Raw genomic sequence first — 60948 nt, 5'->3', positions numbered from 1 at the left:
AGACCTTTTAGCAACTGAATACCTTTTTGAAAACCAACATGGCCGCCTCCTGCTTTAGTTTGACGTAAAGGACTCAATTTAAAGTGAAAACACAATAGTTCTTAATATTTAAGTGAAAATAATTTAACAAATCATACTTTTACATACGGGGCCACACAGTGGTGTAGTGGTTAGCACTCTCGCCTTGCAGTGAGAAGACCCGGGTTCGAGCCCCGGTTGGAACAAGGGCCTTTCTGCATGGAGTTTGCATGTTCTCCCCGTGTGTGCGTGGGTTCTCTCCGGGTACTCCGGCTTCCTCCCACAGTCCAAAAACATGCAATGCACTCTAAATTGACCATAGGAGTGAGAGTGAATGGTTGTTTGTCTCTAGTTGTGTGTGGCCCTGCGAAGGACTGGCGAACTGTCCAGGGTGTACCCCGCCTATCGCCCGATGTAGCTGAGATTGGCACAGCACCCGCCGCGACCCTCTGGTGGAGGATAAAGCGGTTAGATGATGACTGACTGACTGACTTTTACATACTTCACACTGGACCTTGAAATGTTAGCATGAATGAACGACGACAATGAACTTCGACAACGAATGACGTCAATGAACGACGACAAATAACAGCGACAACGAATGACGTCAACGAACAACGACAACAAACAATGACAAATAACAGCAACAACAAACGACGTCAACGAACGAGGACAACGAACAATGTCAACGAGCGGCGTCAACTAACACCAAGAACTAACAGCGACAACGAATGACGTTAATAAGCGGCGTCAACTAACAGCGACAACTAACAGGGACAACGAACGACGACAACTAACAGCGACAGCGAACGACGTCCACGAACGACAACAACAAACTATGACAACGAACGGCGACACAACAGACAACAATGGAGGACGTGCAGCAGCTGGGTTAAAGTCAAACGTTTGTGAGTAGACTGCAGACCAGTTTACTTCCTAATGGAAATACAAAAACAAACATAGTGAAAAACTGAATCAACACACGGCTTTCTATCATCAGGGAGTGTATTTTGAGAGACATACAAAGTCAATGTGGAGCTGTTGTGAAAGATTGTGTGAAAACTGTCAGTTTATTTAAATCAGCCACATCCAAAACATATTAGACATTATAATACTGAACACTTGTAATACTACATTGTAAAAGTTTGGCTGCAGCGTGAGAGCTGCTGTACAAATGTAATGTGCCAATAAATTCTCACGTATATTATTCAAACAATTTCCTTCTCCCGAGTAATACTGTGTTCTGACTGTCGGCAGTTAAAAAAAAAGCGATGTTACATTTATCAGGCATTGAATAATCACAACACACACAATGAATCCTGTATGATTTCAACACAACTCACCATTTTCTTCTTCTTCTTTTGCTTTTGAAACATTTTCCATTCAGCTCGTAAAGCTACATTCAGGATCCTCAATCCTATCGCAGTGACAACATGGACACGAGACCATCTCTGACTTCCTGCTGATATTGACACATGTTGTAATGTGTTTATTGTAAAAATAGAATCCAGCTCAATGACTTTTGCTGCTAACGTGAAAGTGTTTTTTTAGTGGTTGCCACATCTGTCCACATACTTGACTGTAGTGTTGTAGTACTCGAGACCGGTCTCGAGACCACTTTTTGAAGGTCTTGTCTCGGAATCGACTGCATTTGTACTCGGTCTTGTCTCAGTCTCGGACAAAGCGGACTCTGGAATTTATTTCAAGACCGGTCAAGACCACAACTGTTGAGACATCAATAAATTGCCTGTGCATTTTTGTATGAACTTGTTAATATAATTACTGTGATTTTGCGTAAATCGTATTGCTTCGAGTACAACCAATAACTTGACTCATTTATTGTTTGAAATTTTTGCGCTGTCACCCCTCCCGCCCCCTTTCACACGCCCCCCACAAAAGTGCATGTGAGTGACAGGAGAAGAGGCCGTGAGAATATGTCAGCTAACTCATCTATAATAAAATTTGGTTACCTGAACCACAAAGACTTTTTGTGCATAAATACCTCCAAAAGAAAACACAGCGCAACGTGTAAATTCTGCAAAGCGACGCTAACGGAGACGGCTGGGACCACGTTCCAACTTTTACTGCCTCGGTCTTGGTCTCAGTCTCGAGCCCTCAAAGTCTTGGTCTTGTCTTGGTCTCGATACACTGTGGTCTTGGTCTCGACTTGGTCTCTGTTTAGGTGGTCTTGACTACAACACTGCTTGACTGGGCAACCCTCAGGACAAGCAGTAGAAATACACTGGGTGTGGCTGAGTCCACAGCAGAGGACAGGCGGTGGAATCGATGACACGTTGCCATTGGTTGAAAAAGTTTGTGTTGTTGTTGAAGTAGATTGTCCTGTGGGATTGTACATGGCCTAAAAGGAAAAAGGCTTTTGAATTTCTGTCTTTATTTAAGTATGGTGAGGGGACAACAGCAGTGCACTGCGCACAACCTCGCTTAATACTCTGAGGAACGAAGGAATGGTACACTCCATTTGTGGAGCAACCTCACCAACCCACGACTTGAGATAGCTGCCTCTGTACAAACAGTAATATCACTTCTGTTGTATTTGTTTCACAGTAAATCAGTCGTACTCGCAGCGTCTGACTGCTGTTAGTAAACATGTCTCACTGGAACAGGGCAAACTTGGGGTTGTTGTCACTTCTAGTTCTGACTTCCAAATGACCCCTTAGTAACAACTGATCACAAGTAAACTGGCTGGCTTATATTTTAACTGAAGTTAATTAAGTCATTAAAAGCAATAAAACTTGTGTCAATATGGACGGAGCCTCTCAGGGGGGCAGAGATTGTGGATTAAAGTATACACACACACACACAGATGTCAGTGAATCATGGAGCTTCATGTCGGTCGCTGTATAATCTTTCTAGGACAGAGAAAGCATCACAGTCTAAGGAGTCGTCAGTAAATCACTGTGACACAATGAAATAATGACTATGGACCAGGCTGACAAACAAATGTCCATCAAGTTTTACACAAACAACAGTTTTGCTGACATAGTACACAATAAATAACCCCACATACCAGCACACTGCACACCAAACTCTGTCGCTCAGCACCCGCCTACTGTCTAAAAGTGCTTCATGACACATGTCTCTATTGAATAAGGCTGTTGGCTAAAAAATATCTCTCACACGATGCGCTTGCAAACACAGATGAAGAACAACTTTGGTTTGCTCCAGTACGACTGCTAAGAAGACACCGAACAGTAAAGACTGACTGCAGGACATTCACATGGAAATATCTTGGCTGTTGATTTTTTTCTGTTCCTTTTTTGTACAACAAAATAGATCCTCTGAAGGATGAAGCTCTTAATCGTCATACTCTGGCTCCATGGTTTCACCCTGAACGTGCGTTCCTTGTGTGGAGTAGGACATCGTCTTCAGTGAGCAGTTGCTGTCTGACAGAATGGCCTGAAAACACACATGTTGGAAAGTGTTGGTGGTGTTTCTCCCTGACAACAAGACCTTTAATAAAAGTAGTAGAGTGGTTTTAGTGAACCACTCTTTTTTTTGTTTTTAATTGAAGGTAATCTTGCAGATTAGATGAGGTTATATATTTGTGGGGAGCCTATTGTCAGACAATCAGTTAAGAACCAACATAAGACTGGCAGAGAAAATGGCTGGTGCTGGGGACACGAGGAAAACCAGATTTTAGCAAACATTCTAAAGGTTTATCTAATAAACTGTGTGTACACTGTTATAACAACATGTTTGTCACTTTACCATTTCATAAACTGCCTCCTTTGGGATAGGCTTAGGGTTAGGCTACTGACTGATGGACTCAGTAACAACTCCTGTGTGCCATGATGAAAATGTTCCATTTTCTCTCTGGACTTTGGTGTGCAGAGTGAGCAGAAGTGAAAACCAGCCACAGCAGGGCTGTCAAACATAGTGTTGATTTTTCTAAGGGCGTAAGCTCAGCTCAGCAAGACAAATATGTTCTGTGTTCTATTTACATTTCAATACCAAACTTAGAGTAGAACGTGACTTGAACGTGAGTAGTACATGTGTAGAACGTGATTAGAATGTGACTAGAACGTGACAAAAATGTGAGTAGAACGTGATTAGAATGTGACTAGAACGTGACTAAAATGTGAGTAGAACGTGAATAGAACATGATTAGAAGATAACTACAACGTGACTAGAACGTGAGTAGAACATGATTAGAGCGTGATTAGAAGATAACTACGTGACTAGAACGTGAGTAGAACGTGATTAGAGCGTGATTAGAACGTGAGTAGAACATGATTAGAATGTGACTAAAATGTGAGTAGAACGTGATTAGAATGTGACTAGAACATGACTAAAATGTGAGTAGAACTTGATTAGAACGTGAGTAGATAGAACGTGACTAAAATGTGAGTAGAACGTGATTAGAATGTGACTACAACTTGATTAGAACGTGATTGTGACGCGACTAAAATGTGAGTAGAACGTGGTTAGAAGATAACTACAAGCGACTAGAACGTGATTAGAATGTGACTAAAATGTGAGTAGAACGTGATTAGAATGTGAGTAGAACGTGACAAGAGCGTGATTAGAACGTGAGTAGAACATGATTAGAATGTGACTAAAATGTATGTGACTAGAACATGACTAAAATGTGAGTAGAACTTGATTAGAACGTGATTAGAATGTGACTAGAACATGACTAAAATGTGAGTAGAACGTGATTAGAATCGACAAGCGTGATTAGAGCTAGAATGTGACTAGAACGTGACTAAAATGTGAGTAGATCGTGATTAGAAGATAACTACAACGTGACTAGAACGTGATTAGAATGTGACTAAAATGTGAGTACAACGTGATCAGAATGTGACTAAAATTTGAGTAGAACGTGATTAGAACGTGACTAGAACGTGATTAGAAGATAACTACAACGTGACTAGAACGTGAGTAGAACATGATTAGAACGTAAGTAGAACATGATTAGTATGTGACTAAAAAATGAGTAGAACTTGATTAGAATGTGACTAGAACGTGATTAGAACGTGATTACAATGTGACTAGAACGTGACTAAAATGTGAGTAGAATGTGACTAAAATGTGAGTAGAACGTGATTAGAACGTGATTAGAAGATAACTACAAGGCGACTAGAAAGTGAACAGAACATGATTAGAACGTGATTAGAAGATAACTACAACGTGACTAGAATGTGAGTAGAACGTGACTAGAGCGTGATTAGAACGTGAGTAGAAGGTGATTAGAATGTGACTAGAACGTGACTAAAATGTGAGTAGAAGGTGATTAGAATGTGACTAGAACATGACTAAAATGTGACTAAAATGTGAGTGGAACGTCATTAGAATGTGACTAGAATGTGACTAAAATGTGAGTAGAACGTGATTAGAACGTGATTAGAATGTGACTAAAATGTGAGTAGAACGTGATTAGAAATTGATTAGACTGTGAGTAGAACATGATTAGAAGATAACTACAACGTGACTAGAACGTGAGTAGAACATGATTAGAATGTGACTAAAATGTGAGTAGAACGTGATTAGAAATTGATTAGAAGATAACTACAACGTGACGAGAATGTGACTAGAACGTGATTAGAACATGATTAGAACATGATTAGAACGTGACTAGAATGTGATTAGAACATGGTTACAACGTGACTAGACTGTGATTAGAACATGATTACAATGTGACTAGAACGTGATTTGAATGTGACTAGAACATGATTATAACGTGAGTAGAACGTTATTAGAATGTGACTAGAACGTGATTAGAACATGATTACAACGTGATTAGCACGTTATTAGAACGTGACTAGAACGTGATTAGAACGTGACTAGAACATGATTACAACGTGACTAGAGCGTGAGTAGAACGTGACTCGAGGGTGATTAGAACGTGTCACTGGTTTGTTCACAATCAGCTGTTTATCACGGATGATCGTCTTACGTGATTTTCGTATTCTCGTAGAAGCCTCAACATTAAAACCACTTGAAGCTCAGCTTCAACTGTTCTCTATGTGACGACACAGAATTGGTTCTTTTCACTGCACTGAGCTCGATGGTGATTGGACAAATGCAGTACAAATGTCCACAGAAGCTCAGCTTCTTTGGGAGTCAATGAGGGCGGGAGCGGACGCTGGGCTTCTACATGGTGATTGGAGGAAGTGTCTGAGTTTTTGATTGACAGCCTTTTCTGCCTCAATCTTTTGTGTTACTGCTCGTTGTGCGTTATTTACTCTGTGATATAGACCAGTTTCATTTGTACATAAAAACTAATAAGAATAAAAATATTACAAAATATTCCTAGTCATTTCTTTGCAGAATTTACGTATAAATAACTGGACCTGTTTTGGTTGCTGATCTTAAGATACTGTCGATTTTAGTTTTTCCTTGTGTTTTCACTGGCAGCCAAGGGTTCTAGGAGGATGTCTCCCACATAAATGTTTACTAAATGGTAAATGGTCCCAACCTTTAAGTTAACATTTATGTATGTTATTTAAAACATACATGACAAACATGAAGTTTGATTTCATTTACCAAACTCATGGCTGTAAAGCTTCAACAGAAGAATTCATTTCTATAAAGTCTAATGCTCTGTGTATTTTGAGGGTCTAAAGTACAGCACAATGATGGCATAGATGTGTTCAGTCACAGTGCACTGTCATAGATGACTGTGTCCTGTGAAGGGGAAATGAAAATATCTGTCAAAAACATACTAAATGTGTGCATTTGTGTGTTTTGAGTCTTACGATCTTTTCTTCTTGTCCTGGTGGACTCCTGAGAAAGAAGCAAAGTGGAGCAAAGAAAATATCCACAACTCCAATAATGGTCATCAGCCAGGGGAAGCCGATGTTCTCAGCTATGGATCCTCCAATAGATGGACCTACATTAGAATTAGAAGACAGGTCTAAACATAGTAACCTAGCTTATCATCATTAATACAGCAATACTTTTCAATATATATATATAACACTATTTGAGGAGTCTTTTGTTTTGTGACCTCATACAACCAAACTTGAAAAGACCTGAACTACATGTCTTGATGGAAATTGGCTGCCCGATTCAGTGTCCTGTAAGCCTTACTGTATGTCTCTCTCTGTAGAACATAACTCACTGTAATCCTGTTACCTGACATTATGTTGGTGTTGTAAATATACACTGAGATACACACTTCACCCTCACTGTGCAGTAACTGTGACCACCATCATTTCATTTTTGTTCAAACAAGATGCACTTAGAACTCATCTATATCTATATCAGTGTCTCTTCTTGTTGTGACAGTAAGGAGTTTTGTGTTGAGTGCAGGTCATTGGTGTATGTGCAGTAGTTCCTACTTACCCAAAGCAAATCCCATGCAGAAAGCCACATCAGCGATGGCGTATACACTTCCATAAACAGACACGTGCCGCAGGTCCACCAGGTAACCCATAATAGGCATCATGGAGGAGTCCACCATTCCTGGAACACACCACAAACAAACACAGGTCTTACAGATGTTGTGGGAAATCAAGTGTACTACACAATGTATCCTGCAGACGTACCAATAGCAAAGCCAACACCAAAGTTTGGAAGAATCAGACCGTAGATGTCACGAGCTAATGGAACCTAGAACAGACAGCTGTAAGAACTCAGCAGTGACTCAACACTAAAATCTGCACGTGTGTGACAACTTCCTGTCACAGCTAATGTATGATGACAGTTATAGAATTGAAACATTTATTGCATTTTATGGAATGAACTAACACAATGAAAGAAACAATAAAAAACAGAGTTTATTTCATAAGAATCACAAATGTAAGCTTTATTTATTGCCACAATTTGTTTTGCACCTGCACCTGTGTGACGACTTCCTGTCACCACTAATGACCGATGTGGAGTGACTACTAACACGACTAGTTTAACTAAATGTTAAATACAAATGTGTATTTTATGTTCTAAAGAATAACACAAATGACAGTCCCTCATACTCACACATATAACACTGATTCCAACCATCATCATTCCGATCAGAGCACAAAGCCACCTGTGAGGGAAAGAAGACGTCATCAGGCTTTTCTAATCATATCCATATATGAACATGTGTATAAAATATAATCAAACAATATATGAAATGGTTTCACATAATGTTAAGACTTCCTAATCACTTTATTCATATAGATTCAATTGTAAGAGTTTTTTTTTCCCAGTTTAGGTTTTTTTTGCCAGTAAAGATGGAGAAGTCAAATATTGTTGGCATTCTTAATCACTGTTATCCAGGATAACAGAGAGAACTAAAATGTTGCAGGATTGGAAACTTTAACCAATCACAGTGCAAATTACATAAAGGATGCTCTCATTGGCCCTATGAGTTATCAACAGCTGCATATGCTGCAAAAAACAGGGAAAGAGTTGAACAATTCATGCAATAAAACTTGTATCAGCATCAGAAGAGAGTTTCAGATATGGAGAGATAACATTGTGTCATTGGTCATGAACAAAACAAAATGGCTGTCCGTGTTCTCCTTGAGGAAGGGGTCTCAGAAAAGAGCTGAGATAAAAATTTTTAAAATGGCAGCTGTAAAAACAAAAGCATTAAATAACCTCAATCGCATGAGGATTGTAGTCCAAAGTCTGGGTGGTTCTTGCGCGGCTGTTCATGCATTCATCTTTTTTTATTCCAATGAATCAACAGATCATCATAGTGATAGTGAAAAAAACGAGACCTTCCATAATATTTTCATTACCACTGAATGAGTCCTTTACATCTTCTTTACGAAGCCGCCATGTTTTCAATCTCATGATACCACTTTCTTGTGTCCAACATCGATACTGATATCACAAACTCAAGTATGGAACAGTACCAATATTGGTCTGATACAGTTTTAAACGATGAACCCATCTGTGCCATTTCAAGCTCTTTCAAAGACCGAATTCTCCGACAGTGTAACAAATATTCACTCGGCTTAAATGATACTGCTGATTTTGAAGCGTATAATAAACAGGATCTTTGGATCTGTCTGATAACCAATCCAGTGATTCTGACCACTATCAGACCAGCTCCAATATTCAGTATGGCATCGGCTCATCCCTAGTTTGAGTGCTAACAGAAGGAAAAGATGGAAATGATGACAGTTTTGGTTTTGGTTCAGTTTGCAAACCAAATACCAAATAAATAAATAATCACCAACATAAATAAGTTACCACAGAGAAATTCTGGATTCTCCGTATAATCAAGGCTTCAATAAAGGGAGCCTCACAAATCCTGAAAACTCATTTAGAGGAACGGAAACAGATGTCATGTCCAGAGAGAGACAGACAGAGAGAAAGACAGAGAGCGTAGATAAGGATAATTTCCCTCCCTACCTTCCCATCTTGTGCGCCAATGTGCCGAAGATGTAGGTTCCAATAAGATAGGAGATGGACGCAGGTAAGAAAGCGATGCCTGGGACACACACACACACACATTAGGAGAGAGAGCGAGAGAGAGATGAGAGTGAAGGTGTGGGAAGGTTTTCAAGATAAGCAGATCTCTATCAGTGCCTCATTGCGGTGCCGCTGTACATCTTCCATTGTCTGTAATGAAGACTTGTGCTCCCCACCTGCCAGTATATGACACGCTAATATCCTGTTCCCCACTCACCCTTTACTATCTGACCAAGACTTCATATACAGCGGAGCAGAGCAGCAAACTAATAACAGCAAAGGCTGGAGAGAAGGAATATCACAAACAGAGTGACACTCCACGGCTGAGTAAGAAATGTAAGTGTGAATGAGAGAGGAGGAAATGTGGAGCGATGACAGATGATGCTCATGTGTAAATTAAATTAATTTGTGTCGTAATCTGTATCACATGTTTACAATCGTAGTTGGGAGCCCATGGAAAAGTGGAAAGGGAATTTGGCTTGGAACTGGAAGGTTCAAATCAATTATTTTATTCTGAAAATAACGCTTTTAATGTTGCGTGTGCAGTCCTGTCACGCTCATCATCTGGCAAACAGTGTTGCCAACTTAGAGACGGTTGCTATTTTTTTATCAAGTATTCAGACCCCTGCAGTGACTCTTCGTCTGGTGTTATTAGAGACTTTTGTAGACTCTGACATGAAAGCACGTATCATCACTCTCTCTCTGTGTCCTCATCTTGCAGGTTGTAGGATCCAGATCCAGTTTCAAGGCTATTATTATTATTATCATACATATCATCACCATTATTATTATGCTATAATCTATCTATGAATTTGAGGAATGTCGGTCTGTCTGTGTGTGTGTGTGTGTGTGTGTGTGTGTGTGTGTGTGTGTGTGCGTGTGTGCAGGTATTACTAATGTTGTGGGGACCTAAAACTGTTTACACAGTCACATTATGGGGACTTGTCTTCCTTGTGTGACAAAAATCATGTCCCCACAACTTAAGTGACTACATTTTAAGGTGAAGATATGTTTTATGGTAAGGTTGAGGTTAGGTCAGTAGTAATTGTGGTTAAGGTTAGCGTAAGTCTCCAGGAAATTAATGTAAGTCAATGCAATGTCCCCTCAAGTCATGAATGTCCAACGTGTGTGTGTCTGTTATTCGCATATCTCTGATTAAGTCCAGTGCCAAGTTTTGTTGTTTGGATCAGTAATGCAGAAGATATCGTTAAATATATCGGTAAAAGAAGCACACATTGGCTTTCACCGCTCTGTAGCCACTCCCCCTCTCACTCACACAGCACTGTGGGCTACCTAAGACGATAAGCATCCACGTGTAAAAAGTTAAGCGAGTGCAAGATGTGTGGGTGATTATTATGTCTGACCTCAACAATGAAGACTCCCTGAATGTGGTGTGCCTGCATTAAAATGCACAGACACAAACACACGTATGCAGTGGCTATTCAAAACTATGTGAAACATGATGTGCAATAAACCTACTTTGGACAGTCTTTAGACTTTAAATAAACAAACGACAATTCCAACTGCAAGGTCCCAGATTTAAACGAGCAGTTGTCCAGCTCTGTTCTGAGGCCAACATGGACGTGAGAACATTGGATCCAGCTTGAATGTAAGTCTATTGGAAAATAAGCTTTTTCTTCTAACTTGATTTAACATTATTCATATTAAACATTTTCCTCAGGAGTTAGTGGTCTGGATTTCTGTGAATTATGTTCCACTGAAGAGGAATATAAACTATACACATGTATGAGTTATGAACTTCTGATTGTCAACATGGTGCCGTCCAAATGTGACCAGTCACGAGAAAACCAGCAACAAGTCGAGTAAACAAAGAAAAATGTTTGTTTTATTATCAAAAATCCAAGATGTTTTTTTTTTACAGAATATACCAGTTGAAGTAGTAGAAGCCACAGTATTGTGGGTTTTAAAACCATAAACTATGTATTTGAATTGATGGAGGGTGTGGTGATACCACATTCCAGTAGTTTTGAGTTTTTCATGAGTTTCTTGAGTGCTCAGTGGTCATTGTTCAACTGGAAGGTTGTGGGTTGAGTTGTGTCCTGGTTGTGTTAGACTACATGTTGGCTGTTCTTGCAGTGTGCTGCACAAAGATTATGCCGTATGAAGATGAGTGTGAATGTGTGAATGGCAAACTGTAGTGTCAAGCAGCTTTGAGTGGTCAATACTATATAGATACAAAGCATTATATTTAGAAGATGCAGGATTTAGAATTCTTCTTCATTTGGACTGAAGGCTGGATTGCACACTGAGGTCTAGAATATCTGTCATCTATTTAAAAATCCACATCGTTGAGGAGAGCTCCTACCTAGCTGCCATTTCCTGGCACACATGGTCTCCATCATCCAGAGTGGCAGTGTTGGCTCCATCATGGCTATGGCCATGTTTCCAAAACATATGGCACCTGGGGATGAAGAGTAACAAGTTGATGGAGCTTCACCTATGAGCTGCCACATTGAACACACAGACACGTAAGCCTGGCTCACACTTCACTGTCTACTGCTTTATCCTCCACATGAGGGTCACAGTGGGCTGGAGCCAATCCCAGCTGACATAGGGTGAAAGGCGGGGTCGCACACTGGACAGGTCGCCAGGCAACATAAAATAAAAAAAATATGCACTGGAACTCATCATATGTTCCACTCCAGGAGTTCACCTGCATTTGTGTATACTTGTGTTATTTGAGTGATTGATTGTTTCCATGGTTACAGTCTCTTTTACCTAAAAGTAGAAAACTACACTTGGTCTGGAAAGTGGATGACAACATTAACATCACACAAACCATAGTGGACCTCTGCAGACACACAAGCTATAAGAAAGTATAGATCTACACATATATATCTATATATCTATATATAGATATATATATACGTATATAATTTCCCTGTGACACAAATTTGACCACATTCATTTCCAGACAAGTCTTCCTAAAAAAAGTTGCTATTTTAAAAAGTCCAAATGCCAAAGACTTGATAAAGACTTTATCACCACACTTCATCTGCACAGTCCGTCATATTTATGTAATATAACATGTAATATATAAATCACTACTTTTCATTTGTTTCTTACCAGCGGCGATTATAATGTATGGATCCTTCATCAGTGTCAACAGTGGAGTCCCCTTCTGACTCTGTGAAGCAAAAAGCTACAATCACAGTCGACCTTTTGACCTCATCACTTATCTAGGCATTTTGAACCCTTTAGTTCATTCAAAATGCTGCAGCACAAAGAAAAACCATATCACTCCAGAGCAAAACTTTCCGATCACATTGTCACTTTAGATCACATCACCCTGGCTTCCAGTTCCACTGTGAGGAACCTTGGAGTTACTTTTGACCAGGAAATGTCTTTTGATTCACACATAAAACTCATTTCCAGAACAGCCTTCTTCCACCTGCGGAACATTATGAAAATTAGAAACATTCTGTCTTTACAGGATGCTGAAAAACTAGTTCATGCTTTTGTTAATCTAGATTAGATTACTGTAACTCATTATTATCATGATGTTCTAACAAGTCTGTTAGAATCCTTCAGTTCATTCAAAATGCTGCAGCACGAGTTCTGACAGGAACTAGAAAGAGAGACCATATAACTCCAGTGTTAGCTTCTCTACACTGGCTCCACCCACAGTTTAGAATTCAATCAGGCTCCTCCTCTCCTGTGGAACCAGCTCTCTCTGTGTTTAAAGTTAGACTTCACACTTTCCTTTTTGATAAAGCTTATAGTGAGAGCTGGTTCAGGGAAACCTGGACCAGCTCTTAGTTATGCTGCTATAGACCTAGACTGCTGGACACTTCCTGCCATCAGAAGTGGGCTGACAGCTGAGTGAGGTAGAGGAGGAGGAAGGGAGAGTGGGGAGCAGTGCAGGGGGTGTGGTCTGGTAGTGAAATCTTAAACTACATGGTGGCGATGAACAAGCAGACAAAGCGGAGATAAAAATGGGAGGAGTCTGGGACAATGAGCCTTGCTCTGGTTAGACGATAGGGTGATGAAAGAAATGTAACAGTGAATCAAAGTGGACTAAAAAAGCCAACATTTGAATGCAGTCCCTGGTGTTTGACCAGAGAGGCAGTAGACTGTATATAACATGAACTAGATACACATACACACTGGTTTACATGTGAGAAATGTGGTTTAGGGCTTTATTTACATGAAGGAAACACACACACTCACCTCTGGTTCAACCTTGGTGGGCTGAAGAACAAAGAGCTGCAGAGCTGAGGAGACACAGTAACATGAGTGGGTATTATTCCTTGATAAAGTCATGTGGAACAATGTGTCTCTATTACACACACACTTACAATCATTCTACAAAGACTTGTCTTAAGGCCTTTGCACACCAGACTCAGCCGTTCATCCTGAAGCAGTGAAACATTGACTGAACCAGATGAGAGTCACCTCTCCAGAGTTGGATATAATTAACAAAGTAAATAAGTGTTCTTTTATTCAGTTAAATGACTGAACACCAGATGCTGACTTGTATTTCTCTGGTTTGCAAAGGCCTTTAGTTATGTTATGGTGTATGGGCCACTGTGACTGTACCTCCATCAAACACAGCCAGGAACGCCAGAATAAGGAAAGGAGCCGTCTTCCCAACAAAATCGTACATCACGCTGCCGAACGGAGGCCCAACTGTGGAGATGTCAACATGATGTAATTATGTAACAAATGTAAAAATCAATGATTTTCTACAACAAAGTGTGACATGTTGATCCTAGGATGACTCTGTGTACACAGTTGCTGTGAGTTCACAGTATATGAAGCACTTTTACACATGGCTGCCAACGAGGAAGGCTCTGAGGAACAAGAGGAAATCTGTGTAGTGTACAGTAGGTGTTTTGCGCCCTAAAGGTTGTCTGTGCAGCTGGTGAGAACCACCTTGGGTCTCACGGTTCGACAGGTCCATGAGTTAGATTCTGTGTCAGTACAACTAAAGCTTTGTGTGAGTATAACTCAGCTTGCTAGGTGTTTAGACTAAGGGTGTAAATATGCTTGGGAGAGAATTGCTACAAGTGTGTAGTTCATTAATCTTAATCTTGTAAAGAAGGTGAAGAAAGGTAAAACAGATGAGCTTCACGGAAGTCCAAGTAGCATAGTATGTGAGCTTTTCAAAAAAAAGCCAAGAGAATAAAGTGAACCCGAGGCACCTGGTAGCTCAAGCTCGTCAACACTGTTGGGATTAGGAGCGTGATTTGGTTATGAATTTAGAATATTAATAATTAATTAATTATGGAATAACTAATTTCTTATAAAAAAGGTGAGTCAAACTCAAATCGGGGGAAACCACTCCTCTCAAAACAAGAAAACAATCATTAATCATCATCATTGTATATTTTAGAAAACATTTATTAAAAAGACATCAAAGATTGAAACAATATCTGTTCAATGTATCTATATACAGTGTGTGTGTGTGTGTGTGTGTGTGTGTGTGAAAAAGAGAGAGAGTCTGTGTGTGTACAGGTCAAATGGTCAAGTCAAGTAGAGGTAGACTACAAATCAAGATGGCGGTTGACAAAGACACTACAACAAGATGGCTTCTTGTCTGCATGGCTGCTGTGTTTTTTTGTTAACTGCTTTTGTAAACTGATGCCAGGTTAGATGAGAGGTTAGAAGCATGCACATCTAGAGCTGAAAGCTAAGAAGCATGGACATCACTAACATCATATTAACCTAAATCTAGACATTACAACAACTCTTTTTGTGAGCAAGTAAGCTCCATACAACATTTCATCTATGCTTAGCCAAGTAGTGTAATGCTATGCTAGGCCCAGTTACATTACCAAGTCCTTAAAAGATGCAAAAGTGTTCTTTTGAGGTGCTGTCTGTTGGTCCAGGAACGGTAGATGGTTGACTGTGTTTCTGGTGTCTGTTGCTTTACATTATATTACATGTCATTTAGCAGACGCTTTTATCAAAAGCCACTTACAATAAGTGTATTTAAACATTTGGGTACAAATAAGAGCTAGAAGCAAGTAAGAGCTTCAAGTAAGCCAAACTATAAAGTGCTAGTCATAAGTGCGATGTATAAGCAAGTTTTTTTTTTTTTGTCGTCGTCTTAGTCGAGGTAGAGTCAGAAGAAATGTGTTTTAGTCGGCGGCGGAAGACATGGAGGCTTTCCGCTGACCGGATGTCGATGGGGAGTTCGTTCCACCATTTGGGAGCGAGGACAGTGAACAGTCTTGAGTTCTGTGAATGCCTCTGCAATCCTCTCAGTGAGGGGGCAGCAAGCCGGTTTGCTGATGCATAGTGGAGTGGGCAGGCTGGGGTGTAGATTTTGATCATGTCCTGGATGTAGACTGGTTCTGCTACATGTGTGTTGGAGCAGGGAAAAGAGAGAATGAGTTGGGTGTCATCGGTGTAGCTGTGATAGGAAAAACCATGAGAGAGAATAACAGAACCAATAGAGTTGGTGTATAGAGAGAAGAGGAGAGGGCCCAAGACAGAACCCTAAGGGACCCCAATATCTAGAGGACAGGGTTCCAACACAGATCCTCTCCAGGTTACTCTGTATGTTCGGTTTTGAAGATAGGACGAGAGTAGGGTAAGTGCAGAGCCTGAGACACCTAGTTCTTGAAGGGAGGAAGTAAGGATCTGGTGGTTAACTGTGTCAAACGCTGCAGAAAGGTCCAAGAGGATGAGCACAGAGGAGAGAGAGGCAGCCCTGGCAGTGTGGAGTTGCTCAGTGACAGCAAGAAGTGCAGTTTCGCTCGAGTGACCTGCTTTAAAACCAGACTGAAGAGGATCAAGAAGGTTGTTCCGGTGAAGGTAGGAGGAGAGTTGATTAACGATAGCATGCTCCAGAGTTTTGGAGAGAAAAGGAAGAAGAGAGACAGGTCTGTAGTTATTTACTTCAGACGGGTCAAGGGTGGGTTTTTTAAGGAGGGGGGTCACTCTGGCCTCTTTAAGAGAGTCCGGAAAGCAACCAGATGATAGAGATGTGTTAATGAGGTGGGTGAGGAAAGGAAGAAGATCAGAAGCAATTGACTGAAGAAGGTGAGAGGGGATAGGGTCAAGGGGGCAGGAGGTGGGGCAGGCAGAGGTTATTAGGGAAAGAACTTGATCCTGAGATAGAGGGGAGAAAGAGGATAGAGAAGGAGCTGAATGTGTGGTTGGTAGAGTGGTGAGATCAGGAGGTGGGGTTGAGAAAGAAGAGCGAATGTCATCTACCTTTTTTGTGAAGTAGTTGCCAAAGTGAATTGGTAGAAGGGAGGAAGGAGGAGGGGGGTGGGGGGATCAAGGAGGTTAGAGAAGATCGAGAAAAGTTTTTTGGGGTTAGAGAAAGAGGATTGAATTTTAGTCTGATAGGATGATTGTTTGGCTGCAGAGATAGAGGCAGTGAAGGTGGAGAGAAGAGAGTGATAGGAAAGCAGGTCATCAGGGTGTTTTGATTTCCTCCATTTTCTTTCTGCTGCCCGTATCGTGGCTCTCTCAGCACGCACTGAGTCAGACAACCACGGGGCTGGGGAGGACTTACGAACCAGCCGTGAAGTAAGAGGACAGAGAGAGTCAAGAGAGAGTGAGTTACAGCATGAAATTCAAACGACTGTGAAGAGAAGTGTGGCAGTGGGTAAAGAGTGAAAGTCCAGTTGGGGTTGATGAGCAGACCTGTCCCGCCACCTCTTCCAGTGGATCTGGGTGTGTGGGTGGAGGAGAGAGCCACAGGGGTGGCTGTGTTGGAGGGTGTTATCCAAGTCTCAGTGAGAGCAAGGACGTCCAGACATTGCTCAGTAGCAAAGCCAGAGATGAACTCAGTCTTGCGGGTAGCTGACTGGCAGTTCCACAGGCCCCCTGCAACAAGGTGGTGGATGTGTGTGGAGCAGGTGGGATAAATAAGTGAGGACAGGTTATGGTGATGCTGTGAGTGAATGTGAAGTTTGTAATATCTACGAGAAGAAACATGAACAGGAATGGAAAAAGTGCACATATGTGAAAGGTAGAAAAACAATTGCAGACAGGTACTTAGCCTCATTAGCCTCCTTTTTAGACTCCGGACATCCTTTGTCTTCCTGAGTCTTCGTCTTCAAAGTGAGTGCTGCTTTTTAAAAGACACCTGATTACACCTTATGAACAACAAACTTTCACCTTAACTAAACAGACAAGTCAAAAGGCAAGCAACCCAGCTAGATACAACAGTAATTAATGAAATAGCAACCAAATAAGAAAAACCTACAGAAGTGATACTTAGCTTAATTCCAGTAGTCCTATGAGATACCCAGAAAGTCCAAATGCACACTGACAAATGCTGGTTTGGGTCTGGTTTAAATCTTACTCAGCTGTGTTGGCCACTCCCCTGTAGCCAATGAAACTTCACACCTGGTGATGGCTCAATCACCAGGTGATTGAGAGGTTTGATGTCATCGCAGAGACACCGTACACGTGTGTTTAGTATAGTGTGCTGGCATAAAATGCCCCCCATACACACACACACACTGAGGTACAAATCCACACTCTGACACTATGTCGCTGGTACACTTTCCTTCAGTGCCCACATCAGTAACATCACTCAGTCTGTGTACGTCCGCCTCTGTAATATCAGTCATCAGTTGCCCTCACTCACACACACAGCACCGCCATCCTCGTCCATGCACTGGTAACACACAAAAAAAAATCGCGTCTGGGTCTCCTGCACAAATCTCTCTGAAAGCATCAGTAGAACCTCCTCCATAGGGCACATCACCCCGTCACTGAATTTAATATAAGACCCTTCTCACCTTCTCCACAATCTTTCCCCCTTTACCCATCATTTTGACCCCGCCTCTGGAACTCTCTCCCACACAACATCTGCAACATTGACTACCTTCACACCTTTACATCCAGACTCCATACAACCCCCACACACACCCACACACACACACACACACACGACACACACACACACACACACACACACACACACACACACACACACACACACTCCAGATAAGGAACATAATAACTGACCAACATTGTCCTTGTTGAACTGTTTCTCATGTTTCAAGTTTTTCCATCTGTGATCCACCATTAGCACTAAAACGTCTTTCTTTTATGAATAAAGTTATCTAATGTGTGCATATAGATAATGATCACAGTGGATCTACAAAGGTATAAAACATGTAGTCACAGGAATCTGGAAGTAAACATTCTAGTATTTCACAGATGATGAGAACATGATGATTTTACTACACATCCATGTAGCATTCTCAAACTACAGTGGAGCTGATACACATGAGGAATGACTATGTAACTTCAGTGTAGTGTGAACTCTGCTGCTCTGGACAGACACTCAGGTGATCTTTATTTCTCACTGATTGTACACTGGCTTCTCTCTCTTCACACACACATACACAGCACTGCTCTCTCTGTCACTCTCTCACTCTGTCTTTCTCTCTCTCTCTGTCTCTCTCTCTCTCGGTGTGTCATCATCAACCCAGTGTTGGGCACGGTACCCAAAAAGTAACTGAGTTAATGCATTGTAAAAGTAAGTAGTTGCTATGGATGAAACTTGTATGTTGTACTGTATGTAAATTCAAGAAAACACACACAATAGAATATAAATGTTGTGTCAGGTTTCCTAGAACCGGACGAGCTGCCAAATATGTTACAACCTGGTCTAAGTCTAAGGTTTAGGGCTTACCTAATAGCTGCTACCTGGCTGTGTGTGTGTGTGAGTGTAATAATAATACATTTAATTTAAGGTCACCTTACAGTACTGGATTAAAAACAGAAAAAACAATAAAACAAATAAAATATAGCCGATAAAAATACAAATACCGAAGCTAAAATGTCAACAACTTGAAACAAAGAGAAAGCTGAAAAGGTAACATAGAGAGGGTGATGGTGTGTGTGTGTGTGTGTGTGTGTGTGGCGTGTGTGGTGTGTGTGTGTGTGTTGGTGTGTGTGTGTGTGTGTGTGTGTGTGTGTGTGTGTGTGTGTGTGTGTGTGTGTGTGTGTGTGTGTGTGTGTGTGTGTGTGTGTGTGTGTGTGTGTGTGTGTGTGTGTGTGTGTGTGTGTGTGTGTGTGTGAGTGTGTGTGTGTGTGTGTGTGTGTGAGTGTGTGTGTGTGTGTGTGTGTGTGTGTGTGTGTGTGAGTGTGTGTGTGTGTGTGTGTGTGTGTGAGTGTGTGTGTGGGTATACACACCCAACACTCCCAGTGCCAGGCCTCCCAGAGCGATCCCAATGGCGTGACCTCGCTCCTCATCGTTTGTGTACACACTAGCAAGCATTCCCATTCCTGAAGTCACACAGATGTACACGCCACTTACACTTAGCACAACAACATTAGCATTGATTCTAAGGATGGGCCACACGGTGGTATAGTGGTTAGTGGTTGGAACAAGGGTCTTTCTGCATGGAGGTCACAAGTTTTCTCTGGCTTGATCCAGAAACACTAATGACCTGATGTCAAACTCGCCCTCTCCTTAAGCTTCCTCAGAGAATCTATTAAGAAAATGAACCCTGACGACTTTCCTTCTACTGTAACTCATTATCATCAGGATGCTCTAAAAAGGAAAATAGATCACTCCAGTGCTGAGCTCTTTGTAAAGTGTAGAATAGCATTTTAAATCCTCCTCCTCACTCAGTGATCAGGTTCCTTCCGCCACTCTGAAGATGGAGTCTCTAAGAGCAGAATGATTGACTTAAGTTATCTTTGCATTATAAATCATGTCCAGTACTCTGGTCCATAGCCTTGTCACCTCCCGCGTTGGTTACTGTAATTCTCTTCTTTTTGGTCTTCCTCATAAATCGCTTCATAAGGTCTAACTGGTTCAGAACTCGGCAGCTCGTATAATCATCGAATCCTCCACCATCCAACACATCAGCATCTCTTTAAGATCGTCCATCACCTCACTCTCTGTATTTGTCCAGTTTGGTCCACATTGCCAACTTCTCCCGTTCCCTCAGACCCTCCTCTTCTCTACATCTCATTGTCCCTTTCACCCTCCTCACCACCAGGGGGAGCAAGGCTTTATAAACTGTATTCATTTTCTTATCATTTTATATCTTTTATTATCCAATTTTTGAATGTCTTATTATTTTAAAGGTGTTTTTTTAAATAAAATATGTTATTATTGTGATGTTATTATTATTATCAATATTATTGTTATTCAATATATCAATTGTTATTAAATCACTTGGCTCTATTACATTTTACTCATTAATAAATGACAGATCTCTGGCGATCAAATCATGAAAATTGTGATCCAAATAAATAAAAAAGTCACCACTAGATGCCACTAAATCCTGCACACTGGTTACCAATCCATGTTACAGTGAAATGAAGCGTTTAACCAAAAAGTCATTAGGCTAATAAACATGAAAACCATGTAGAAATGGCCACGAGTGACCACAGCAAGACTAATTCATAGCTATTTGAGTGTCTCGTTAACGAGAGAATATTCCATAAGGCAGCACTTATTATAACGAGCAGGTTAAACTGGCAAATAGTAAAATAAAAGAGGTCTTACCAGCCACAGAGGAGCAGGATGAGCCCACGCCTTGAAGCGATCTGGCCAGAAACAGCAGAGCGTAGCTCGATGAGAAGGCAAACACTTCACAAGAGTGAGAACAGAGACACATCAGGCATGGTGACAGCATTGTGATGTTCTGACAATACAAAAAAATGTGGCTGGAACTTACTGATGGTGGAGAGGAACATGATACAGAAACCAGCAAATATTGGAATTTGGTATCCTATTCTGAAGAGACACAGAGCGGAGAACAGCATTTGTATGACTGGCAGGTTATTGCTTTGATATCTGCAGAAATAATGACATTTTTATTTAAACACATTTTATGACAGAACAGATGGAAACAGCAACATCACACACAGGTTAGAGTATGACTGAAAAAAAAGAAAAAAAAGTGTCGTTTGATGTCATAAATGCTAGACACGCCCACCCCTGCTGCATACACACACAAACAGCATACTGATGAGGTCATTATACTCGGCCCTAAACACCTCAGAGAAAAACTTTCTGATCACATTGTCACTTTAGATGACATCACCCTGGCTTCCAGTTCCACTGTGAGGAACCTTGGAGTTACTTTTGACCAGGAAATGTCTTTTGATTCACACATAAAACTCATTTCCAGAACAGCCTTCTTCCACCTGCAGAACATTATGAAAATTAGAAACATTCTGTCTTTACAGGATGCTGAAAAACTAGTTCATGCTTTTGTTAATCTAGATTAGATTACTGTAACTCCTTATTAGCAGGATGTTCCAACAAGTCTGTTAGAATCCTTCAGTTCATTCAAAATGCTGCAGCACGAGTTCTGACAGGAACTAGAAAGAGAGACCATATAACTCCAGTGTTAGCTTCTCTACACTGGCTCCACCCACAGTTTAGAATTCAATTTAAAATCCTCCTCCTCACGTACAAAGCACTTAATGGTCACGCCCCTTCATACCTGAAAGACCTAGTCTTACCCTATCATCCTAATAGACCACTTAGGTCACAAAATACAGGTTTACTTGTGGTTCCCAGAGTCTGTAAGAGCAGAATGGGAGGCAGAGCCTTCAGTTACCAGGGTCCAGGGAAACCTGGACCAGCTCTTAGTTATGCTGCTATAGACCTAGACTGCTGGGGGATTTTCCTGTGGTGCACGCACATCCATATGGAGGACCAAAAGGGCCAAAATTAAATAAATGAATACACCATTAAATCATTCAATAAATGTGTCATTAAATAACTAAATGTGTCATTAAATAATTGAATGTATTTAATTAATTAATTAATTAATTAATTAATTAATTAATTACACTATTAATTAATGTCCCAGAGCGCAGATTTAAGATCATTTGAGGCGAGAAATTATTGTCTAATTTAGAATTCAAAAATGTGGTTTGTGTATTAAGATATGATCTATTATATATAGTTTGGCAGCGATAATATCGGAGGCATAGGCTCAGATTTATATTTTTGCCCGTGGGTGACCAAATTATATAAATACCATCATATAAATATCATATAATTCTGACTATATAGGGGTGGCGTGTTCACTGCTTCTGAACATCTGTTTTTACAAAGAATTTCTTTGTTTTCTAATTCATGCTATATAGCCTATTTTGATGCACTCGGGACACCGAGAGGGTGCTGTTCTATTCCGGCGGGGCAGAGGGAGAGAGAAGGTCCTGGGTTGGGAAGGAGCCGCCGCCCGTCTCTCTCTCTCCTCACTTCACGTCGTTTACGTCAATAGAAAATTGAATTTGGGCAGAAAGTTTTATTTACATAATAAAGTAAATAAAGTTTTATTTACAAGATTAAACTGAGTAACACGAAATAATTAAATGTGTCATTAATTAATTAAATGTATTTAATTAATATAATAATTTTTTTTTATTTAATGGTGTAATTATGTATTTATGTATTTAATTTTGGCCCTTTTGGTCCTCCATACATTCACTCTCTCACACTCAGATATGATTATGACTTTTTATATGTCATTAACCTTGTCTCTTTCTCTCCCTAATTGGTGTCTTTCCTTCCTTCCCTCTCTCTCTCTCTGTATCCTCATCTTGCAGGTTGCAGGATCCATATCCAGTTTTTGAGGCTATTATTATCATACATATCATCACCATTATTAATAGTTGATATCAGTTATCAAAAGTTGATATCAACATTTTTCCTTTCACCCCAACCGGTCGAGGCAGATGACCACACATCTCTGAGCCTGGTTCTGTCAGAGATTTCTTCTCCTGTTAAGAGGGAGTTTTTTCTCTCCACTGATGCCTAGTGTTTGCTCATTGTGTGAACTGTTGTGTTTCTCTGCTCTCCTTGATGTTGTCTATGTACAGTGCCTTGAGATAATGTATGTTATGATTTGGCGCTATACAAATAAAATTGAATTGAACTTCACCCACAGAGATTTAGAATGATGCATCTGCTCCACTTCTGAAGCGTAAAGTACGATCCATTTTTGAAATGACACTCCTCTATGATGTACTCTGAACACCAATATCTAACGAGACATATCAATAACCTGTACCAAACATCTGGAGGACAATATTCCATAAGATGCCGTGGAGCCACATTATGGAAGAGATACTTGAACTTACTTACTGATTCTTTACCAAGATGTATGTGTGTTTTGTATTTGCAAACCCATAATGAGTTTCTATCTCACTCACACACGTGTTCTATTGTAATGTGTTATTCATAAACGTGCAAACAAACCAAACTAAATGTCATCAAAGCATATCTTGTTTATATTGTGTAGATAATAAATGGCTCTAATAACAACACAAACACAAAGCATGTGGCTGACGTTGTTTCCCAAGGTTTTCACAATAACAGCCTCTGAGCTGCATGACTTCACTTGTATTGTTCTCTGTCAGGAGAGAAGGTGACTAAAACCCGCTAATAGGACTGAGTTCTTTGCCTCAGTGACATCGTATCTATGTGAGTGAGACACTTTAGTATTGAGGTGAATGGCACTGATGTTGATGTATATCTCAAACTCTGATAAATGTGTATATACAGTGTGGTGAAGTGTGTGAACACATTTCATATCATGTGTCTTTATCGATCAAAGCAAACTAACAACAGAAGGATGGTTCAGGCTATTTCAAGTGTGGTTGAAATAACATTGATTTAAATTGATTTTCTCCTGACAGTGTTTCTGTGGATCAGGTGCTCTCACTGACATCATCGACTTCGTCTACTTTATCTTACTGATGTGTTTTTCTCACCTTTTTTCAACCTTTTCAAGCTGAAAACCTACATTTGTAAAACTGCTCCAAAGGTTTTTAGCTGCTGCAGAACAGAATATTTGCAAAATGTCAAATTCAACAAAAGACAGACTATACCAATGCAAACCTACTATAAATGTTACAAATATTTATAATTATATTACAACACCTGACATAACCTATGTCTGTTTCATGCTGGTTCTTAAATGGACATCATTTGTTCTCCAACACAGAACACAAAGCTGAACATGCACACTCATGCAAACACATGATCAGGAATTCTGCTCTGTTTGAGTCCAGGATGTGTTCTGAGATTAACATATATAATTATCTTTAGTCTTGTGGTGCACAAGAATACAGTAACAAGTCAGATTTCAACTTAAAAGACCTGGCACAATAATTCACAGTAATACTTTTGACAGCACATCTCTGAGCCTGGTTCTGTCAGAGATTTCTTCTTCTGTTAAGAGGGAGTTTTTTCTCTCCACTGATGCCTAGTGTTTGCTCATTGTGTGAACTGTTGTGTTTCTCTGCTCTCCTTGATGTTGTCTATGTACAGACCTGAGATCATGTATGTTATGATTTGGCGCTATACTAATGAAATTGAATTGTATTGAAATACTTTTTTTTCACATCATCGTTGTCATGTGCTGTGGAAGCTGCACTCCTGCCTCGTAACTGCACCACGGTTCATCATCAGCAAAGATAATTGTTTAACTTTGCTAGAACTATGAATCATCCTGGAAGACCCGAGCAGACAGTTAGTTAGTAAGCTAAAATAACGTTGTGTAGAGATGAATGATGATGCACAACTGTGAAACAACCCCTTTCATGTTCTGTTGTTTGTGTTTGTATGTTTTCACCCTCTTAACACAACGGATGATCCAAATCCATTTGATTTGGCAGATATTTTTAACCCTCCCATTATTCTGGGTCTGGGACCAGAATTAGGAGTACACTGGATGTGATCATTCTTTCATTCATTCATCTTCTACCACTTTATCCTCCACAGGAGGTTCACAGCGGGCACTGGTACCAGCTAGCGTAGGACAAAAGACGGGGTACACCCTGGACCTACAGTCAATCTACACGAGGAAACTGGAGAACACACACACACACACACACACACACATACTCACACACATACTCACACATGTTGGACATTGCATTGACTTACATTCATTTCCTGGAGACTTACTCTAACCTTAACCACAATCACTACTGGCCTAATCCTAACCCTGACCCTAATCCTAACCTCAACCTAACAGAGCATCATCACACACACACTCAGAGAAAATGAAACAACTGATGGATGGAAAAAAGAATGAATGAATGAATGAATGAATGAATGAATGAATGAATGAATGAATGAATGACAGAAGATGCATGAATTTCTAACAGAAGACACACACTCACACATATGTGATATAAATATAAATGGAATCCTTCAGCTCAGTGTTTTGTGTGACTTAATGTCATGTTTGTCATGTGAAACTGAAGCAGTGTGCAGTAAATATGATGCAGGCCTCACTGAAACATTTTTATCATAGACCATGCAAACAGCAAGCAGCCAGAGCTGGCACGACACCGGCCCTCACACATCACTTATTATCTATTCATCTTACAATCTTATCATTTTATCATTTTATAATCTTAGAATCTTATCATTTTATAATTTTATAATCTTATCATTTGATCATTTCATAAGCTTATCATTTTATAATCTTATCATTTTATCATTTTATAATCTTATCATTTTATCATTTCATAATCTTATCATTTTAAAATCTTATTATTTTATAATCTTATAATCTTATCATTTTATAATCTTATAATTTTATCATTTTATAATCTTATCATTATATCATTTTATAATCTTATAATTTTATAATCTTGTCATTTTATCATTTCATAATCTTATCATTTTAAAATCTTATAATTGTATAATTTTATAATCTTATAATCTTATCATTTTAAAATCGTATAATTTTATAATCCTATAATTTTATAATCTTATCATTTTATAATCTTATAATCTTATCATTTTATAATTTTATCATTTTATAATTTTATAATCCTGTAATTTTATAATCTTATCATTTTATAATCTTATAATCTTATCATTTTATCCTTTTATCCTTTTATCATCAGTTCAAATGAATCACAGATATATTTATATATTTGATATTTATAGGATATGATTAGAGCTTTTTGGTTTAAGGATCTTCTTGAAGAGAACCACAGTCTGTTGGTGGTCAGTTTATTCACAATATCTAATGTGGTCCTTCTATTTTTAAGGCCTTTCAGAAATCTTCATTACAACACAATCCCATGTTAGTTAATACTCTGCATCGCTGTTATCACTGAGATCCTATTAAATGACATAGTGATAACACAGATGTGTGAAATGTGACAAATCAACACTAGTAAACATATTTACATATAATACATATTCAAACTGTACTGTATACACACAGAGAGCATGGATATTGATATTGTGTTTTTTTTTTTAATATCAATGAAATAAATGAACTCTAATAATAGTTACATATAGTTTTTTGGCTAATAAAGGTTGTTACAGATACCATTTATTTTAGTGATGTCTGTGAAATGTTTTTAAGAAGTGTTAGTTGTGAGTTCAGAAAGTCCACCAATAACTACATTATTTCACCTTCTGCTAAAGATATTCACCTGACTGTGCGATGATAATATTAGAATGATTTAGATGTTTGTTGACATGGTATACTCATGTATGTAACTCATGTATTGTTATTGTTGAGGTTTCTTTAGTTTAGTGATGAATATAGATAGGGATGCACGATATATCGGCATTAATATTGTTATCGGCCGATGTTCGTCATTTTTTAACATATCGGCATCGGTTCAATGAGTAAAACTGCGCCGATTTTAACAACCGATGTTTATACCTGTCTAATTGCTGTTTGTGTATGTGTGTCAGGAAGGGGAGGCCATGCGGCATTTGTTTGGGCATATGACAGTGTCAGTGGCGCAAGCGCAGCACAAGGTGTGTGTGTGTGTGTGTGTGTGTGTTGAGGAGAGAGAATGTCAGCAGTGTGGGCGATTTTTCAGGGTGTCAATAGAAGATACGTGAAAAGCATTATGCAACACTTGCAAAGTCGAGGTAATGTGAGGAGGGTTCCGCGTCAAGTCATTCAATACCACAAATTTGATCATGTCATTTGAAAAACCGCCACCCTGAAGTACACAAACAACGGCAGGAAGCTAACGCTAGTAACATTAGGCAGCAGACAAAAAGAAAGCAGTGCAGCTGGGACTCGACCAAAGGAAGACATTGGCCAGGGCAATAACGATCAAGGTAATGGAAATGATTGCTCTTGACGACCAGCCGAGGGTTCCGACAGTTGATAGCGCATATTGAACCCCGCAACAACCTGCCAAGTCGGCGCTACTTTTCCGATGTTTTGCAATTGAATAAATATCTGGTTGCCATGAATACTGGCAAGTTTGATAAAGTTTTTTAACATGTTTTTTTTTATTATGGCAGCTCTTAGTAGAGCTTGTCAGGTATTGTTTCTCATATTTGTTGTGTAGTTTTATTGTGAAGGGAAGTGACGCGGTTGTTGTTGCCGGGAGGAAGGGTTATTTACGTACCCAGTATAGACGCCCTTATCTCGGTTACAGTAACTTTGGCAGGGTATTATTTTTATTTATGTTCATGTTTGTAATTTATGATCCAAACTTTCTCACAGGAGTTTAGTGAGTTGAGGGAGTTAAACTGTACTTTAATTTAGCTACACACTTGCTACAAGTGGTAAAGGTTTCTAAAAACCTTTACTTGTAGTTGGTTACTTGTGTCTTATGTGACCTTGTTATTTGGAGGTAAAACATGTTTTGAAAATAAAGGAAGACATTAAAAAATTCAGCTTGCATGATTTTCATTCTGTACAAACTTTTATCATCTCAGAAACTTTTTTTTAAAACATATATCGATATCGGTAGATATCAGTTATCGGCCATAGCAGCAATATTAATATCGGATATCGGTATTGGCGGAAATAGTCATATCGGTGCATCCCTAAATATAGAATCTATTTCTTTCAAACACTGACTGTCTAAACATTCACACCAAACTGATTTACTAATCTTTCTGTTTCCATATTTCTCCTTTCACAGGCGACAATATAAAAGCATGTATCTCTCTGTGCAGACGAACAGCTGCTTCAAGCTTTTCTGTTCTCATCAGACATCTTAGGACAAATTTTTCCACAACTACATCGTAGCGTTTGTTTAGTTGTGTGCTGGAGTTCGAGATGTGTGCAGCGAGATAAAGCGTGGCACCAAAACCATTTACAAAGAAGGTGAACTTCTGAAATCAATGCCAGTTTTCACAGAGACAACACACACACCTACCTGTTGGTCAGTGGTCCTATAAAGGGGTTGGTGATGAGCTGGACTGTGGCCTTGGATGCAAACAACAATCCCACTTTGACGTTCTCATTGAGCAGCCGTTTGTTAGACTGGGGACAGTCAGACGAGTTGTGTGGCAGGTCCTGGTGTGTGGGGACCACCATGGTGGGTCTGTCTGTGCTGTTGGAAACAGGAAGTCTCACAGAGTTGTCATATAAAGACACAATGCTGTGGAAGGATCCACCAGGAGTCTGCTGCTGCTGCTGCTGGGTCACTGTGACGTTCACCTCTGCTGTCTCATCCAGAGTGTACAGGTAACTGGGAATGATGGGAACTGTGAGAGGGAGGGAGAGATATTTTATTTATTTACATATTTTTCAATTATACAACACTGGGATAAAATAAAGCTACAATAATAACAATAACAATATCAATATTATTATTATTATTATTATTATTATTATTATTATTCATAATAATAATAATAACAATAACAATAACAATAACAATATCAATATCAATAACAATAATATAAATAATATCATCATATCAAGAACAATAATAATAACAATAACAATAACAACAATAATAACAATATCAATATCAATATCAATAATATAATTATTATTAATCATAATAATATCAATAATAATAATAGGGATAATAATAATAATAACAATATCAATAATATCAATATAAATACCAATAATATAAATATAAATATAAATATCAACATCAACATCAACATCAATAACAATAATAATAATAACAACAATATCAATAATATCAATATAAATAACAATAATATCAATAATATAAATATAAATACCAACATCAACAACGATAACAATAATAATAATAAGAAGAATAAGAATAACAATATAATATCAATAACAATAATAATATCAATATCAATAATAATAATAGATGCAAAAAAAACACAACACAGGGAATAAAAGGATGTAACTGAAGGCTAGAGTAAAACCACCTCAGTTCATTAATAAAGGTCATTATTTACAGCATTTTATTAAAAAAAACCTGTTAACCTCACAGAACCCAACTCCTTATATGGTTATGGCGAGATATGATCAATTATTTTAGAGAGAGAGTTGGATAAACACAAAAATAAACACACAAACACGCAAATGAAACACGAGTGAACACATGTAGCTTAGCCTGTAGCTAATGCTAAACGACAGAACAAGCACACAAAGACAGTTTTACGGTTTGTTAATATTGTAATAAACTGATTGTTGGTACTGCTCCTTCCTTTAGGTGAAGTTTGTGGAACAATCCTCCGTGAAGTGGTTGCTGCATACATGGAGGTGTTTGGGAAATGTAGCAGGAATGTTCCCATCAAATATGAAAGATATCCACTGAGCTTGTGGAGCGTCAGCTATTGTTTATCACAAACACTCGCTGAACCTTTTTCACACATGTTCTCAACCGATACACTCAGAGTTCTTCTTCTTCTACGGTTGAAAGTGCGTCACCGGATGTGCCCGCGCTCTAGCACCTGCACTCTAGCACCGAGACTCCAGCGCCTGGACTCCAGCGCCCGGACTCCAGCACCCAGACACTGGACTCGGAGGCCCTGCTGTTTACAGGAATGGTGAGATTCGACTTGCTGCTTTGTGGAACTCAGGAAAACAATGAAACCCTTCGCTCTCAGCAGTGGCTGAACTGATTGTTATGGACTTTTAGGGCTTCATAGACGAGGTGATGACGCAGATACACACACAAACTCACTTCCGGGCTATGGCCTCTTTAATGTGGACAGCTGCTCGGCTCGACCTTGTGACGGCAGAATAAAAACTGCCTCATAATTTCACCTTTTCAACCAAGAGTTGGACATTTACACATTTTCTCAAATTTTTAATGATTAAAAAACACTCAAACCGATGAATCAGTTATCAGAATAGTTGACGATTAATTTAGTTATTGATTAATAATAAATGAATTGAACAATAACTGCTCATAAACCTCCATATATAGCACCAGGTGTCACACACGATAAAGCAAAGCATATGTGTGCACATACTACTGATGTAAGAATATAACTGTAATTAGAATAGAAGCTCATTGCTCTGCATTGTTCCAGCTCTGTGTTTGTAAAGTCTAATTATGTCATTCATTTATTTCTTTTCCAAGCAAAGTAACTTGATGTGTGGTACTAATAATGTGTGTCCATGGAGGAGCGGGAAACACGAGGTGTCAATCACATGTTAAATCCATTGTCTGTAAAAGTAGTGTTTCAATGTAACATATGGATGGTTATGGTTATTCTGAGGCTGAATACAGTTCTTTCATACAGCTTCCTCTGCAGTTATAATAAATAAAACCATCATCATCATCATCATCATCGTCTGCCCACACAGTGGCTACAAGGTTGCTGGTCTCCCTGTGTTTCTCCTCCCAAAAACATGCTGCGTTCAACTGTGTGAGTGTGTGAGTGAATGGTTGTTGGGTCAGGTGATCTGTGACCCCGCCTTTCTCCCTGTCAACTGAGCTCAGCACCAGATTAGAAGGAATACTCTGACATAGAGGCAAACAAGAATTGACTCTCACACCTGATGTGAACTGTAAATGATGTTAAAGCTCATCGTTACCATCAGTGAACTGTAAACATTAATATTAAAATCCTGTCAAACTCACCAACATGCAGTCTTTGTGATTTATTCTGTGTGTGTGTGCGTGTATGTGCAATTATTGTGTATGCGCAAATGCGTTGGCTTTGAGATGTAATTGCAACCATTTACTGAGTTAAAACTCATCCGTGCTGGGTCATCTATGACATACACTATGACTTATTCTACTTTTATTCGATACTCGATTGGAATTCGGGCGCTGAGCTGCTGTGCGCTGCGCTGCACTGCGCTGCGCTGAGCTGAGCATGTTTTACAACCTGTTGCGCGGGGTTTGGAAAGAAAAGAAAAACCCAACAAAACCAAACAAAGACAAAGAGAGAGGTGAGAGTTTGCACTTACCGACCACAGTGAGCAGCATGTTGTCCAGGAGCAGCGCCACGAAAACAATGAAAAGAATCAGTTTCCTCGACTGTCTCTCCTCCCTGAGCCATTTCAGCAAGTTAAACTGCCGCAGCTCGTCTAACCTCCCCATGATGCTCGTCCTCCAAAAACACCGCAAACACCGCAAACACCGCAGACAGTCCTCGTGCACACAGCAGTCAGTCTCACTCAGGTGATGAGTTGGAATATGGAGCAGTGCGCGCTGCGCTGACCAAGACGCAGCAGCAGCAGAGGGAGGAGGACGCTGACTTTCTACTGACTGAACCCACTGCTGACGTCATTTAGCCTTAATGCGTGGGTCTCTGTCACTCGCCTGACATCAAACACACACACACAGCCCAGCAGAGATAATCAACATTTAGTTTTTTGAGTCATTAAAATCTATGTTCATGTATATTTGGGGTGGAGTGGCCAAATGACATGTAATGTAATGTAACTATTATTATTATTATTATTATTTTTAAATGGTATAGTTGTGTCAATTGTAAAAATAAATCATGGTCACTGACACAGCAGTCACTCATCAAGACATAGACAAGAACATCTTTAGACTTTCATAAAAGGTCTAATATGTTACATGTTACAGAACACTGCATCACCTTTCGTCTTCTTCTACTTCTTTACAAACCATTCCATTTATCATGTTTGCTTTGTAGGCCGCATATGAATGACAGCCAGTCAGACACTACTTTACTGTAGCACACTAGTGGATTTGAATTCTGGTTAAGTTTAGGGTTAAAGGTTAATGACCCTTTAACACCTAAGCCTCAAAATTTAACCACCAGAAAATACTTTTCATGTAAGTGACATAAAGATATTCATTCATTCATATACACATACACACATGTACATGTATATAATGTGATGCCCCTCACCCTTTGACAGCAGTATTGTTGGATCTTATCTTAACTGGATCATCTTCTGAATCTCTTCTCCTTTCCTGTCTACTCTATGTCAGAAATTCCCCAAGTGTGGGGCATCGGCCCCTAGTGTGTGGTGTTGGTACTGCAGGTGGGCTTTGAAAGGTCATGAAATAAAAATGACCTTTCTGATTAATTTCTGATTTTGAGATGAAGTTGACTTGCTGTGAAGTGTGTTGTTGTTGCTTTAAATCTGACTTATGGTGTTTTGGTTTTATAATCATCTTCTAATATTATAACATTTAAGATGCTCTATTGACATAACATGGTATTTTCATGGCTGAAGCTGATGCTGCTCATTGCTCATCGTTAATATTTGACTTTATCTTCACATTTGTCATGTTGATGTTGTGTCTTTAGATCCAAAGAGGACTTGTTTTGATGCTTGTGTTAAAACAAAGTGACATAATCGCATGGTAAATCATTATTGATGAAGCAACTTCCTTTTTTAATCCAATAATCCATGTTTAGGTTCTCAGTTTTCTTTAATATTTTTCTTTCTTTCTTTCTTTCTTTCACCGCAGCACCACGTCTGACTTCTGTTCCACAAACCAGGCACATTAGCAAAGAGAAGTTTTAAATATGTGGCCTTGGCCTTCACTTCAGGGGCTTGTGAGCAGCATCTTTCCAGAAAAATAAATGCAAAGCAAATATTTGCTCCTCCGCGGTCATGTTAATTATTCATGTGTGGGGACTATTCACGGCTCCTCTCATCACATCTCGTTCTCCCTGCTCAACTGTGCAGGTCGGTGGAAAATAGGGCTAAAGATTCACATAGTGCGGACACACTCACTGTTTCTCAAGATATAAATGAAACCTCCCATGATTCCACATTTCCTCCTTTGCCCTAAAGACACACTGTAAACGCAAGGTGAACAGTGAACTCTAAAGTTTGGGCTGGTAATCTGAAACTTGTATGCACATTCTTGTGGACTGATAATATGCTTTAAGAATGTTAAAGACACGGTGTGTTAAATAAAAGAGCAAAGCTTAAGGAGAGATATTTCTCCTGACCTTCTTTTCTCATTCCAGCCTTGATACACTTCTGTAATCTGCAGTAGCGACACTGGTTCCTCTTGTCTTTGTCCACAGTACACAGCCTGTTAAACCTGAGGAGAACATGATTGAATATTTGTCACATGTGAATGTTGTCAGGTTTAGAACTGGTTCTATATTTGTTCTTCAGCAGCAGCACAACTCGAGCTATGTTAATACAAACTGAGAAACGTTGGTAAATCATGGCTCAGTCAACAGCACGACTTTGTTATTGTATATTTTTATTCAGAGTTTATTTAACATGATGGTGGAAAAATAAGTTAAGAAATAAAGTCTTGATTAATGAATGAGGATGAAACTCAAAAAAAAACCTCTTTCCTTCCTTCTTTCTTTCTTTCTTTCCTTCCTTCTTTCTTTCTTTCTTTCTTTCTTTCTTTGGTCATTCCTCTGTAATAACAAACATACTCTCCCTCTGATAATGAGGCTGGAGGAAAGAAAGTCTGTCTCTGTCTGAACAGCCTGAAAACAGGTCACTCTCCACTTGTCATGGTCTTTACAGCAGCACCATCTTGTGCTCTGTCGATGCTATTGCAACTGCAGCACCTCAGTGTCTCACAGTCATGACTGTTATCATTTACAGTACTTTAATATGAGTGTGAACTGACCATGATGATGATGAAGATGAAGATTAAGATGAGTGTGAACTGATGAAGATTAAGATCAGTGTGAACTGACCATGATGATGATGAAGATGAAGATTAAGATGAGTGTGAACTGATGAAGATGAAGATTAAGATCAGTGTGAACTGACCATGATGATGATGAAGATGACGACGATGATGATGAAGATGACGACGATGATGATGATGAAGATTAAGATGAGTATGAATTGACCATGATGAAGATTACGATGATGATGAAGATTAAGATGAGTGTGAATTGACCATGATGAAGATAAAGATTAAGATGAGTGTGAACTGACCTGACCATGATTAAGATGATGAAGCTAAAGATGAGTGAACTGATGATGATGATGAACACTGACCATGATGATGAAGATGAAGATTAAGACGAGTGTGAACTGACCCTGATGATGATGAAGATGAAGATTAAGATGAGTGTGAACTGACCATAATGATGATGAAGATTAAGATGAGTGTGAATTGACCATGATGAAGATGAAGATTAAGATGAGTGTGAACTGACCATGATGATGATGAAGATGAAAATTACGATGATGATGAAGATAAAGATGAGTGTGAACTGACCATGATGATGATGAAGATGAAAATTACGATGATGATGAAGATAAAGATGAGTGTGAACTGACCATGATGATGAAGATGAAGATTAAGGCGAGTGTGAACTGACCCTGATGATGATGACGATGAAGATTAAGATGATTGTGAACTGACCATGATGATGATGAAGATTAAGATGAGTGTGAACTGACCATGATGATGATGAAGATGAAAATTACGATGAAGATGAAGATTAAGCAGTGAACTGACCCTGATGATGATGAAGATGAAGATTAAGGCGAGTGTGAACTGACCCTGATGATGATGAAGATGAAGATTAAGATGAGTGTGAACTGACCATGATGATGATGAAGATGACGATGAAGATTAAGATGAGTGCGAATTGACCATGATGAAGACTATGATGATGATGAAGATTAAGATGAGTGTGAATTGACCATGATGATGATGAAGATGAAAATTACGATGATGATGAAGATTAAGATGAGTGTGAACTGACCATGATGAAGATGAAGATGAGTGTGAACTGACCATGATGATGATGAAGATGAAAATTACGATGATGATGAAGATGAAGATGAGTGTGAACTGACCATGATGATGATGAAGATGAAAATTACGATGATGATGAAGATTAAGATGAGTGTGAACTGACCATGATGATGATGAAGATACACTTTCATTGTTATGCAGATGACACAAAGCTATATTTATCGATGAGGCCGGATGAAATAAATCAGGTTGTTCAACTCCAGGAATGTCTCAGAGACATTAAGTCCTGGATGACCTGTAACTTTCTACTTTTAAACTTTTATACTCGGCCCTAAACACCTCAGAGAAAAACTTTCTGATCACATTGTCACTTTAGATGACATCACCCTGGCTTCCAGTTCCACTGTGAGGAACCTTGGAGTTACTTTTGACCAGGAAATGTCTTTTGATTCATTACATTACATTACATGTCATTTAGCAGACGCTTTTATCCAAAGCGACTTACAAAAGTGCATTTAAACATTTGGGTACAAATAAGAGCTAGAAGTAAGTAAGAGTTTCAAGTAGAACAAACTATGAAGTGCTAGTCATAAGTGCAATACAAGTTTTTTTTTTTTTGTCGTCTTAGTCGAGGTAGAGTCGGAAGAAATGTGTTTTTAGTCTGCGGCGGACGATGTGGAGGCTTTCAGTTGTCCGGATGTCGATGGGGAGATCGTTCCACCATTTGGGAGCGAGGACAGTGAACAGTCTCGAGTTCTGCGAGTGCCTCTGCGATCCTCTCAGTGAGGGGGCAGCGAGCCGGTTTGTCGATGCAGAGCGGAGTGGGCGGGCTGGGGTGTAGGTTTTGATCATGTCCTGGATGTAGGCTGGACCGGATCCGTTTGTAGCATGGAACGCAAGCACTAGAGTCTTGAAGCGGATGCGAGCAGCTACAGGAAGCCAGTGAAGGGAGCGGAGGAGCGGTGTAGTGTGGGAGAACTTTGGTAAGTTGAAGACCAGTCGAGCTGCCGCATTCTGGATGAGTTGCAGAGGTCGTATGGCGCATGCAGGAAGACCAGCCAGGAGGGAGTTGCAGTAATCCAAGCGTGAGATGACAAGAGCCTGGACCAGAACCTGTGCCGCCTTCTGGGTTAGAAGAGGCCGAATCCTTCGGATGTTGTGCAACATGTATCTGCAAGATCTAGCTGTTGCAGCAATGTTGGCAGTGAGGGAGAGATGGTCGTCAAGTGTCACACCCAGGTTCCTTGCGGTGTGAGAAGGAGTTACCACAGAGTTGTCGAGGGTGATGGTTAGATCTGTGGTGGGAGAGCCCTTTCCTGGGAGAAAAAGAGTTTCAGTCTTGTCGAGATTGAGTTTCAGGTGATGGTCAGACATCCACTGAGAGATGTCAGTCAGACAAGCGGTGATCCGTTCTGCTACCTGTGTGTCGGAGCTGGGAAAAGAGAGAATGAGTTGGGTGTCATCGGCGTAGCTGTGATAGGAAAAACCATGAGAGCGAATAACCGAACCAAGAGAGTTGGTGTATAGAGAGAAGAGGAGAGGGCCCAAGACAGAACCCTGAGGGACCCCAGTAGCTAGAGGACAGGGTTCCGACAGGGATCCTCTCCAGGTTACTCTGTATGTTCGGTTTTGAAGATAGGACGAGAGTAGGGTAAGTGCAGAGCCTGAGACACCTAGTTCTTGAAGGGAGGAAGTAAGGATCTGGTGGTAAACTGTGTCAAACGCTGCAGAAAGGTCCAAGAGGATGAGCACAGAGGAGAGAGAGGCAGCCCTGGCAGTGTGGAGTTGCTCAGTGACAGCAAGAAGTGCAGTTTCGGTCGAGTGACCTGCTTTAAAACCAGACTGAAGAGGATCAAGAAGGTTGTTCCGGTGAAGGTAGGAGGAGAGTTGATTAAAGATAGCGCGCTCCAGAGTTTTGGAGAGAAAAGGAAGAAGAGAGACAGGTCTGTAGTTATTTACTTCAGACGGGTCAAGGGTGGGTTTTTTAAGGAGGGGGGTCACTCTGGCCTCTTTAAGAGAGTCCGGAAAGCAACCAGATGATAGAGATGTGTTAATGAGGTGGGTGAGGAAAGGAAGAAGATCAGAAGCAATTGACTGAAGAAGGTGAGAGGGGATAGGGTCAAGGGGGCAGGAGGTGGGGCGGGCAGAGGTTATTAGGGAAAGAACTTGATCCTGAGATAGAGGGGAGAAAGAGGATAGAGAAGGAGCTGAATGTGTGGTTGGTAGAGTGGTGAGATCAGGAGGTGGGGTTGAGAAAGAAGAGCGAATGTCATCTACCTTTTTTGTGAAGTAGTTGACAAAGTGAATTGGTAGAAGGGAGGAAGGAGGAGGGGGGTGGGGGGATCAAGGAGGTTAGAGAAGATAGAGAAAAGTTTTTTAGGGTTAGAGAAAGAGGATTGAATTTTAGTCTGATAGAAAGATTGTTTGGCTGCAGAGATAGAGGCAGTGAAGGTGGAGAGAAGAGAGTGATAGGAAAGCAGGTCATCAGGGTGTTTTGATTTCCTACATTTTCTTTCTGCTGCCCGTATCGTGGCTCTCTCAGCACGCACTGAGTCCGACAACCACGGGGCTGGGGAGGACTTACGAACCCGCCGGGAAGTAAGAGGACAGAGAGAGTCAAGAGAGGAGGACAGAGTAGAGAGGAAGGTGTCTGTGGCAGAGTTGGGATGCATGACGGAGAAGGAGTCAGCTGAAGGAAGTGCTGATAGAACAGTTGAGGAGAGAGAGGAGGGAGAGAGAGAGCGAATGTTGCGATGGACAAGTGCAATATCTGATGAGATGAGATCATCAGATCAGGAGAGTGGGAGAGAGTAGGAAATGAAGAAATGATCAGAGACATGAAGTGGGGTTACCTTGAGGTCGGAGGTGGAGCAGTTTCTGGTGAAGATGAGGTCAAGGTGGTTGCCAGCTCTGTGAGTCGGTGGAGAAGGAGCAAGTGAGAGAGAAAGAGATGAAAGAAGAAGAAGTAGATCAGATGACTTCTCTGACTGGATGTTGAAGTCACCAAGAAGAACAAGTGGTGGACCATTTTCAGGGATGTTTGAGAGGAGGACATCTAGTTCCTCCAAGAAGTGTCCCAATGGGCCTGGTGGACGGTAGATGACAACAATGATGAGTTTTACTGGGTGAGTTATAGTTACAGCATGAAATTCAAACGACTGTGAAGAGAAGTGAGGCAGTGGGAAAAGAGTGAAAGTCCAGTTGGGGTTGATAAGCAGACCTGTCCCGCCACCTCTTCCAGTGGATCTGGGTGTGTGGGAGAAGGAGTGGGCAGAGGAGAGAGCCGCAGGGGTGGCTGTGTTGGAGGGTGTTATCCAAGTCTCTGTGAGAGCAAGGAAGTCCAGACATTGCTCAGTAGCAAAGCCAGAGATGAACTCAGTCTTGCGGGTAGCTGACTGGCAGTTCCACAGGCCCCCTGCAACAAGGTGTTGGATGTGTGTGGAGCGGGTGGGATATATAAGTGAGGAAAGGTTACGGTGATGCTGTGAGTGATTGTGAGGTTTGTAATATCTATGAGAAGAGACATGAACAGGAATAGAAAAAATACACATATGTGAAAAGTAGAAAAACACTTGTAGGTATAGGTACTTAGCCTCATTAGCCTCCTTGTTAGACTCCGGTTTAGACTCCTTTGTCTTTGTCTTCCTGAGTCTTGACTCCGGTTTAGACTCCTTTGTCTTTGTCTTCCTGAGTCTTGACTCCGGTTTAGACTCCTTTGTCTTTGTCTTCCTGAGTCTTCGTCTGAGGAGTCTGCCGCTGAAGCTGCCGCTTTAAAGTAAGTGCTGCTTTTTAAAAGACACCTGATTAGGTGCTGATTGATTGCAGCTGAGTGGTCACTCCCTCTAGCCAATGACACTTCTCACCTGGTGATGGTGATGGCTCAATAGAAACTAGGTCAAAACAGCAACAATAACAACTTTGTCTTTGACCTAGCAGACAAAATATCTTAAACAACTTTCACCTTAACTAAACAGACAAGTCAAAAGTCACTAAAGTCAAGCAACACAGTTAGATAAAATAGCAATTAATGAAATAGCAACCAAATAAGAAAGACCTACAGAAGTGATACTTAGCTTAATTCCAGTAGTCCTATGAGATACCCAGATAGTCCAAATGCACACATAAAACTAATTTCCAGAACAGCCTTCTTCCACCTGCGGAACATTATGAAAATTAGAAACATTCTGTCTTTACAGGATGCTGAAAAACTAGTTCATGCTTTTGTTAATCTAGATTAGATTACTATAACTCCTTATTTTTTTTTATTTATTTTTTTTATTCTTTTCATAAACAAACAAACATACAGAGGACATGACCTAACAAAACAACAACAACAACAAGCTGGGAATAACAACACAAAAACCAAAAACCCAAACAGGGTGATCAGTTCCAGGCAGATGTGACAGGTACATTATTCAATACAGAGTGAAATACAGTGGGAGCTAAATAAAGAAAGAAAACAGAAATAAATAATACCGTTTTTTATACAAATGCTCTTGTCAGTATAGCAGAAATATTTACATTAACATAGTCAAGAAATGGTTTCCAAATTCTCTCAAAGGTATCAGTTTTAGAGTGCAGAAGACAGGTGAGAAAGTCCAGAGGAATGAACTCCATTATTGTCCTATGCCATCCCACCACTGAGGGAGCCTTATCTAAAATCCAGTGCTGAAGAATATTTTTTCGAGCACAAAATGTCATAACATTATACAGTTTTTTCTGATATCTATCAGTTACACGATCACTGGGAAGACCCAGAAGGAGGGAGACCGGGTTGAATTCAAGCTCCTTCTTCAGAACCTTTTGCATTTCAAACAAGACATCGCTCCAATATTTTTGTATTTTCACACAAGACCAGAAACAGTGAGTTAGATCACCAATTTCCGTCTTACATTTGAGACAAAATGGAGAAACATCCCTTCTGTATTTAGAGAGACGGTTTGGGGCAACATGCGCCCTATGCAGTATTTTAAGTTGCATCGCTCTTGTCCGGTTACAAACATTTATTTTCCTTGCATTATCCCAGATGTCCTCCCACATCTCCTCAGTTATCCCAACACCCAGCTCCTTCTCCCAGATCACTCCCAGCGTCCGAGCACAGAAATTTGAGCAATCCCTCAGACTAGCATAAAAGGCTCTAATGGAAGCATTGCCCTGAGAAAGAAGTACTTGTTTCTCTATCCGTGTAACATTCGTATCAGCAAGCAAAGATGTATCTTTTATAATAAAATCTCTGACCTGAAAATAACGAAAAAGATAATTTCTTGATATGCTATACTTCTCCATAACTTGATTAAAAGTCATGAGGGTAGGACCCACAAAAAGATCACCCAGGGAAGAGATTCCCTTAGCTGTCCAGCATTTGAAAGCCCTGTCCAAGGTCCCTGGGAGAAAGTCAGGGTTATCAGTGATCGGAGTGAAAACCGACGTAAGCCCTGCTCTGCCTTCCAAATGCTGGGTAGACCTCCATGCTCTAACAGTATTAATTGTAACTGGGTTGTTGCAAAGAGTCTTAATAAATTTCAGTTTATCAATAAAAAGTAGATGTTTTAGAGGACAATTGGAAAGGGACTTCTCGATATCAAGCCAGATAGATGAAGCACTATCTTTTATCCAATCAGCTATGTATCTTAGATGGGCACTCAATTGATACTTCTTAATATCTGGAAGATCCAGCCCACCCATAGCACTTGGTAACTGCAACACTGACATCCTGATCCGTGGTCTACGTTTACACCAGATAAAAGAACTAAACCAACCATTCAGTTTTTTCACAATTTTATGATTGAATAAGATGGGAATCATTTGAATCGGATAAAGCAGACGTGGAAGAACATTCATTTTCAGAAGTGAAATTCGGCCCAACCATGATATAGGAAGATTATTCCATCTCTCCAAGTCTTGTTTAATTTTATCAAATAGTGGGTTAAAGTTGGCTTGAAACACCTGATTGAATTGAGGTGTAATATATATGCCTAAGTATATGAAACCTTTAGCGGACCATTTGAATGGGAAAGGATCGGGATTATCTGGTGGTTGTCGTAAATTACCCAGGGGCATTGCCTCTGACTTGGAAAAATTTACTTTATATCCAGAAAAGGCAGCAAACCGGTCAATAATCTGAATAAGACGAGGGACTGAAACGGAGGGGTTTAACAGGAACAACAACACGTCATCTGCATATAATGTAATTTTATGTGTTTTTTCACCCACATCCAATCCAGCCACTAAAGGGTCTCGCCTGATAGCTTCCGCTAGAGGTTCAATAGCTACTGCAAACAAAAGAGGCGACAAAGGACAACCCTGCCTGCTACCCCTCTGGACCACAAAATTTGTGGACCTAAGTCCATTAGTTACGACTGCAGCCATTGGTTGGGTATACAGGACCTTCACCCATCTAATAAAACTATCACCTAAGCCAAACCGATCAAGTGTAAAAAACAAATAAGACCATTCGACACGATCGAAAGCTTTCTCCGCATCTAGGGAAATCACAAGACCATCTATTTCCTGCTGTTCAGTTAGCTGGATAATATTTAGCAATCTTCTAATGTTGTTATAGGAATTACGGCCCTTAATGAAGCCAGTTTGATCCTCCTTCACTATGACTGGCAAAAGACCTTCTAAACGTCTTGCCAATACCTTGGAAAGAATCTTCAAATCCACATTCAACAGCGAGATCGGCCTATACGAGGCACAATCCTCAGGGCATTTCCCCTTTTTCAGAATCAGTGAAATATTGGCTTCCCTTAATGATGGTGGAAGGGTGCCACATTCAAAAGAGTGGTTAAACATTTTCAACATAGGCTCTAATAAAAGACTCTGAAATTCCTTATAAAACTCGCTACCGAGACCATCACTGCCTGGAGCTTTGCCTGTTTGAAGGAGTTGAATGGCCTCACGCAGCTCTACCGCTGAGATCGGGGCATTTAATTTAGATTTCTGATCCTGCGATATAGTGGGAAGATCAAGTTCAGAAAAAAAAGCTTCCATTAATGTTTCAGCATTATCAGCTTGTTCTGACTGATATAATTTTGTAAAGAAATTTCTAAAGGTGTCCCCAATTACCCCAGAATCAGATGAGCAAGTCCCAGACACATCCAAAATTGACTCAATAATTTGAGAGGCCCTTCGCCTTTTTGTTAAATTGGCTAGATATCTTCCCGGTTTGTCCCCATGTTCAAATAGTCTTTGTTTTGCATAACCTAATTTTACCCCAGCCTTTTTTGTTAGCAAAGAGTCTAATGTGGAGCGAATAGCAGTAATTTCCTTCAATTTAGCTGCTGTAGGTTTCTTGACATATTCCTTCTCCGATATACTTAACCTTTTTTCTAATAAAGCTTGTTGTTCCATATTTTTACGTCTTTTGGTGGCAGTATAAGATATAATCAACCCCCTAGCATAGGCCTTGGAGGTCTCCCAGAGCAGAGATGAATTATTAACAGAGGGGGAGTTAATGGCGAGGAAATGCCTAAATTCTGTAGTGAAATATGATATAAATTTATGATCTTTTAGAATTGAGGTGTCCATTCTCCAACTCATGGGTTTCTTGGAAAGCTTTTTAAATTTAATATTCATATATACTGCAGCATGATCTGATATTATAATGTTTCCAATTGAGCAGGAGACAACCGATTCTATAAGCTGTTTTGGGGCAAAAAAGTAATCAATTCTTGTGTAACAACTGTGAGGATTAGAAAAAAAGGTGAATTCCTTATCTGCAGGATGAAGTGTCCTCCAAACGTCCACATATCCAAAGTCCTCACAGAGACCAATGATATGTTTGGACTGTTTTGATAGAGATGAGGCACCTAAAGGAAACCTGTCCATCAAAGGATTCACAAGGCAGTTGAAGTCACCTCCTACAATAGTACTGTCCACCACAAGATAAGATAATTTGGCAAATGCCTCCACCAAAAAATTAAAGGGATGACATGGAGGACAGTAGACATTTAAGAGAGCAAACTCCTCCCCAAACAAGGAGGCTGAAATAAGTACAAACCGTCCATGTTTATCCTTAATGCATTTTGATACTTTAACAGGTAAATTTTTCCTAATGAGTATAGCCACCCCTCTGCTTTTGGTGGTGAAAGATGAGAAATAGACCTGATCAAAGCTGTTGCAGCTTTAAATGCTCCTCATCATTCAAGTGTGTTTCTTGCAACATGGCAATATCAATTTTCTCCTTTTTTAAAGATAGCAATATCATTTTTCGTTTGATGGGTGAGTGACTTCCCTTAATATTCCAAGTGCACAGCCTCAATGTGTCACATGTCATAACATTTTTTCATTGAAAAGATTTAAGCTCCCAGATGTATTATGATCTCCATGCAATTTGTGTACCTTTTTGTGACCCAGCTGACAAACAACACAAAAAAAACAAACAAAAAAAAAAACAAAAAAAACAAACAGACAACATAGAATCCAAAAAACAGACGTGCTAACAGCACTGTGGGAGGAACCTTCCCCACCAGTAACCAGGGGATTACCAAAACTTTCTCCTAACCTGATGAACTTCTCCTACAGCTCCAAGCTCAAATAACACCACATGAATAACATTAATATCCACCCTAGAACAAGGACGTAATATTATTTCACACATCATGTTAACAGTCACCCATGAACACCATAAACACAGGACAGTAAGGCAACGGTTGTCATTTGACATTGTTCAGGTTTAGCCTCGTGAACCATCATCATTATTCACATAGATATACAACCGGTCCATAAAACAAACTAAGTTCAAAGCAACGTATTAATCCAGATGAGTAACCTGCCCATTGATGAACATAAACAGACCAGCTGGTGGCTCACCTGAGAGTGTCAACAAAAGTCATGGCTTTAGCAGGGGAGTCGAAGCTCCTGGCTTCCCCGCCGTGAATTATTTTCAGCGTAGCCGGGTAAAGCATCATGTATTTAGCCCCAATGTCCCGCAGACGTTTCTTCACATCCTCAAAACCCTTTCGTTTGCGTACAACCGCGGCCGACAAATCCTGAAAAAACATGATGCTGGACTCCTGGAATTTCACAGACCCGCTGCGCCTTGCGGCGTCCAACACCCTCTGTTTGTCAGCGAAGTTGTGAAACCTGATTAGAACGGGTCGTGGACGCTGATTCGGTCCCGGCTTCGGAGAGAGGGTGCGGTGAGCTCTTTCAATCTTGACGTGGCCGGCTTTCATCTCCAGCCCGAGCAGATCGGGCATCCAGCTCGCGAGCAAAACTTTGTTGGATTACTTCCCTCCGCGTCTTCAGGTAAACCAATGACCCGTATATTCTTTCTCCTGCCTCTGTTCTCGAGATCATCGATATGCTGGGCCATGCTTTGTATTTGGTTTTCAAGCACTTGAACCCGCGTCTCCACCGTCTCAGATGAGTGTTCAGCCGCAGCTATCCTGTTCTCAGCCTCCGTTGTTCGCTCCTCGATCTTTTTCAGCTGCTGGGCATGAGCCTGTATAGTTTGGGATAATGGGCCCAGCTTCTCATCAATCACCCTGGTTATGTTTGCCGTTATTTCTTGAATAGTTTGACGAAAAGCTGGGTCAAGGGCGTCCACGGTATTGGCTAGCAGCGGCTGCAGCTCCTCCACCACTGGGGGAAGGTCAGGCAAGCAGCTTCTGGTCTGCTCGCTTTGGCCGATTTTTTATTTTCTTTTGGTGGCATCTTGTCTTGACGTCTCAGAAAATACTCATCAATACTCATATTAAAATACACAATGTGAAAATTGTCGCGAATATCGAATTGGGCGGAGTTATGTAGGAAATATCAGTGCTGTGGTGCGGAGCCCAGAAAAAGTCGACCACTCTCTATGCCGCCATCTTGAGTCCTCCTCATAACTCCTTATTATCAGGATGTTCTAACAAGTCTGTTAGAATCCTTCAGTTCATTCAAAATGCTGCAGCACGAGTTCTGACAGGAACTAGAAAGAGAGACCACATAACTCCAGTGTTAGCTTCTCTACACTGGCTCCACCCACAGTTTAGAATTCAATTTAAAATCCTCCTCCTCACGTACAAAGCACTTAATGGTCAGGCCCCTTCATACCTAAAAGACCTAGTCTTACCCTATCACCCTAATAGACCACTTAGGTCACAAAATACAGGTTTACTTGTGGTTCCCAGAGTCTGTAAGAGCAGAATGGGAGGCAGAGCCTTCAGTTACCAGGCTCCTCCTCTCCTGTGGAACCAGCTTCCAATGACAGTTTGGGAGGCGGAGCCTCTCTCTGTATTTAAAGTTAAACTTAAAACTTTCCTTTTTGATAAAGCTTATAGTTAGAGCTGGTTCAGGGAAACCTGGACCATCTCTTAGTTATGCTGCTATAGAACTAAACTGCTGGGGGATTTCCCTGTGGTACATGCACATTCACTCTCTCACACTCAGGATTTGATTATGACTTTTTATATGTCATTAACCTTGTCTCTTTCTCTCCCTAGTTTGTGTCTTTCCTTCCTTCCCTCTCTCTCTCTCTGTATTCTCATCATGCAGGTTGCAGGATCAAGATCCAGTTTTCTAGGCTACGCTTATCATCACCGTTATTATTATTATTTTGTAATTAAAAAGTCGATATCATTAACTGTATAAACTTGTAACCTGATAGAGTTGTTGTGTATCTGCTCCTGGTCTCTCTCTCTCTTCTGTCTCTCCCTCATCTCCCTCTTGTCCTTTCTCTCCCCCCTTTCTGTCTCCCACCTCTCCGCTGTCCCCCATTTTCCTTTCACCCCAACCGGTCGAGGCAGATGACCGCACATCTCTGAGCCTGGTTCTGTCAGAGATTTCTTCTTCTGTTAAAGGGAGTTTTTTCTCTCCACTGATGCCTAGTGTTTGCTCATTGTGTGAACTGTTGTGTTTCTCTGCTCTCCTGATGTTGTCTATGTAGAGACCTGAGATCATGTATGTTATGATTTGGCGCTATACAAATAAAATTGAATTGAATTGAAGATGAAATTTACGATGATGATGAAGATTAAGATGAGTGTGAACTGACCATGATGATGATGAAGATTACGATGATGATGAAGATGAGTGTGAACTGACCATGATGATGATGAAGATGAAGATTACGAAGATGATGAAGATGATGAGGGTTCTCACCTGGACCAAACCTTCTAAAACTCTTTGCTTACTGTATATCGACATATCTATTTACTTCTTGTACATTTGACACAGAGGTAAATATTTTATTCTTTAATTCTAGTGTATATTATTTTTCTTTTGTTTGATATATTTTTTTAGTATATCATACCTAGTTTAATATTTTATTTTAGCTTGCGTTGAGTTAGGTTTAGGGTCATTCCCAGGTCGTGTTTTCCTGTGTGGCTGTAAATAGAGCCTTCTCTGTGAGTACTGCCCCCTGCTGGTGATTGCAGGCAGACCTGTCACGCTTTGGCAGCAGCAGCTCTCAGCTCTTCCCAACAGCAAATACATGTTCTATCCATTTCAAAGTCAATCCACTGAAGCCTTTCTATTTCCTGTTTCCATTTATCAACAAGGCTTTTATTATGAAATATTCGCCCACCAGCAGATCCATGGCTCCCCAATGAAGACTCCTAGCATCCAATAGAGTACAAAGGATTCAGAGGGTTTACATGTTTATTATCATGGATATAAGGCAAACCCAATGTAAAACATGGCAGCAGCTCCACAACGCAGAATCAAACGGTCCGTTCCATTTAATTTAATTACAGACTTCTGTGGATTTTAAGTGAGTTTGAAACATTTTAGCTCATTTAAATACATTATTCAAAAAATGTAGCTTAGTCTTGTCTTTTTGATATTTTAATGCAGGCAACCAATGTATATCTTTGTCCTAGCAGGAAGTGGGAAATTCACATTTTCAGCACTCTTGTGTCATGTATGATAGTTTAAAGCAGGAGCATTGCTTCAGTGCAACTAAAAAGGTAATTCCTCTACACAATTCTGTATCTATGTACATAAGCAGAGTTTTTTGAATATCATCTTCCTTCACTGGGCAAAAGCGTTTGGCACGTGCACAGTTTTGACTTTGCTCATGCTTATGACCAAACCACCAGGACAAAGAAATCCCTTCAGTGGACAAGTTCCCATGGCCTCCTCTTGTTTTTCGGAGCCAGGACTGTGAGCCTACACCTCAGTGAATGACTCAGTCATTCTCTTCAATTCTGAATATCTGCACACGCTCTGAAGCTGATGAACTTGATGCACTGGCGGTAGAAATTTACAATTCGTGTCTGGCTCAGCTTAAAAGCCATGGACATGATGGCCATGCCCGCAATAATAAAGAGCGACGTGAGCATGAAGTACTTGGGATGATTGGGTACAATGTCGCCAAAACCTATTGTAGTGAGCGTGATGAAGCAGAAGTAGAAGGGGTCAAATCCTTTGAATTCGGTTTCCCATACTGGCAGAATCAAACCAACAAAGAAAATGTAGGCAAACACAATGAAAAGGATTAGCACAAATGGTACATCCAGCATGTCCATCCCATCTCCTAACCCTGAGAAGTCCCATACAACGGGCGGCGGTGGTAGTCTGTTTAGCTCCGGGCAGGAGAAGGCCCTGAGCAGTGGGCCCTTTCTGAGTAAATTCTCCCGAGCGAGAATCCTCTCAAAGATCTCTTTGTTGTTTTCGAGCTGGATGGACTTGTGGCGGATGTCTGCTTGGCTGTGCAGTACCTGCAGGATGTCAAGGGGTTCAGAAATCACGACGTCATGGCTGAAAAAAACCGTACCATCCTTCAGAGCCCAGTGGCTCCGCTCTGCCGCCTTCTTACGAGCCTTCCACGGTGACCACGTGCAGGTACAAAGGTGTTTGATGGGGGCGTGGATGTGGACGTAGGCTCTGGACATGAGCATGGCAAGAAAGTCTCCCACATCGAGAATGACCAGAAGCATGAGAGGGATACCCACCATGGCATACAAGACGCACACCACCTTACCTGTCAGGGTCACTGGATAGATCTCTCCATATCCTGCAACAGAGAAGATAGACTCATCAGTGATGCCAAGCATACGCAGTTTTAGGGTATTTCAGGTTTTTGACCAAAGGTTCACAAAGTAAAATATAAACCAGCTCAAGACTGTACTTTCTTAAGAATGTTTCCACTGGGTGTGTTGGTCCACACCTGATGTAAAGTTGATCCAATTCAGCTGGTTCAGTTAACGTTCACAAAGGCAAATCGGGAATGGTGTGTTATCACTTTTCTAAGACTTTCGAGTAACCATGGCGACAAAAATTGCAAAAAAATGCCAATAATTTCCACACATGAATGGGAAACGGTTGAAAGATGGAGAAAAACCAAGCCCACTTTGGAGCATCACAGTGTCGTCATACTTTAACGTAGAAACGTGATTGAAACTTTAAACGGGTCACAAGACTTTTCTCACCCAACATTTTGATACATATTACAATTTTTATACAATCACAGTTTACAGTTTTTTTGGACTTTTTTTTGACGTTTTCAGATTTTATAATGGGTGTGTATTGCGTGCGTGGGCGTGCCGCTAGAGTGACACACTCTGCTGAAATCCAGAAAAATACTCACAAAAATCTCTAAACAAACTCTTCTCCTGCCCACAATTTCTAACCTACACAGACAATTTTGACATCAAAAGGTTTCCTTGGTTGTCGTCTAACGCTGTGTGTGTATTCATTTTAATATGACTTGCAGTTTTTCTTAAAATCACCTCAAAGCGCAGAGAGTTCTGGTTAAATCTCTCATTCACTCCCATGTTAAAAGTCTGCTTTGAGGTTTTGGAAAAATCAAGACGAGGGTGATTTTAAAACTGTGATTTCTCTGTCAATTCACACCTCCTGACGCTCACAAACCAAAAATGTTATCTCTACCATCAACCGTTCATAAAATATGACAACTTTAAAACATACTGTTTTCTCTGCTTTTTAGAGGTTTGGGAGAAGCACGGGTGTGTGTGTGACAGGATGAGGAGGAGGAATTAGGGAGGGGCTTGTGAGTCTCTCTGTATTGAATTGTTATTCTTGCACCCAAAACACATCCTATATCAAAACGTGCGGTTTCATCAGGAATGGCGGGCTATTACTTTTCTAAGCATTGATGCAACCATGGTGATAAAAATTGCAAAAAAAATGCAAATAATTTCCACATACACATGAATGGGAGACGGTCGAAGAAATGATCACAACTCAGGCCAGTTTGGAGCCTCACAGCTTATGAGTCAGTCTCTTTTAAAGGCTGATTCCACCAAAATAACACTTAGGTTCAATCCAGCCAAATGTTACTCCTTTACCAGCACAAGTCCTGCACCTGACGACATCGGCAGCAACAACAGCAGGCACACTTCTAGTGTTCATCTGTCCTGCTGCTCTTCTGATGAACAGCACTCTGAAGGCCAGGAGGAGGCCGGTGGAGCAGCCTCAGTGTTTCATCCACATTCCCCAGTGAGGAGTGGAGAGAACTGCAAGGAGAATCACTGAAAAGTCAGAGGATCGATGCTGTTAAACTGCACCTATCCTCCAGGTCTGTGAGGCGCCAACTCTTCCTCCTCTGCAGGTAAGCTAGTGCATTCAGCCCGACTCGCTGCAGTTTCTTGCCTGCAGGCAGGGGCGTCCTGAGCCTTCATTCTACTGCAGGTGGGACTGACTCATTGCAGTGAGTCAGTTGTTTCTGCAGCACTTTGGTGTGGCTAAATGGTGGCTAGTTTGCCTGCAAAAAAGGGAGCGTTGGGAGCTGCCAGGCTCCTGGTTCTCCCATCTCCTCCCTTCCAGATGTGGATGAGAATACTGATGCTGTTGCTGTTAAGCTTCCAGTGAAAGGCGTGGATAGAGATCACACCAGTTATCAACCACTCCACAGTTCACTTGCAAGTGGCCTCTTTCAAGCAGACCAGAGTTTGGATGTTTGGAGTACTCTGATGTGGATTTTTCATCTGTGTGTGGCACAACCAGAAAACCAGGCGCATCCTAGTGGATGAATATTGCAATGGCATTGCTCTTCTTTGTGTGCAAGTTCATTGCATGAAATTAAATGTGCAAAAGTTACTATGAAAATGCCCACAACCTTCAATTTGAAAGACAACTCGCTCTACCATTGAGCCACTGTCAGGTTTTTAGGTTCTGGTTTAAAATATATATAAAAACAGAATCTGTGTAAACTTCCAACTTCCAAAGTTATAATACTGGTCATGTTGAAAAAATGGAGAAATGAATGAAGACAACACAGAGAACTGAGTGGCTCTAACCACTAACAACCTCTAATATGCGTTTGTGGTGAGGTTTGTGGTGTTCTTGTCTGAGAGTGCCCTCTCCGTTATCCATTAGCTTCTATTAACCACTTCTGATGTATATGAAAGGAAGAGACTTACTAATGCATCTTCTCAAAGTGTTCTTCAGCATCAGAGTGTGTCACGATACAAAGGCAAGTGCTGGGTAATCGTATTATTTAACTATAGAAAACTATTATTAACAATGAACATGCGGACAACCAGTACTTGCACATGTGTTTAACTATCAGATTTAAAGGCACAAAACAAACATTATTGAGACACATGCTTGCCTTCACCTTTGACCTCTCAGTGCTCCGCCGACTGTCATCCCCACCATTTACAAGAGATACAGATTATTCAAGAGTGATTGTCAGGTGACACCTTTTATACAAGGTGAATACAACAATTCACTTTTAAATCCCATGGCTATGTTTCATTACTTGAATACTTTTTTCTATTGACTGTTAATATTTGATTATGTAAAAGCTTAATAATAAAAGCACGAGCCCACAATACTTTGGGCTCGTGTCACTATAGTATAAATATGAGTCTGTAGTCATGCTAATGGCTTTGTAGCCCTTGATCACAGCTGTGCGGATTCCTCAGTCAAAATGAAGTGGTGCACCTGTCACACTGACCCTGCTATCCCACTGTCACCCTGCCTGAATGCTATCTCATTCATTTAACTGGTTCCCCTGTGGGGGGCAGCTGTGGGTCACTCAGTCATCATTAGATCCCTGGCTCCTCGCGAGTCTACATGCCGTTGTGCACCCGGTGGCTCTGTCAGCAGTGTGTGAATGATGTGAGATAGTAAATAGCATAAAGCACATGGATGCTGCATGCAAATATACAGCACATGTGAATGAACATGGCACAAATATGTCCATGTTGATGGTACCTGCAATCTTTCCACAGAGAGATCGGAATTGCAGTCAAAAAGAGCTGCTTATGAAAAGGCTGAATTTGCCGCCCTGGCTTCTAATGAACGTGCCATAAGTATTATGAATGTGGTGATAAACCAAGTAAAGTACTTGCTCACCGAATACGACAATCTGCCTCACCTCAGTTTAACACTACTGATGGTATCCCAAATCTATTAAGGACCAGTTCAGGGACTTCTACTCTTGGTCGTCTGGTCAGACACAGCATGAAGACTTCTTTAAGAACTAGATCAAAGTCAGATGAACCCTTCACAGCAGGTGAAATCAAATGTACCCTAATGGGAGGAGCCCGGTTTTTGATCAATTATCCCCACTTCTATTGAATATGTTCAACGAATCATTACAATGTGGCACACTTCCCCCGACTCTACACCAGGCTATTATTTCTGTTCTACTTCAAAAGACAGAGATCCTCTTCATTGTGGCAACTATCCGGTTACTAAAGGACAGACTCTCTTTCCATGATGTTAAGTGTGGATTTAAATCGGCTCACATCTTCCATGACATCGATCCAAATTGCGATAAATATCACCTAGCACCAGCTGATCTGCCCCACATGCGTTGACCTTGTCCTGCCCAGTCTGTGTTCTGGACATCTGTATTTGACTCACTTTCAGTCATTACATCCAATAATATTCACCTTGTTTGGTGTCCTGCCATCCTGTTTAGCTGATTTTGTTGCTTTTCTTACATTATTAGCGAGACATGGGATGCTTTTGCCTTTGTGCTTTTGCTATTATGTCTATTATCGTCCTCACAACAACACTTTATGTTATTACTTTGTCATTTCTGTCTGTTTTGTGTCTTGTATTTGTGTCAATTTTATAAATAAATCAGAATTTAAAGAAAAGTCAGCAGGTCTCCATTAGATCCAGATCCTTTCAGTGATCAGATTAACCAAGTGTTAAAGCTCCTCTGCTTATTCCTAATGCTTCCTGCCTGACAACACGTACACATGGACTTATACAAATGTTCACAGAGCTTTGATTCAAACACAGACACTGTTTTGTCTCAGCTGTGGAGGGAACATGTGTGTGGTGTCATGTGTATGTAGAGCTCAGTCAGGTATAAACACAGAGATTAGGATGTGAATATAATCTGGAGTACAGACAGTAGGCAATGTTTAAGTGAGATCCATTCACAACAGCAGGAGAAAGTCCAGGGCAGGACCCAGACACTGGTTTCCATGACTTACTTTAACCTGAACCATAACTGCTACTGGCCTAATCCTAACCTTGACCCTGACCTCAGCCTAACTTTCACCTCGACACGGTTTGGTCAGTTTTCCATGTACTGAATCATTAGAATCAGTTCATTAAACAGATTTGTTCAGTACTTTAAAAAGCACCAGGTGCCAGGTACTATCACTGATGGAAAAGCAGCCGAGGCGAGGCGAGTCGAGCCCTGCCAGGACCATGCAGTGGAAAAGCAGCATAAAACAAGTCTTCACCATTTAACATGATGTGACTGTGTAAACAGATTTAGGTCCCCACAACATTAGGAATACCAGGTAGACTCACCCACACACTCACTGTTGTGTATTTGAGATTTGAGTTTTTTTCTTTGTTCTTGTTTTGATTACAGTTCTGTGCTTTCTTCCCTCTCATTTGCTATTTTGCTGCTATAATTTCATACAAACACAGTCATACCCTCCAACATATAGTGGGGAAAAAACATTATTTTTCATCATTTCTGGGAATTTTTATTTTGAATATTAGTTAATATCAGTGCCATAATAAAGTGCAGTGCCTATAAAATGGCTGTACACGTTACTACTCTTAGAATGAATTGTGTCTGTACACATTTGTGAACAACTACACACGTGTTATCTGTAGCCTGTGATATGTTTTTTCCCGGCTCTGCTAGTTTCCAGTTGGGCAGGACCCTCAACCCCAAAGTTGCAACTGTGTGTCTTACTTGACCATAGGTGTGAGAGTAAATGGTTGTTTGTCTGTATGTGTGTCCCTGTGATGGACTGGTGAACTGTCCAGGGTGTGACCCCGCCTATCAGGGTGTGACCCCACCTATCGCCTTAAGTAATGCAAAAGTAAAAGAAGCACACATTGGCTTTCACCGCAGTATTGTAGCCACTCCCCCTCTCACTCACGCAGCACTGAGAGTGAGACAAGACACAGTGAAGCTAAGGCAGACAACGAACAGAGCACCCCCAACCACAGACTGCTCACCCCACTCCCCTCCAAGGGAGGTCTCTGCAGGTTCAGACGAAGCTTCTCTCCTGCAGCAGTCACCCCACTGAACTCTAGCTCTGCATCTCAGTGACCACCAACCAACTGTTATGCAGCCATAGAGTTCCATTATGTCAGTATCAGTATTTGCTTTCTACTATAGACAAATAAAAAGGTCACTGAACTTTTGCTCGGTTATAGTAACAATGAGTAAAGACACGCAGCACGGGCACTGCACTCGTGAAGCTGAATGTGAGTTTTACACACAAAAACCTGGTTAGGGTTAGAAATGTTTGTTTTTATCAACTTGATTTCCATAAAAACACAACGCACACACACACACTGTTATTTCCTTATTACACGCTAACAATCTGCAACTGTGCCGTGCAGATGTGGACAGGACTAAAACTGATGCTCATGATTCCAAATTAATACCAATGAACACAAGAGCTGTGAGGAGGAGTCTTTTTATCTCATCAACAGAGGACAGTCTCTTCTGTTTAAACCTCCTCTGTGATGGGCTGTAAATCGTTTCCCAGAGTCATGTTCTCCAGTTTGGACCCGTGACTCATGTCTTTGGGATTATTAGCACACGCACTAAATTTAAAGTTCTTAAAAGTGATGCCAACAGTGTTTAAAGTGTGTTGCTACACATACTGCTAATGTCTGCCTTCCATCAGTGTCAGAGTTGGAATGCTGCTCAGTGTCGAGAGAGTTCTGTTGTTTTTCTCTAATGTTGCCCCTCAGGATTCAAGTTGCTTCTTTTTCACTAAATTTAATTCTGAGCTCTGGAGTAAACGTCACAGAAAATGCAATTCTCTGATTCTGTCACAATAAACATAACGTGACTATCATCAGTGACTGCTACTTTATTATCCTGCTTATGCCAACGAGCGTGCCAACCTATGATTACATTCGGCCAAACGGTACTTATGGAGATAAGTGGGACTGTGGGCCTACATTAACAAAGGTTGGTGCACAAACTGTACATTGGTGAGAAAGACACTGCTCCGAGGCAATAGAGCATAGTTATGTGCCGGCCACACGATCTGCCTCGGGAGTTTACCGTGGTGTTCGTCATTGTCGTTTACATCCCACCGGATTCTGAAGCTAACCATGTGCTAGCGGAACTACAGAACAAGCTCCCGGAGGCTTTTTATGTGGTAGCTGGAGACTTCAACCATGTACACATGACAGACATCTGGCCCAAATTCCACCAGCACGTCACCATTCCAACACATTAGACCGTGGATACTACTGACGTGCATAGAGCCGTGCCCCGCCCTTCTCCGTCATGCTGGTCCCTGCTTATCAGCCACTGTGAAGACGCCACAGACCTGCACAGAGGATGATCACTGTGTGGCCAGTGATGCTGATGCCGTACTGCAGGACTGGTTCGAGTGCACGTGTTGGACAAGCCTGCAGAGAGTCCACTTACACGCAGGCTACAATATGATCTGTCCTGTGGGTCAGTATGTTAGCATCCACTACCCAGCATGCAACAGCAAACAACAGATCTTCTTTGGCTGTTCTTGTGTGTTTATACCAGTCCAGTGTCACAGGGTCACCTGCTTAGGGACTGTTTTTTGTTTATTTTTCCTGCGTTGATCTGCCTTCACTAACTCTCTTGTCATTGCAGATCTCGTCACTCACGTCGGCCCTGCAATCACCTCATTCCACTCACCTGAGTCTCCCCGCCCACTTCCACAGCTGGCCCTCATTATCCTTATCAGCCTCCCATTCAGTCTCCCTTACAAATACAACCCATTCTCATGCACCCTCTGTCCTGCTCTCCAGTTTTTGCTCTGCCTGCTACTTTTGCCAGAGGTTTTCCCTCCTTTTCGAGCTCCAGCCCTCCTCCTATCCGTCAGAGTGATCTCGAGTGGCGTTCACAATCTCCCAGCTCTCGGGTCGTGCCAGAGATTGGGAAACTGCGGAATGGGAGAGGCAGTCAGCTGTTTGCTCCTCCGTTCAGCTTTTCTTTGCTGAACTGAAAAAGGTTTTTGCTCACGCCACTCCAGGAAGAGAAGCGGCTAGAGGACTGCTCAACCTGGTTCCGGGGAAAAGGACTGTTGCAGAATTTTCCATTGCGTTTCGCACCATAGCCGCTGAAAGTAAGTGGAACTCTGCTTCACTTTTTGATGCTTTTTATCATGGCCTCTCCGATGAGGTTAAATGGCCACTCGAGACCCTCCCGGGGGTTTGGATGCCCTCATCGCTCTTGCCATTCGAGTGGATGGGCGCCTCAGAGAGCGAAGAAAGGAGAGAGCCCGCTCAGCTACTCCCAGAGGTCCCCCACATCTGCCTGTTGTGGAACCTGCCGCAGCCCCGCCCTTCACTTCCAGCTCCTTGTCTGACTCTCCGGAACCAATGCAGCTGCTGCATGGTTCCCTATTATGACATAGGGAACCATGAATTGCTGGCCGTTAAGATGGCTTGGAAGGAATGAAGGCATTGGCTGGAAGGGGCGGAGCTGCCATTTGTGCTATGGACCGACCACAAGAATTTGGAATACATCCGTTCTGCTAAAAGACTGAACTCTCGTCAGACCAGGTGGGCCTTGTTCTTCAACCAGTTCAACTTCATCCTCTCCTATCGCCCGGCGTCCAACATCTCCTTGGACTTTGTCACTGGACTTCCTCCCTCAGACGGTAACACAGTAATACTCACAGTAGTTGACCGCTTCTCAAAAACTGCTCATTTCATACCGTTACCCACTGCTGAACTCATGTTACAACATGTATTTCATCTGCACAGCCTCCCCAGAGACGTTGTTTCTGACCGGGGGCCCCAATTCACCTCTAGTTTTTGGTGTTAGTTTTGCAGTTTCCTTGGTGCCAGCCTATCTTCGGGCTTCCACCCACAGTCGAACGGCCAAACTGAGCGGATGAATCAGGAGATGGAGACAGCTCTGCGGTGCCTCTCGTCCAACAACCCTTCCTCTGTGGGTGGAATATGCCCACAACACCCTCCCAAGCTCCGCCACAGGACTTTCCCCCCTCGAGTGCTTTCAGGGGTATCAACCGCCACTGTTCCCGGCACAGGAGCAGGAGGCCCGGGTTCCATCAGTCCAGGCCTTCATTCACAGATGCCGCCGCACTTGGCTTCAAGCCTGCTCCACTCTGCTTCGCACATCGGCCCGGTATCAGAGAGATGCCAATTGACGTTGCACTCCTGCTCCTCACTACACCCCTGGGCAGAAAGTATGGCTTTCTCATCAGCCTCCCATTCAGTCTCTGTCCAGATTTCTGCTGGCTGGTCTTTCCAGCTCAATGCTCCCTTTTGGAAAGGGTAACCAGAACACAACTCGACTGTCTTTCTGAAGGTTTATTCCACATACACAGTTACCCTGGATTTCCACTGGACGCGGAACGGCCACGGAACGGCCGCGGAACGGTAGCCGTTGCAAATCGCTTCCATTCTAATCAATGTGAGCATTCCCACCGGCTGCGCTATCGATAGGAATCAGTTCTATTTTTTCCGTTGCCGCTGCTGAACCTCGTAAATTTCAATGAAGCAGATCTTTGACAATGCACCTTAAAGGCACTTTAAAGGCAATAGTGCTTTGATACCAATTACAACAATGAACAAATAAATAGAATGAAAGACAAATAGCTTTACCTGCTAGAAAGTTCTACAGTCTCCCTTACAAATACAGCCCATTCTCATTCACCCTCTGTCAGATCGTCATGCCACATGTCTTGCTCTCCTCCTGCCAGTTTTTGCTCTGCCTAAGACTTTTGCCAGAGGTTTTTCTGGACCTCCCTCAGTTAGTTTACACCTTTTGTTTGCTGCTTAGGTTTTTTCACTTTAAATAAAAACCTTTTTTGGGACACTTTGAATCGTGCTCTTGGGTCCAGTGTTTTCTCAGACATTACATCCAGTTTATGACCCTGAACAGTTTATCAGTGTCAGTATTATGATCTTACAGCAGTGGTTCCCAAACACTGGGTTGGCACACACAAATGGATTGTGGGAGATTCTTTTTGGGCCCTTTTTTAATTTAACTGTTCAGCACAGAGGTTTTACAATATATATTAAACAGATCAAGAAAAGTCACCGTTAAGAGATCACAATATCATCCAACTTTGTCATCTTCCTACTGTAGTTTTTTTTCAATTTTAACTGCCTTGTCAGTTTGTAGGCATCGTTACTTTAGTAAGGTGGGATTAAATTGGCGTTTTTCTGTATCCTAAGGAGTTACCAGAAGAACCCGAGACATTGTTTTTCTTTGTTTTTATTTAGTAAAATATATATTTACTGTACATTTTTTAAAATAATTAGACTTTGAAAACAGTCAGAAGCAGGGGTTCTCTTTTAGCTTGATACATCTAGTCCAAATGATTAAGCACAGCAAATTATTGGCTAAGATACTGTACGTGTATATAAATATGATTGTATGACAATGCTAATGGAATTTACAGGAAGCACTTGTCTGTTCTCTTAAGCACATATTGATCAGTTTCAGATATCATAAATGATTTCTTGTAAAAAAAATAAAATAAACAGACTCCACTGTCTTCCAATCAAGAGGTTCCTGTTTGATCTGCGTTTGCCAGGAAAGCACAATTACAGTCCAACACATTTCAGGGAGTTCAAGTGTCCTGTGGATGATAACACTCAGCTCATGTACATAGGCAAAGCGTCACATGATATGAGCGTTCTGGAGCATGTCACATGTTCTGGGACACACACGTTAAACTCAATCTAACCTGAGGTACAATCATATGTGGCCTGCAACATCATTTTAGATCCTTTTATTTTGAATGGCCCAGTGGGAAATAGCAATCACACCATTAATACTACATATCCCACAATGCACTGGTTTAGATCTGTGAGCACTACATTACATTACATGTCATTTAGCAGACGCTTTTATCCAAAGCAACTTACAATGGAATTGAGTACAATGCGACCGTGATGTCTTTCGCACACAGGGTACCGGTCTTAACCACTGAGCCACTCCACCCCACTCCACGAAGCTCTCCCCACTTCTCTAATGACACAAACAGTGGTCAGCAATTATTCTTTTCCTTCAATCATAGCAGTTTGTTCATATCTGAAATACTCTCATTTGGCTTGAAGGTAAGGTTAATACAAATGTTAAACTCATATTTCTGATTTTAGATTGTTTGGCCCATGACTTGGAGCATGTTTTAAATGTTGGATGGAGTTTGAGGCACAAATAAAAAAAAGAAATGATTCAAGTCTTACTTCTGAGAACAGCCTGACTCCCAGCTATGTATATACACACTGTGCAGACTGACCGCGCCGCAGTGTCACTCTCTGCCATGTCAATACATGAGCGGAGCACTGCAGCCATTAGTAGCAAGTGCACCAAACCACATGGAGCACAGACCACAGCAGAGGGAACTTCTGAGAATGTGAGCGTGAGTGACGATGAGATCACAGTGTGCATCATTAAAGCCCTGACGACTGCTGTGCATCTGATGGAAATGACCAACATTATAATGTGTAAGCATGGCTGATAAATACAAAGATGAATGCCTAACAGTTCTATAACAACACGACTCAGAGCCTCCCTGTCACCATGTGTTTATCTTCACAGGGAGATTAAGAGCATGAAACCAGCCAGATAGAGCCGGAGAAAAAGCAGCAGAGAAAACTGTTGTCAGAGGAAACGACCGAGCGAGGGCTCACACACGAGGAAACATCGCAGCTGGCGAGAAGCTGACCAGTGTGTACATAGAGGATTAACTCTGAAACTGTAGGGGGAACTCTGTAGGGTTAAAGGTGAACAAACGATCAGACTTTCCACGGCCCCACTCGCCTCACCGCGGCACGGTTTAAGTAGCATTTCCACTAGCATAGTAACCTGGTACCAGGTACTATTTTTAGTACCTGGTCTGGCAAGGTTCCAAGCGTGCTGAGTAGGTAACTCTGCGATGATTGGTCAGAGTGCTGTCACAGGAAGAGACGTCCGACACAGATATCACTTGTAGATCAGTAAAGTACTTAACAATCCTAAACGGTTAAGGGTTAATCTCTGGTGTACATTACATCAAACCTGAGTGTTCTAAATCACATATTAAAAATGTAGTGAATTGTTGTGTCATTAAATACTTAAGTTTATATGGAACATACACTCAATTTGCAGCCCAAGGCAATATCGCCAACTCTGATAGGCTCCGCTCACATTGCCAGATCTTAATGCACTTATTGTTTGACTCTCTTTAAGACTCTTTTTTTATCTTTGTTTAGGTTGCTTTGCAGCAAAGGCAGTTTTCAACCAAAGCGACATGGATGTGGGCGCTTCCTCTTTGAACTGCCCTGTGATTGGTCAAAGTCACAGACTTGAAGCAGAAGTTTTATTCTCTCTCTCTTATGCTTACTAAACAATGCTACTCTACATATTTACATTGTATTATAAAGTGTACATTTTAAATGACGATACATTTCGGGTGCATAATGTTATTTATTTTTAGGCATGTCAAAAAATATGCTTGATGATGCAGCAAGGCCATAATTCCTCAAACACTGTGACAATTTTAAAACCCTCAGCTGAACAGAGTCAGATGACATATTGTTATTACGTTACACAGTTTTCTATTAACCATGGCGGTGATCGGTTAGCCTCCACTATTGACTCCAAACTGAAATAAAATAATAACCCAAAACCATTAAAGTGAATTCAAATTGGAGTGAAATTTAAAATGAAGGTGAGATTATATTCATTTGGCAACAATAAAACATAAACATAAAATAACTATACTCCTTTTTTAGAAGTGTGTAATTGTATGATTCTTTGTTTCATTACCAGATTTTATATCAGGAGGCGGTTCACCACCATGTTTTTACAACAGCCCACAATGGACAAACAAAACTCCTTTTGAGTTGTGATGGTAACTATAGGTTAAATAGATTATCTTAAACTTTGAAGGGTTAGGATCAGACCAAAACCAACTCATCTGAAGTGTGGATTCTCTACTTCTCTAAATGAGCCATTATTCTCTTTTGCTGTTTCCATCATGGTACGGTGTGGTCTGGAACGGTAGAGTCACACTTGTGTTTGAACTGAGACCAGTACCTGTACTTGGTGGGCGGAGTGTAAACACGTAAATGTCATTAATTTGGCGGGTGAATGTGCTCTGATGTGTTTTGATATCAACTGTATGAATGAGGAAATGAGAGGAGGGTTAACAAACTCACAGAACACAACAGAAGTCAACACAACATAAGTCAACACAACGTAAGTCAACACAACGTAAGTCAACACAACATAAGTCAACACAACGTAAGTCAACACAACATAAGTCAACACAACATAACGTAAGTCAACACAACGTAAGTCAACACAACAGAAGTCAACACAACATAAGTAAACACAACATAAGTAAACACAACGTAAGTCAACACAACATAAGTCAACATAAAAACAACAACACAACAATGGAGGAAACCCAGCAGCTCTGTCTGAGAGCA

At 41.0% G+C, this 60948-nt stretch overlaps 2 protein-coding genes across 3 annotated transcripts in view; both read right to left on the bottom strand.

Moving 5' to 3' along the window:
• Positions 1 to 2014: 2014 nt before the first annotated feature.
• Positions 2015 to 31728, bottom strand: slc18a2 (solute carrier family 18 member 2). The gene is made up of 15 exons (XM_044015151.1): positions 31455 to 31728; positions 28471 to 28801; positions 21024 to 21082; positions 20852 to 20935; positions 19525 to 19617; positions 13951 to 14040; positions 13582 to 13625; positions 12478 to 12538; positions 11717 to 11812; positions 9331 to 9409; positions 7960 to 8011; positions 7530 to 7593; positions 7327 to 7446; positions 6738 to 6871; positions 2015 to 3435 (listed from the first exon to the last, which is right to left on the bottom strand). The coding sequence occupies exons 1-15, from the start codon at positions 31585 to 31587 to the stop codon at positions 3334 to 3336; spliced, it is 1542 nt and encodes a 513-aa protein (XP_043871086.1). The 5' UTR covers positions 31588 to 31728; the 3' UTR covers positions 2015 to 3333.
• Positions 31729 to 46814: 15086 nt separating this feature from the next.
• kcnk18 (potassium channel, subfamily K, member 18) overlaps positions 46815 to 60948 on the bottom strand; it is a 15367-nt gene continuing 1233 nt past the window's right edge. The window contains exons 3-4 of one of the 2 annotated variants that reach the window (XM_044015155.1): positions 47290 to 48109; positions 46815 to 47231 (exon numbers count right to left, since the gene is read on the bottom strand). In XM_044015155.1, coding sequence (XP_043871090.1) covers positions 47295 to 48109 — 815 coding nt within the window. In that variant the 3' untranslated portion in view covers positions 46815 to 47231; positions 47290 to 47294. Of the gene's footprint in view, positions 48110 to 60948 lie in introns of both variants that reach the window. The other variant, XM_044015154.1, reaches the window with a different exon arrangement.

This window comes from Solea senegalensis, unplaced genomic scaffold (genome assembly GCF_019176455.1).
Source record: "Solea senegalensis isolate Sse05_10M unplaced genomic scaffold, IFAPA_SoseM_1 scf7180000012943, whole genome shotgun sequence".
NCBI classification, from domain to species: domain Eukaryota; kingdom Metazoa; phylum Chordata; class Actinopteri; order Pleuronectiformes; family Soleidae; genus Solea; species Solea senegalensis.
This window is presented reverse-complemented; position numbering and strand designations above follow the sequence as displayed.

What these genes read in the sequence shown, in the direction of transcription:
- slc18a2 (XM_044015151.1), bottom strand. Translation starts at nt 31,587, where the DNA reads ATGGGGAGGTTAGACGAGCTGCGGCAGTTTAACTTGCTGAAATGGCTC. An exon ending in ATCCTGCTCCTCTGTGGCTG is followed by an intron (nt 19,618 to 20,851) that starts GTAAGACCTCTT and finishes GTGTGACTTCAG; the next exon opens with GAATGGGAATGCTTGCTAGT. An exon ending in CAGGACAAGAAGAAAAGATC is followed by an intron (nt 3,436 to 6,737) that starts GTAAGACTCAAA and finishes GTGTGTTTTCAG; the next exon opens with GCCATTCTGTCAGACAGCAA.